We start from the raw sequence: 72,089 nt of genomic DNA on the forward strand, positions 1-72,089 counted from the left end.
GCCAAAATCGATCAACGCTCACAAACCGCAAGGACGGGTCAAATCGCAAGTGGTTGACCTACTGTAAAGAGTCCCACTCATTGTTCTGTTCTGTATGTTTGGCATTTTCTAAATCTTCATACACCAGTGCGTTTGTTAAGGATGGCATGAATACCTGGTCTCACATGTATCTGAGAATTGAAGAACATGAACGAAATACCACACACAGAGAAATTGCTAATGCATATTCCTTAGGAGCCAGTAAAGCAGATATTGAAAGATTACTGAGCTCTAAGCAAATGTCAGCAAACCAAGAGCAAGTCCAAAAAAGGCGTCAAGTGCTAGAGCGTCTGATCAACGTTATTAAAGTAATTGGTAAGTGGTGTCTTAGCTATCGGGCTCAGCGGCATTTGAGTTTGATAATGAGACCACTGGCACTGATAATGGTAACTTCTTTGAACTTATAATACTTCTTTGCAAGTATGATGTGTGTCTGCAAGAACACATGAGTGACTGCATTAAAAAAAGCCAGAGGCTACATGACTTTGGGGTAGAGGTAGAGGAGGAAGAGGGTCCCTTGTTACCTTGCTGTCAAAAACTACATTCTATGCAGTTATTGAAAACATCAGTAAAATGATCAAGGAGAGTATTGCAAAGGAAGTCAGGGAAGCTGGGATGTTTTCGGTACAGCTTGACACAACACAAACCTCATTTCCAAGGTGCAATGCTCAGTAATCCTCAGGTATGTCACTGATGTTGTGCATGAGAGGCTCATTGCTGTCATTGATTGTGATAAAACAACAGGGGAGACATTTGTGAAGTTACTGGCACAGGTTCTGGAAGATGACAACATAGACATGACTAAATGTATTGCCAATGCCACTGATGGAGCCACAAACATATTCTGTAGGGCAATTACCAGGGCTTCTACTCACTGTTATCATAGAAGTCAAATCAGGCGCACATCTGGTGTTATGCACACATCCTTAATCTGGTGTTGGCAGACTCTACACAGGTCATCATGCAAAGTGCAAACTTTTTTCTGTGTTGAATGATATTGCAGTGTTCATACAGGAATCATAAAAGCGGATGAGCAACTGGGAGAAATTTAGTAAAGACCCACACCATCGGCAACTATCTCCAATAGGGGAAACGCAATGGTGGGCCAAATACGATGCCCTCAGGGAGGTGTTCAGTCCATTTGGCAATCCACTGAGTTGGCTATTTGTTGACCTGATTGTCACATTATCAGGCATGGGAGAAGATGCCACTCTCAAGCCCACAGCTCGAGTCAAAGCTGAAGCCTTCAGAGAGTCGCTCCTAAAATATGAGACCATCCTAAATGTCCAGGTGTTTCTCAGGATATTTGAGTACATGTCACCCTTTTCCAAACATTCTCACAGTTCAACGGCTGGTTAAGGGGACCCAAGAAAGCCTAAGGAAGTGTACCAGGGACTTCAAAGGTGTTCAGAAGGCAGTAGACTAGTTTGTAGTGTGGGCAAATGAGAAGCTGCAGAGCTACACTGACTGTGAGGTTGAGGTCCAGGGTGGCCTGCCAGAAAAAAGGGTGAGAAAGAAGAAAGCTATGGCAGGTGAATTGGCATTGGATGAGAGCCCATCAGACTCTGTCTCTGAGTATGAGGTAAAAGTCCACAATGTAATTCTGGACAGAGTGGCAGAAGGCATCAGGTCTCGGTTTGAATCAAATGAAAGAGTCTGCACAGATTTTGCATACATGGATCCAAGGTACTTTGCTGACATAAGGGAGAAGGGCACCAGAAAACAGCCTTGGAAAGTCTCAGCAGGTCAAGTTTTTTCATGAAGTATTTCATCAAGTTTGATGACAGAGCCACACCTGAGAACTCTGGGAGAACACTGAAAATGCCACTTTTACAAGGCTATGATCTCAGAGATGAGGAACCTGATGAAGATGGGGAACCACATGATGAGGAACCAGGGATCAAAACATGTGCTTCCTGAAAAAACTGTGCAATCTCTTGTTTTTGTATTCTAAACAGATACAACTTGTTGACAGATGCATACAGTGTCCTTGGTCTGGCATATCAATTTCTCCTCACTGTGTCAGTCACTCAAGTGGCCTGTGAGATTAGCTTTTCAATAATGAAGTTCATCAAGAATAGACTATGAAGTACCATGCCTCAGGACCATCTGGATGCATTTATGCTGAAGACAATTGATGAAAATCTTGATGGGCCTGGACAGTTTAACACAAACGATACAAATTAACAGATTGTGTTTTTTTTTTTTTTTTTGTTTTAATTAATGATTTGTTTACAGAGAAACAGTTAAAAGTTTGTATATCAAAATTATGTTGCCAGTATAGTTAGGTCAGTCATCCTAGTGTGCACATTATATAATGTGCCAAACAAAACATAATTAGCAACATTAATAGAAATGATTAGCCTACCTGATTCCCATTGGTCCTACTTCCATTTTTGTTTAATAGTTTTGATGACTTTACTATTATTCAAAAATGTGGAAAATGTTAAAAATGTTCCTTTCCTGTTGGCTGTCATCGACCTGCGATATTATATCATACTTAAAATCAACGATTTCATTGTATTGAAAGTAATTGGTTGCAGGACAAGCATGCATGCTACAGTGTGTAGTGCACACTGCACACTGTGCGTGCGAAGAGAGCGCGAGCATGACTCGTCAGAATCTCAGAGCTTAAAAGGAGCCGCGCGCTCACTCTGCTTCAAACGAACCAACAGCTACGCACTTTCTTACAGACCTTAGTCTTCAGTCTACACTAGACGAGTAAGTAGCAAGATTGTCCATACCTCCCATGCACTTTTGCATTATTTAACCTTTACATAATTACGATAATGCATGTATCTGTTTTTGTTGTGCAATTCGATATTCTACAGACTATTGCATAATTGAAATCGTCGCATTACGTTTTATCGAGTACTTGATTCACCGTGTCAATGTAAAATGCTTAGCTGATCTTACGTAATGCACACCTGTATCAAAGGTTACATAAGGATACAGCTTCATTGAATGCACACATAAACGGAACTGTACCGACGATTGTTTAATGTTGCAACGCATGCTATTTGGCGTTTTGCAACTTGTTTGCATCGACTTGTTTAAAATACGTGATTCGTTCGAAGTTAAACTTCGTGAATGCAACAATGAAGTTGTTATGCAAGTGTTATGCACAACATGCTCGCGCAATCAGAAAGGGACATTGTACAAGTCGAGCACTTTGATATGCAATCTGGTTAAGTGTATGCAAAATCCTTTACCAACATTTACGAGTAGTCCCTGATTACTTTCTTGTATTTTTTGCTTTCATACTCCATGTGTTGTGTAATACCCACTGCTACTTTTTATTTTTTTGCAGTGGCTCCATATACTCTCACATACTTCGCCGTTAAAGGTTTGTACAAAAGTATTTTCTTTATTCTTGTCACATGATCAATGCATGACTTGAAAGCCTGAAAAATGTTATTCATCCTGTCACATGGTTTAGTGGAGAAGTTAAACATGCAAGGGGGCTGCAAACAAAATAAGCTCAAGTTGAATGTATCTTTGTCAAATTTAAATCTTCTAGTTGTAAAGTTGCATTCTAATTATTCTGGAAATAACATCTTGGAACATTGTGTTTGACATTCCAAAAATAACCTATTTATGAATTCTTTGCATTTATTTCTGTCAAATAACAATTCTGAGAATTTTTACTCAAATTAGTAAATGGTTCATTATATTTCCAAAATGATTTATTTGTTGTTTACCCATGATTTATGACTATTTATTGACCAATCATTTTATTATTTCCAAAATGATTTAACTTGAATTACTAGTTCTAGTTTACAAATGGGTTACTTGATTACTGTATGACCACAGTCCATTCAATACACCCTTTGTTCAGAGACTAAACTGCCAAATGTTTTTGCTGCTGATATCTGCCAGCTTTGCTTGCATGGTCTCAAACCAGTTAGCTCTTGATCGTCCAATCAAAGTGTGCCATTTGTCTAAGGCATTTGGCCCAGATTGTGGAGGGTTGGCCATAAACCTCAGCTGACACGCATTGTATCATAAAATTGGGAAGTTGCACCACTGCTCCACAATTCATTGAATAATTTCATAGTCGTTACACAATTTCCTTTGTCACCATCATCTTCGTCTGCAATGTTTTTTGCCAACTTGAGTATCGCTGTATGTGTTATATCTCACTGTGATCAATGCACTTATGAGGATTTTAGAATGCTGTAGTAACCATCACCCTGACACTATCATGTGTGTCTTTTAGGCAGATGTGGTGCTCTGAAGATTATGCTGGCTGACCTTGGGCAACAGTTGAAGGAGAACCTGGTGGCCTTTGACGATTGGCAGAAGGGTGACCTGAAGAACAGCTGTGTGAGTTGCCTTGAGTATTTCAAGGATAGCCTAGTCAAATATTATAATTTGTTTACCCATAAATGTATCCAAAATGCTGGCACATGTTTTTAAAGGCATCCTTAGATTCATTTTAAGTCATAATTTAGCTGAAACCTCAGTTTGTTTTTATATATATATATATATATATATTTTACACGCACGCACACGCACGCACGCACGCACGTGAGGCAGAGAATCCACTGCCCTCCTGAACTCCACAGCAGCTCTGTCTCAATGGAAATCTGTGGTCAAATATGGTTCTGCAACGAGCCCTCATTGATTGGGGGCTGAAATGAATCTGCCCATAAACATAGATCCAAAGCAAAGGCAACTTTAATGTTGGTGCGTGCCAGCAGTGACCAATTGCGAACATAGTGAGTGCTTTCGATGAACGTGTGTTTAACATGTCGTTTCTTGGGCAAATTGGCTATCAAACCACTTCAACCTGACAAGCCAGACAAAAATGGTTTGGAAATCAAAAGACCAGGGCAGGCTATAAAACATTTATTGTGTGAAAAATTGTATGTCAAAAAGTCTTTGCTCAGTGTGTACACCGAATTCAATTTTGTTTCCCATATTTACTTTGTTCTCAATTTGCAATGGGAAAGATGTTTTATACAGCAGTGTGCAAACTGGTTTACTAAACTTACTTTTTTTTTTTTTTTTTTAAATATTAATTTTCATTTCTTGGTACTGATGAACTGTGGAAGTCATAATTCATGTTGGTGTGTAATATAGCTGTCTTTTGAGTTTAACTAAGTGACTGATGTAGAACAAGTTTCATGATCTGCCCCACCTTTTGTCTGTGGTCCCGAGTCTCGGCACATTTGTTACTCTGAGCACGAGGTGGTGTTGTGGAGCACAGATCTGCACTGTAACCGCTTAAAACACTGTCATTAGCCTCATATGTGCTCTTGGAATGTGTAATGAATAACACTATACAGACAGAACCGAGCTACGCATAACTCTTTGAAGTGAGTACCACGTGCAGACTAAAAAATATATATATATTTAAATCGCAGCCTGTTGCGGTTTAATAATCGAGCAAAGTCATATCACAGTTTTAGTTATATACTTTTTTTTTTCCCCCCGATTAATTGTGCAGGCCTTTTTCAGAATTCCAAATTCAGATATGTCCGTCAGGTTACGAGGGTATCATCTATGTGCCATTTTAATGTGTGTTTAAAAAAAAAATCATGTTTGATGTTGCATCTATCAACTGTCTGCATATTAATAACTTATTTGTTTATTATTTAAGGTCTTTGGACAGTTGCCTAAATTTGAGGATGGTGACCTGGTCCTGTATCAGTCCAATACTATGTTAAGACATTTGGGTCGCAAACATGGTAAAAATCACCACTTTTCTGAATTTGAGTAAAATCAGGGATATGTTTACACTAACTGGAAATGATTATCACTAGTTTTCATGTTGGGGGGGGGGGGGGAATATATTGGCTTGTTGATTTTGAGTGTCTGAAACCCTGTTAACTCATGCAGCAACTTGATCGCTTGTGGGCTTTTCTACTTCTGTCGCTCTAATGTTATTGTTGGAGTGCACATCTGGCCATTTCTTTAGATCATGTGATGACAGATGAGGCATATTGCTGGTAAACCAAAGATATCATTCTATTTTGATACGAAATCAGTTCTTTTGTGCCTAAAAATGCACAAGATTTTATAAACCACAGCAGTGCTCGATGCATCATGAACAAGACGAACGATCTATCAGTGCATGAATCAAACTCCCTAGGACTGCTGACAGTTTCTTTTCCATGCATAATGTTATATCCATGCCTGTGGTTCCAGACTAATCCTATAGAATGGTAAAATCTGTCTCTCCTGCACTCGACTCCTATTATCTTGTAGGAGATGGTTGACGTGAGCACCACCGAACACCGTCTTCCCTCCTTTTGGTTGTCGATGACAAAGTAACTTTTCTCAGCCTTTGTGTCGTTCGCCATGCCCACATCTAGTCGCCGGAGGCCGCTATCGCTCTCCTCCCCTGAAGTCGCCAGCTCATTGAAAATGTATAAGATGTGGTTGCTTTGTCACTGGAAGTTGCTGCGTGTGTGTACGGGGTTTATCTGCATAGACTTGGACTACACTAACACATTGTCATTAATAAAAGCTGTCCATATTCTCAACATATTCAGGCGCATATGGGAAAAATGACTCTGAGGCTTCTCTTATTGACATGATGAATGATGGTGTTGAAGATCTTCGCCTGAAATATATCAAGCTGATCTACCAGGAATATGTGAGTAGTGTTGTGATTGTTTCACACGCATCATGTCTACAGCACATTTTAGAACCGAGACTAGTTTTGCTGTATTTCGTTTGCTGAAGATATCATGGTCCGTTGAGACCAGTCTAATTCACAAGAGGTTCCCTGCTGATCTCTGGTGCTGTTATTTAGTATTACAGAATAACACTTCAGTTCATATTGAACTGAATGAAAATGTGTTGCTGTTGTCGGGACATTTTTAACTTGTTTTTGTCATTTGTAGGAGACTGGTAAAGAAGCATACATCAAAGATCTGCCCAACCATCTTGGCAAGTTTGATGCCGTTTTGACCAAAAACAAGTCTGGATTCCTGGTTGGCGATAAGGTGAGAATTACTTTAGAAATAACATAAGCAAAACCACTGATTTTGCCCTTCAAACAAGGCATACAAAAAATTGTAACATTACAATACTCTTACTCACTGCAGTATACAGTATGTGATACTATAGTAGGATTTGCTGTTGTGAATGTAGTCGTGTGTGCAGTGTCAATGAATTCTGCCTTTTTTTATTAATGTGTTTTATCTCAAAGGTCTCGTTTGCTGACTACAACCTGTTTGACTTGATGCTGAATCATAAAGTCCTCTCCCCCACCTGTCTGGACTCATTCTCTTCTCTCAAGGGCTTTGTGGATGCGATGTCCGCTCGTCCCAAAATCAAGGCCCTCCTTGAGTCTGATGACTTCAAGAAACTTCCCATCAATGGCAATGGCAAACAGTGATTGTGTAGCCCATTAATTAACACTTAAATATACATTCTCAAACCATAGTAGAACTCTTAAGATTAACTGGTGCTCTGTGATTGGCAAAATATCCATTATCTTTGTATAACTATATTTTGTATGTTTTTGAAGTCTACAGTATGTGTCAATTATAAATAAAGCCCTAATGATGAAATCTGATTCAATGTGGATTAGTTTTATTCTGATTGGACAATGTTTGTTTGCTGTTTTGATAATGTAGAATTAAAAGGATTTTAAATATCTTATTTGTTTTAATTGCATGTTTTTAGCTTTTTTTATTATGTAAAATGCATAATTGATAGTCTATGCTACTTATTCTGTTCTCTACATTATTACAACAAACAAGCATTAATTTTATGCCACTGTCATGAGCCCTATTGAATGGAGTATAAATGCTGCTAAATAGATTTAAGAAATGGGTACCATTAATTACTCTAATGCATGGATTAATACTAGTAGTTTATTTTTCTAAATACTCATTGAGCTCTGTTATTTCTTTTACAATGTCCCTTTAACGGTTTTTAAAAATATATTTTTGATTTACCAAACTTTTAAATTGTAACCAAGGCCATCTTTGAATGCCCTGGGCAGCTGTAGTAAACTAGGGCAGCGTCTAGCTACTTGAATGGGGAAAATACCTAAATTTCCAAAACGGTTGGTCAAGATTACTCTCAAAGAACATGTTTAAAATCGTCAGTAGAATTTGACAATACCTGTATCATAAATTGTGCATGATCTCAGATCAAGCTAAAAAAACATTTTACCAGCTTTCGTTTCTAATGCGCATGCCCGTTCTGAAGTTAATTGACAGACGATAGCTGTGTCTGAAATCGCCCACTCATTCACTATTTCCTATATAGTGAATGGCTGTGAGTGCACTATATTTCAGCATTGAGTGAACTAAACGAGTGAGCGATTTCAGACGCTGACGTAAATTCTATGCGTCAGAGAACACTCGGGAGCTGTCGCAGACATTTGTCATGAACATTTCACCTGTGTGGCTTATTGAATTTGATAATCTCAAAAAAAAAAAAGAATTTGATAATCTCTGTAATCTTTATATAGTTTATATAATTTTATAATGGGCAATTAAATATTTTATTTTTGCATTAATAAAAATACAAAAAATTAAATGATCATAATACAGTTAATCTTTTCACTTGTTCATTAAAAAAAGATAACTATCTGTTAAAGATAAAAATAATGAAAACGCTATTGCACGCCCCATATATCTTATTAAAACAAATTGTAGAAAAGTAAACTACCAACAAAAACCAACCTAAGTGCACAAGCACACCTTTTCGCTGGGTTCTTCTTATCGGTGTCCTCCATCCGAGTCCAGAGGCAAACTTGATGCAACTCTTTGTTTCTGGTGAATTACATTTTCTAGTGAAGAAAATTTTATTTTACACAACTTTGAGGCATGCGTTGTTGGCTCGTCGACGCCACCCATTGGTAATAATTATTAAGACAAAATAAATTTAGCTGTAAACTAAATAAATGAAGAATAGATCCATTGAACTCTTAAAAACTTATTTTCTTAAATCACATATTTAAAAACTTAGTTTAAAGTTGACTGTATTTTGCCTACATAAGATAAGCTAATAAAATATAGTGTTCAGAGTTGAAGTTAATACACTGATGTCAGTAGATAATTTGTGTATCTTATGTTTATATAAATAAATAAAAAATTTATGTCCAGAAGAATGGATTACACATTTAACACACTATAGTGTGAGTGTGTGTGTATAATATATATATATATATATATATTTATTTTAATTCCGCAAAAATAGAAACATCCCCTTTTCAGGACACTGTATTTTTAAAGAATTTTGAAAAAATACAAATAACTTTACAGATCTTTATTGTAAAGGGTTTTCCATGCTTGTTCAATGAACCATAAACAAATAATGAAAATGCACCTGTGGAATGGTCATTAAGACACTAACAGCTTACAAATGGCAAGGTCACAGTTATAAAAACTTAGGACACTAAAGAGATCTTTCTACTGACTCTGAAAAACACCAAAAGAAAGATGCCCAGTGTCCCTGTTCATCTGCATGAACATGTCTTAGGCATGCTACATGAAGGCAAGAGGACTGCAGATGTGCAGAGATAAATTCCACTGTCCATCGTCGAAGGAATGAGTGTTACACCGAGGCCTGTACTCTGGATCGATTTGGAGGTGGAGGGTCCGTCATGGTCTGGGGCGGTGTGTCACAGCATCATCGGACTGAGCTTGCTATCATTGCAGTCAATCTCAATGCTGTGCATTACAGGGAAGACATCCTCATCCCTCATGTGGTACCCTTCCTGCAGGCTCATCCTGACATGACTCTCCAGCATGACAATGCCACCAGCCATACTGCTCGATCTGTGCATTATTTCCTGCAAGACAGGAATGTCAGTGTTCTGCCAAGGCCAGCGAAGAGCCTGGATCTCAATCCTATTGTGCACGTCTGGGTCCTGTTGGAACGGAGGGTGAGGGTTAGGGCCATTCCCCCCAGAAATGTCCGGGAACTTGCAAGTGCCTTGGAGCAAGAACTGGCAAATCTGGTGCAGTCCATGAGGTGGGTGGGTGGCTTCCTTAGCTCCTACAAATGATTTAGAAGAGAATGATAAATCTTACAGAGATTACTTATACATAACATTTTCATAAAGTCATTCAGTATGGTTTTAAAGGAATAGCTCATCCAATAATTATAATTTACTCTTCATTTACTCACCCTTAAGTGGTCTCAAACTTGTGCTCTGTGGAAGAAATTCATACAAATATTTTAGAGACATGATCGGTTTATCTCCATACAACGCAAGGCATAAAAGCACCAAAAAGGTTATGAGTAAGACTAATAGTTTTTTGATTAGAACAGTCAAAAAAAATCGTTGTACTCCTTTTTCAATATAAACCTTGACATAGTCTTCTAGCCCTAGATTTCATGCTCCAAGATTTCAAGTTTGATTACACTTCCTGACACCATCTAGCATTCTGGATAATTAATAGTCGAGTATGAGCTCTTCAATTGTCCTGAGTGGCGGAGTGAAGGAGGACATATGATATAAATAACCAAGGGCTTGTAAACGTTCTAAAAGGAGAATTTGTAAATTTAGATATTATCTGAATTTGTGAAATGTATGTACATATCTGTAATATCAAATAGATACATTAATGCATTACTAAAAAAAGCTACTTTTATGCATCATTAAAAAACATCTTGCAGATGAAGCAAATTATGTAAATTTACAAGCAGAACTGCATATATTATTAAGATGAATTTACCTTGTAGGTTAAATTTTTCCCACTTTGTGGCAGGGGTTACCACACCAAGCAACCCCATCTCTTTCAGAACAGTTCTGTAGTACATGTAACGTAATAACTTAAATATTACTATTTACTCATATAAAATGAAACTGAACTCTACTAATTTCTGAGGAAAAGAAATCTACAAACTCACTCCCATCCAAACAGGGCTGCGTTCCTGCGCCCAGAGAAGAGATGCCCATTGGCCATCCTGCTCATTATGAGACGCTTTACGTATTCATCCATGCCTAAAACAATAGAAATCTTCGGTACATTATTTTCTAAGGCATATGCGAATACAGTAGTTACATGTTATAAATAATATATGTGAAGAATCCAACAAATTATCATTTGCTATGTGAAATCTCGACAGTAAAAATTACACTTGCTAGTTTCGAGTCAAAAATTGCATTTAAGCGGAGTTAGTGGCCAATTATAAATTAATCCATCAATATGTATAATTTTACCTAGTTATATCTTGCTACAGATTTATTTGTATTAATAAAATAGTTACTTACATTTGTAAAAGTTGCCGCCTCCGGTGTTTACGTCCGCCATTTGCAATTTTATTTTGCACTCTGCCGCGTCTCCGCGTTGGATTATGGGAAATAGGGGTCGGGAGAGTGTACATCGTGCGTACCCTCGAAATCAGATTGCATTGTGGGTAAGAAAGAGTGAACAAATGTAGGGAATGAATTCGGACACCACTACAAAATGGCTGACACCCGAAATAGTGCATTATTTAGTGGATTGGGGGCGGTTTCGGACACAGCTGATGTCTATCTAAAAGGTGGTTGGCTCTTTTACCTTTCCGGTAGTTAAGTCTGACGTCACGCGTGACGTTTAGCCTCTTCCGGGTCCAAGCGCTCCGCTCGTCCAGATCTAATAACAATGGCGGAACCTGTTCATTTATTTACGGTCACGTCCTACTTTAGTGATGCACCCTTGGCGGTCAAAAAGGATTTAAAAAATGTGTCCCGCACCGACGTGGAATGTGTGTGTGGAAGAAGGCCAACACTCCGAAGGGGGACGAAATTGCAGCCAAGAGAGTGTCTGAGATGACACCATCCACAACACGAGGTTTGTAATAAGTTTGTTGATGTTGCGGGGTTTTAATTATTTTCTTAACTACGTAATGTGTTTTAAAGCTATTGCTAATACTATTAATCGTATTTATGAAACTCTTCTAACATACTGAGTTAGTGTTGTAGTGCAGCTATAAAATCATGATCATAAGCTTTATCACCATATTGAAATTGAGCAATTGCAAGACAGTGAGGCTGAGATGTACACTGTGATTTTTTTTAAAAGCTTAGATTGTGTGCTATAAATAAATTATGATCATAATAAAAGGCTATTATATTGAGATAAATATCATTACTCATTTGATTAATTTCATCATAACCAGTTTTATACCATTATTTCAGCTGACATCAAAAGACCTGTCACCCAGGAGGACAAAGAATTGGTTCAGGCATCCCTGTTGCAACTTGGGCGTTTTACAGGGATGGAGTGGATTTTGAGTCCAGATACGCCTCAGGTAAGATTTTTTACTTTTGTACTTTCATGTTCCCTTAAAATTAGCAGAAACATCACAACTACACTACATTAAATCGATGACAATTTGGCTAGGGTTTTGTCATCCAACACAATAATTTTGTACAATTTTATATGTTTAAAAATTTCTCGAAATTTGAACCACGGGTTTCAAACTGTGTAATATAGTTAAAAAGTAACATTACATAATTTAGGCTCATGAAAAATTTGGTAAACTACACATATGTATGTATGTAAACCATTGCTTTCATTTCAAATGTATTTTGTATACACTATGTGTATGTATGTGGCATGTGTATGTACAAGTATGTGGACACCTCACTGACTTCACAACTTTTGCCTAACTTTAAATCTAGACTCTCCCAATCAAGATGTTTGATGGGCTGGTGACCAGCCCAGGTTTGGTCCAAGCTGAGGACAAGGCTCTATATGTGCTGTCAATGCTTGCTGTTAATGATCAGGAGAAGCAGCAGATTGAGGAAGCAACAGTTGGCCAGGCTAAGAATGCATTATGGTAAGAAAGCTTATTAATAAATACACCCTACACCTCAGTACTAAGAGAATGTTAATTGCTTTCGATAAATGTACTTATTGTAAGCTGATATGGATAAAAGTGTCTGCTAAAGGCTGTAAATTTGCTCAGAATTTAGAAAGTGCTCTGCAGAATGTCAGATTGTTTTTACATGAAACTGTAATGCCAATTGTTGAGCAAAATTGATCTTTCTCATGGTTGGTTTCTTTTAACAGGTTTGCATATCGCATGAAAAGGAATTCTGCATGAGCCAAGGGCAAAGCAGGAATACACTGAGCGCACTGGTGTTGCTATACAAGAGAGGGGACTGTTCCTGTCTGATAGCGGCCTGCTTGGTGGATCTCTGGATGGGACGGTGTTTGGAAACTGCATGATTGAAGTCAAGTGTCCGTGGTCAGCCAGAACCAAGACTATCCTGCAGGCAGCGGAGAGTAGGTACTTTTTCATGGAGTTCGATGAAGTGGTTGGTTCCCTGACGCTAAAACAAACTCACAACTACTGGCATCAGATCCAGAGAAACCTGCACCTGACCGGAGCTAACAGCTGTCACCTGCTTGTGTGGACTCCTCTTGACCTTGTCCTTCTACCAGTGCTCAAAGACCCTACATGGGCTGTGAACATTGACACTCTGGAAATGTTTTATAAAGATTGTTTCCTACCATACATTCTCTCACAGTTGTAACTACTGTAAAACTTGCAAATAAATGAAAATGTGACATTCCACACAAGCCAGGTAATTTATTTATTATACATATTTATTATTATATCACATCTATATTATATCACAAATATTACATATGTATTATTATAGTTTGTAGGCCCTTCATGCTACACACAGAGAACTTATAAAGGTAACACTTTATTTTACAGTGTCTGTTACATTTGTTGCATGTACTTACCATAGTAATAACAGTAAATGATGCATAATTACATGCAACTAACCTAGTTTGGGATGAAGTTTTCATGTCTGTAAAAAAATAATTTTTTAAATATTACTTTTTATTCTTTTTAGAATCAAATTACATTCATTCACCAAAGGGATTTTTTATTATTCAAAGGTTGTACCATGTTGCTATTGACCAGAAAGTCTTATTTCAGGTGAAATTCTGACAATAACTCGCAGTTCGCTTGCTGTACATACAACAATCAAATTTGTTTATGAAACAATTACTGTAATTCACCTAACGTACTTTTTCATGTTCCAAAGTTTGTAGTACTTTCCTAGTGACCTGACTGACTTACTACAGGTGAAATTTTGATAATACCTAATAACTGTATTACATAATAATACTGTAATTCACTAAAAGGGGGTTTGTTTGTTTCAGGTTGTAGTACATTAATAGACATGAGTCTGATCTTATATCTCAGACAAATGAGAAACATTAGCAGATTATCATACTATAACTGGTCTAATGTTTTTTCTTGCTATGTACACACATCTTCATGCTTCGACTTGTCTGTTGCCAAGCTAACGTTAGCTAGTTAGCCTTCCTTAGCTTCATCTTAACTAGGCGGCAGAACAAGGCCTGACAAACGAAACATCATGCAAGATTTGGGTTTATAGCAACAAACAACATATACAAACCCATAGACTACATGGGATTAAGGGATAGCACCCACTGGCGCCAAAGTTTCTTCATTCGTTTAAGATTTGTAACTTACCTTATCAACTGCAGCCATTTTCTCTTTTCTTTCTCGTCACAGGGAAAGCGGTAAGTAGGCAGAGAGGAACAGGTGTTGTGCCTAATTCCGACTGCCCGGCTAAAGTCTACCCCCTCAGCGTGCACGCGCACAGTACCGCTGTGCTTCCACTAGATGGCAGTAAAATGTGAGAATTTCGTCTTCCCCAAGCCATCCGAAAGATCAGTTTGGATGATAAGTTATACATTTTCCAGTAGATGGCAGCACAGACTCTGAAATTTAATTCAAAGGATTTCAAACGTCATTGCCCTACGTCCTTTTGATCCTTATGGAAATAGTGTTTCTACACAACAAGTCGATTCTAGGTCTCTTTTGTCTGCTATTTGGACGTTAAATCACTAGCCTACTGGTAGAAAGTTCTGTAATTGGCTCTTGGTGGAAATAAATAATATAGACTATTTTTATTTCTACTGCACCTTTCAGATTTTAAGCACATTTTTTTAACAAATGAATAAGAGAAATCTACATAAATTAATAACATAAACAACATAAACATACAAGAATATCATATATAGATATAGATATACACACTGTGTACTGACACAAGCAACACTGTTTGTCTCATAACATATTCTATTTACTTAAAAAGTTTTTCTTCTTGGTTGTTTTTAAAATGTTTTAGCATACAGTAAGTGCACACACAAATCCCATGTCAGCCCAAATAATAATGCAATTTCTTTATATTATTTGAGCAGGCAAGACATAGAAACACAACAAAAGGAAAAAAGAGCATTTAACATGCACAATTAGAAAACAAACATGACAAAAAAATAAATATCTTTTTTAAAAATCATAAAGAAATTAAACTCACCTAGATCCTACCTCCCTCATTATTCTGCATGGATGACCAAATAGTCATACAAATAGGTACAGTGCATTGACACAAGAGAAACTCTATGTCTCAGATCACTTTTGATTCCATTGACCTAAACACCTATATAATTCAGGGGGGTATTATCTAGGCAGCACTATTGTTTACATCTCTGCCTAGATTCTACCTCCCTCATTATTCTGCATAGATGCTCAAAAAGTCATACAAATAGGTACAGTGCATTGACACAAGAGGCACTTTATGTCTCATAACACTATTGATTCCATTGACTTAAACTCCTATATTATTCAGGGGGGTATTATCTAGGCAGCAATACTGTTTACACCTCTGCTTAGATTCTACCTCCCTCATTATTCTGCATGGATGCTCAAAAAGTCATACAAATAGGTAAAATGCATTGACACAAGAGGCACTTTATGTCTCATAACACTTTTGATTCTATTGACTTAAACACCTATATAATTCAGGGGGGTATTATTTAGGCAGGGCAATTTTTACACCTCTGCCTAGATTCTACCTCCCTCATTATTCTGCATGGATGCTCAAAAAGTCATACAAATAGGTAAAATGCATTGACACAAGAGGCACTTTATGTCTCATAACACTTTTGATTCTATTGACTTAAACAACTATATAATTCAGGGGGTATTATTTAGGCAGGGCAATTTTACACCTCTGCCTAGATTCTACCTCCCTCATTATTCTGCATGGATGCTCAAAAAGTCATACAAATAGGTAAAATGCATTGACACAAGAGGCACTTTATGTCTCATAACACTTTTGATTCTATTGACTTAAACACCTATACTATTCAGGGGGGTATTATCTAGGCAGCACTATTGTTTACACCTCTGCCTGGATTCTACCTCCCTCATTATTCTGCATGGATGCTCAAAAAGTCATACAAATAGGTAAAATGCATTGACACAAGAGGCACTTTATGTCTCATAACACTATTGATTCCATTGACTTAAACACCTATATTATTCAGGGGGGTATTATCTAGGCAGCACTATTGTATACACCTCTGCCTAGATTCTACCTCCCTCATTATTCTGCATGGATGCTCAAAAAGTCATACAAATAGGTAAAATGCATTGACACAAGAGGCACTTTATGTCTCATAACACTTTTGATTCTATTGACTTAAACACCTATACTATTCAGGGGGGTATTATCTAGGCAGCACTATTGTTTACACCTCTGCCTGGATTCTACCTCCCTCATTATTCTGCATGGATGCTCAAAAAGTCATACAAATAGGTACAGTGCATTGACACAAGAAGCACTTTATGTCTCATAACACACTGGATTCTATTAACTTAAACACTTATTTTATGCCCAAATATTTAACATTATCCCACTTTCAGGAGAAACAGAATACTTATCAACACGTAGAATTATTTTATTAACAATAGCATTCAGTGTTTGAAGGAAATAACATAATAAATATTAACAATATACAAATAAATAATAAACAAATTTCACAGATAAATATATTGAAGAGAGAGAGAGAGAGAGAGAGAGAGAGAGAGAGAGAGAATAGGGTTGTAAAGGAAGTAGAGTGAGCATGGCACGAGAGTTAGAGGAAAAGTGACAGAGAGAGAGAGAGAAATACAAACAAACAAATTTAGCCAAAGGCCCTGTAGAGGGTATTTTCTACCCAAGCATTCCAATTAAATAAACATCAGAAGAAACAAAATATGTATAAATATCCTAATTTACAATTAGCAGCCAGTGTTTGAACAATGTACAATGTAACTTATTAAATAAATAGATATGTTTATTTTACATAAAAAACAAGGGAATTAAATTAACAAGAAACAACCAAAAAAAAAGTATTTTTTTTTATGTAATTTACACAAGCCTCTTTATATGTGTTCCTCATGTCATCAGAATTTTAACAGGCAGGACACAGAAAATTCACATTTGATTTCCCCTCGACGCATGATTGGTGGTACCAACGGTTGCATGAGTCACAGGCAATCTAAAATTAAGCAAGAACTTATTATCTTTCAGCAATAAAAAGGACAGAGTTGGTAAAATTGCTCTAGATGAAATGAGTGAACAATACTGAAATACAGCTGTGATGGTCCCAAGCACCATGGGTTCTTTTTAAGTTTTGAAACACTTACTATAATTTTTCACATTTTAGAATAATAGTAAGTCATCAAAACTATGGAATAACATAAATAGAACTATGGGAATTATGTTGTGACTAAACAAAATCCAAACAAAATAAAAGTGGTGTTATATTTTAGCATCTTCAAAGTGGCCACCCTTTGCCTAGAATTTGCAGAAATGTACTCTTGACATTTTCTCAAACAACTTATTGCGGTATCACCCTGGGATGCTTTATATATATATATATATATATATATATATATATATATATATATATATATTCTAAGCTATTAAGGTATTTTGCCTTGCCATCGCAACACTTTTCAATATATCAAATATCTGTTCACAATTTAGCATCTACAATGTATTGGCATAATGTTGCCGAAATGTGTTGCCAGTCACATGAATCCTGTTGAATGTTGTCCAGCTTGATGAGAACAATCTATGTACAAAGTAAGTGAAACTGACCCCCCTAATTTAGTTAAAAAGTGGCACTGAAAAGCCCCCCACCCCCAATGTGTTAACTAGATATGTGTTCCAACTTTCTTAATTCTTTAAGCATGCTAAGCAACCAAAACTATGAAAATAAAAATTAATTAATAAACCCTAATAATAACAATAATACTGTTAATAATAAAATATAATCCCATCAAAAATAAGGGACCACCAGACCTTCAGTGATTGAGACCTAAAGATAAACACTGAAGAGTTTGTAACTACTTACCCAGTTATAATCTCCACTTTCTTCTCCACAGGCATGGCACAGCTGGCTCAGGTCATCTAAAAAAAATGTTGAATTTAAATTTTGCATCCTTTTAAAATTACAATTTGCAAGTTATGTTTTCTAAAGAATCCTATGCAGACTTGAAAATCAAAGTGTTATAACAAATATTATGTAAATGCATTACTTTAAACATACCACTGTTTTGTAGAAGAGTGACAGCTATTGCTTTCCTCAATTCTTCCACTCCCTCTGCTGTATTAAGAAAAACAATTGGCTCCTCTCTGAGTACACATTCTGCAAACTGAAAAAGAGCAAAGCAATAAAATAAGCAATAAATATATTTTATAATATAGAGAAATCAAACATATGTTACACATCAACCATATTTTCCATAAATCGTCTTCATTGTGTTTTCCAAGATCATGCTTGAGGACATTGTCAGTTTAGTAGGATAGCATAAAAAATATATTTTACATCACTTTACTTTCAAAGCAAAGACACCACATGATGTGCCATCTTTTTGCTTTGGGTGAGGCAGCGTTCGGCAAGACCACCTTGACACATGGCATCCTTTGTGTTGCAAAAAAGCCCTTAACAAATAATAATCATCATTATTCTGTCATTGAAACACAACTTATTTATTTATTTTAAATCAATTGAGCACATTAAAAGCACATTTTGTAGTCTAACAACTTCTGATACCTTGTTACATCCTGACACCTTTTTAGATTGGAAGAAATTTCTCCCATGGGATCAAGGAACAAAGCCCTCCTTTGGGATGGCAGCATAATCTTTTAAATGTAGAAAAAAAAATGTAGGAGATAAGGATACTTTGTTACACTTATATTATGTTAAAGAAAAAAATTATATTCATTCAAAGTAAATTCAATGTACATCACATGGTTTTAGAAAAACTATAAAAGGTTATATAATCTTATTAATAATTCACTATCTGTATTATAATATGAAATCTTGCAAGTGTCTTATTTACATGTAAAGACAAATGTTTTGTTTTTACCACAACTGTCCAGTGGTGATGGTCATTCACAATGCCAATGAGATATTTGTACATTGTGGGATCAACCTGAAATTCAGAAAGAGTATTATAACATTTCTGTACTACATTTCAAAATTGCAACATACATTAACCTGAATAAACTAACCTTTAGTTTTGATCTTTTTCCATTCCAGATTTTTGTCATTTCAAATGTGTCAATTTGGAATGCTTGTACTTCTGAATGTGTATTGAATCTCTTTACAAGAAGAGACATGTATGCATTTATGACCTTAAGAAAGACAATGAGAGATTTACAGTTAAAGCCAACATTTGATACTATGATGATCCTTGTCTATGATTTAAATCACTGACATTTAAAAAACTTTTACCTCACTTTCAAGCTCATTATTTGGAGCAGTTTTATTAATGTCTGCAAAGAAGATTTTGTATGGTCCAATTCTGGACAGCAACACATAGACATTTTTTCCTGACCAATACCTGTAATGATGGATGTCAAAAATAAACATTTTAAAGCACTATCAGTCAGCATATGTGACCAAATAAGATTTCTAACTTACATTGGTTAACAACTGTTAATCCTGTTGCTGAGGTACTGCTGTTGAGGTTGTCCTGTACTGCTGTTGCTGTGGTGGTGGTGGTTGATACCACAACTGCTTTTAAGCTGAAGTGAGAAGGCACAGATTTTGCTAAGGTTATAGGTGATTGTGCTGTGGCAGAGATGGTGGGTGATGGCAAGGTTGCAACTGAATGTACAGGTGTTGCAGATGCTACAGAGTTGGTAGGGGATGACACAGATGCAGCAGTGGTGAAAGATATTGCAGCCATGTCAGAGGTGGTGGGTGATGGCACTGATAATGCTGTGGTGGAGGGTGATGGCACTGATGATGCTGTGGTGGTGGGTGATGGCACTGATAATGCTGTGGTGGTGGGTGATGGCACTGATAATGCTGTGGTGGTGGGTGATGGCACTGATGATGCTGTGGTGGTGGGTGATGGCACTGATAATGCTGTGGTGGTGGGTGATGGCACTGATAATGCTGTGGTGGTGGGTGATGGCACTGATAATGCTGTGGTGGTGGGTGATGGCACTGATAATGCTGTGGTGGTGGGTGATGGCACTGATGATGCTGTGGTGGTGGGTGATGGCACTGATGATGCTGTGGTGGTGGGTGATGGCACTGATGATGCTGAGGTGGTGGGTGATGGCACTGATGATGCTGTGGTGGTGGGTGATGGCACTGATAATGCTGTGGTGCTGGGTGATGGTACTGATGATGCTGCTGTGGTGGGTGATGGCACTGATGATGCTGTGGTGGTGGGTGATGGCACTGATAATGCTGTGGTGGTGGGTGATGGCACTGATAATGCTGTGGTGGAGGGTGATGGCACTGATGATGCTGTGATGGTGGGTGATGGCACTGATGATGCTGTGGTGGTGTGTGATGGCACTGATAATGCTGTGGTGGTGGGTGATGGCACTGATAATGCTGTGGTGGTGGGTGATGGCACTGATAATGCTGTGGTGGTGGGTGATGGCACTGATGATGCTGTGGTGGTGGGTGTTGGCACTGATGATGCTGTGATGGTGGGTGATGGCACTGATAATGCTGTGGTGGTGGGTGATGGCACTGATAATGCTGTGGTGGTGGGTGATGGCACTGATGATGCTGTGGTGGTGGGTAATGGCACTGATGATGCTGAGGTGGTGGGTGATGGCACTGATGATGCTGTGGTGGTGGGTGATGGCACTGATAATGCTGTGGTGCTGGGTGATGGCATTGATGATGCTGCTGTGGTGGGTGATGGCACTGATAATGCTGTGGTGGTGGGTGATGGCACTGATAATGCTGCTGTGGTGGGTGATGGCACTGATGATGCTGAGGTGGTGGGTGATAACACATTTGCAGGTGATGCAGCAGAGATGTTTTGTGATGCAGGTGTTGCTGTGGACATCCCAGAGACAATCTTGTGAGGAATGCGTGGAGTCTCCTCAATATACAGCCTCATGTGGTCAATATTTATTTTTTTAAAAATGACCCCTCTCTCATCTGCCAGATCAGCACTCTTCCCTTCTATAGTTTTAACGGTGTAAGGGCCTAGAAAATCTGGATCCAGTTTTCCTCCTTTTCTCTGCTGGCTTCGAACATTCAACCTCCACACCCTGTCACCCACAGAGAATTTAATTTTTTGTGATTTTTTGTCTTTTTTGTTCATTTGTTTCTGGACCTGAGCAGTGTGGGTCAGGGCAGTTTGAATAACTTCATCAAGTTTTAGGACACTCTCAGTCATTTCTTCAATCCCCATGACAGCTTCAACAGTGTTGTCGATCTGAAAATAGTACATTTATTTACTTGATTTCTAATTTTAAATATCTGCATTTCAAGTTCATGTAGATAATTTCACACTGAATGCAAGACAAAGAAACAAAACAACAAAAAACAACGCATGCCCACCTTATAATATTCAGGGACCTCAGATGGGTATCGTGCTTCACGACCAAACATCATATAAAAGGGGGAAAACTTTGTGGTCATCTGTTTTTTGGTCCTCAGTCCGAACATTACAGCATCAAGATGTTTATCCCATTGCTTTGGTTTTTTTTTAACTAATTTACAGAGAGCCCTATAACATTTTTAATACATTACAATTATTTTACATCCATAGTGTAAATATAACATTAGTTTCATTTTGGTTCAAATGACAAATACAGCAAAGTACCGATGTATAAAATCGGATGTATTATTACAGTACAGTACCTCTGTATTGTCCCATTCATTCTTTCAACAAGACCATTTGTCTGCAGATGATAAGGTGAACACAAACTCCTTTTGATTCCGAGAATTCTGGACACATTTTTGTTGATCTGTCATTACAAACAAAATAGTATGATTAATTCTGGTACAATTATTTAAAAATAAAAAACAATTTGTAGTTGCATGTACCACTTTTATATGCTGTTATTGTAGAGCAGTGTACAAGTTCAACTTACCTGATTAACAAACTCCCTCCCTTGATCTGTGAGTACACGTTTTGGTGCCTCAAACTGATAAAAAAACTTAATAATGCAGTTTGTGACCTCCTCTGCCGACTTAGATTGAAGTGGATATGCCTGTGGCCATTTGGTCAAGTAATCAATCATTACACATATGTACTGATGTCTGTGAGTGAGAGCTTCCCAATCAGATCCATACCCAAAAGTTCAAAGGGCTGTGTAACCTTGAAAGGAATATGAAATGTATATATCATTTATTAGAGCATTATGAATGGCAATTGCTGGTGGTGCAGACAGAAAGAAAGAAACAGAGAGAGACAGTTTACATGTATAGGTGTAAATTGTACTTCTTCTTTAATTGATGCTTTGGCAGTCTGACATGACACACATTCAGCCACCTGAATAAAAAGGAGAACAGTTTACATTTACAAGATAGAATAAAAATTGTATTAATTTTTATAAAACGAATTAATAGTGTATTTACCCATTTGTCAAGATCTATTGACATCCCTGGCCAGTAAAATCTTTTTGATATGGCATCTTTGGTTTTTTTCTGTCCACACTGTGCACCAATGTTGCTTGCATGGAACTCCAAAAAAAGATTGTTTGCATCCTCTGCACCACAAACAACCTTCACTTTGAGTTTACATGCAGTGCCTTTATATCTAGTATAGTAGAGCTCTCCATCTGCAAGATAAGTGTAATAAATTAAATATTATTATTAGTAGTAGTATGTGAAGAATAAGCCTTTATTATGGTCACTTATTTTACATACATTTTTGTTTTTTTAAATTCTTTTTTTCACATATTAAACTGATAATAACGGTTTAAACTTGCATGAGTTGGGCACTGTTCGCTGTGTTACCACTTTACTCCAATATAACACTACTCAGTATACTCTGTTTGGCAGGTCATATTTATGAACAAAGTGGGAGAGGGCAGTGCTGATTCCAGACATCTACATATAATATTTAGCTATGTTTAAGAAAAAGTGTCTAATTTTATGACCAAATGCAATTATAACTTAATTTCTAATGACAAAATATTGAATCTGTGCAATTCAATATTTACCTATAAACTAATTTTTTATGAATAAAAATAATCTTAAAGTGTAACTTTATGCTATATAATGTTAAAAGTTTATGTAATACTCTTTTCTTTTTATCCTGTTTTTGTAAGTAAAAAATAATGTTTTTTTCCCCCAAGAGTCATGAAACTAGATTCCCTAAATTGTTAAATATGTTTGATTGTACTGTACAATGTAGAATTAGTACCACAATCAATTTTATAAATAATCATGCTAAATTTTGCAGTAGTGCAAAGTTTACCATAGCACTTGAAATCAGTCAATTCCTCATTTCCATCATTTAAAAGGCATTCAAATCAATTCAATGGCTCTGTGGCTGGGTCAAAGTGTACTGAAGGAGACGTTTGCTTTCCTTGAGTGGGCGAATGGTCAGTAAGGGTCAAACAGCATCCAGGCCACTGAACATGGGATGTTCTCTGCCATGACCCATAGGAAACTGCTGAGTCCAGTCTAGCACAAATAGAAAAAAGAACCCAGCTATCCAACCCAAAACGGTGGTTCCCACGAATAGGACTGAGATCTATGCCATAGTTCTTTTCACAGAGTTCCTCAAAGAACTGGCCGCCATTGCACAAGAACACTCCATCATTTCTCATCTTACCATAGAGGAATAGTCTTTCCACTGTATGTCCTTGCTTTGATGTCGTCGTTCATTTTTCCAAGAACCTCTCAAGATGTTTTAAATGAATTGTAGTTTTTATTTAAAACATAGCAAAGTAGTGCTATGGTAAACTTAACATCTCCATCAGGTCCTTTGAATAAACCTGGTAAATTGATTGATTATATTAAAATAGTAGGCCTTCATGAAAGACTAATGTAGCCTTTAATAAAAATGTTATCCCAATATGTTGCTATATTGTTATTCTGTAAATAGTTTAGAAAATAATAATACAGTTTTAACAGAGTTGTTTGATTAAGTTTACTCACCTTCAATGCCATAAAGAGCAACTTTTTTCGAAAATTTGACTTTTGATCCTTGGACAATCCCTGAGGGTAACCACCACCTGTTTTGTAGGTCACAATACCACGGTATGATGCGGGATCCATATTCTATAGACAAAAAAATTAAAATTGACTGAGTAAGAGAGATTGAGGTTGGTTGGAACAGATTTAATTCTTTGTTATTTTCTATTTAATTTTACAGAAATGTAACATCTAAATAAATGCTCAATTTCTTGCTCTACAGTGATTCTGTCAGGGTATTTAAATGTTAAAATCTATTAAGGTGAATATAACAAACCAGAGAAAGATTATAACAATTTAAATTTTAGTTAAAAGTTATTGGTATAATTATTATTTAGATATAAGATTTACAAATAATAGTGGACTAATATCATGTGCAGAAAACGTATGATTAGGGTTGGTTGACAAAGTTTTTGATAAGACAGATTACTTAACATTTAATAACCTTCAAACACACCGTTTACAAAATGCCTACCTGTACATGCACAAATGTTTCATTAAATGTATTTTTACCAAATAACTTTAGCTTTATTCAATTATGTTTGAAGAAACCCTCATCAGTTTGATTAGGAACATATTTGAATATAAATAAGTGACAATTGAAAAATATTTACCTCAAACTTTTTTTTTACCTCAAAAAAGTGACAATTTCGAGGGGGTATTCGATTTCTTCTCGTTCTACACATGAACATTAACCTGCGATTAAAAGAGAGAGAAAAAAACACTTGTTTCTAAAACGAAATATGTTACATCTGAAGTACATTTCTGGAATTTCGTTCACAATTTGTCATTCTTAAAGATATTAGCCTAATTATTCAACTGTATGATTACCTTCATGGGATTCTTCACCGAATAGCACCTCCTCTTTTGCACACGTCATCGCACCTGATGCCGAGTACTGATTGGCCGATCTCCTGCATGATCGGGGCATGGACAATACTTGTGCTCTGCTACAAGATTATCTTTTTTTTTTTTTTTTTTTTGCCACTCAGCACCCCCTCTTCTGCACACGGCTATTCGCACCCTAAAACGAGTCCTGATTGGCCGATTTTCTACTTCATCGGCACATGGACAAAACATGAGGCTTCCAATTCTGCAGATTAAACAATTGTTTTGCTGTAGGCTAGTTGTTGAAAAATAAAATGACATAATTTGCCTTTCAAGTGTTATTGAAATAAAAGTGTAGTATGCAGAATCATCATCCAATACATAATTATGAGAATTACTTTAATGTTGCTATTATTGGACAAAATAAAAAGATTGAACACACGTTAATAGTATCAAATATTATATCACTACCAATGTATTTTCTTATTTATTGTTTATCTCTACATAATACATTTATGTAGTGATATAATTTCACAATGAAGAGTAATGATTTAATATCTTAATTAAAATACAAAATAAACATAAAATTTTAAAATCTCAGCTAAAAAGGCTAGTAATTTTAAACGTAACTAAACGGTGTATAATAAAAGCTCATACATGAGTTTAAATTATTAGAGGGATGATAAAAAATAAATATAGAGATTAAATTATAAAATTCAATTAACATGTAGGTTTTCATGAACAGTGTACGCACATAAAATGCATATAAACACACACACACACAAGCACACACACACACACACACACACACACACACACACACACACACAAACAAACAAACAAACAAACAAACGTTAGTCTACCTATCATTATGTGGAATTTCCATTGACTTAATGATTTTTATACTGTACAAACTCTAGATTCTATACCATAACCCTCACAAGATACTTTCTGCATTTTTGACATTTTCAATCAAACATAATTTAGTATGTTTAAGCAATTTAAATTATGGGGACAATAGAAATGTCATCATAAATCCCTTTATATCAAAATACCCTTCTAATTATTAAATGTTCCTGCCTAGATAATTCCCCCCTGAATAATGTAGGTGTTTAAGTCAATAGAATCACATTTGTTATGGGACATACAGTGCTTCTTGTGTCAATGCACTGTACCTATTTGTATGACTTTTTGAGCATCTATGCAGAATAATGAGGGAGGTAGAATCCAGGCAGAGGTGTAAACAATAGTGCTGCCTAGATAATACCCCCCTGAATAGTATAGGTGTTTAAGTCAATAGAATCAAAAGTGTTATGAGACATAAAGTGCCTCTTGTGTCAATGCATTTTACCTATTTGTATGACTTTTTGAGCATCCATGCAGAATAATGAGGGAGGTAGAATCTAGGCAGAGGTGTATACAATAGTGCTGCCTAGATAATACCCCCCTGAATAATATTGGTGTTTAAGTCAATGGAATCAATAGTGTTATGAGACATAGAGTGCCTCTTGTGTCAATGCATTTTACCTATGTGTTTGACTTTTTGAGCATCCATGCAGAATAATGAGGGAGGTAGAATCTAGGCAGAGGTGTATACAATAGTGCTGCCTAGATAATACCCCCCTGAATAATATAGGTGTTTAAGTCAATGGAATCAATAGTGTTATGAGACATAAAGTGCCTCTTGTGTCAATGCATTTTACCTATTTGTATGACTTTTTGAGCATCCATGCAGAATAATGAGGGAGGTAGAATCTAGGCAGAGGTGTAAACAGTATTGCTGCCTAGATAATACCCCCTGAATAATATAGGAGTTTAAGTCAATGGAATCAATAGTGTTATGAGACAAAGTGCCTCTTGTGTCAATGCACTGTACCTATTTGTATGACTTTTTGAGCATCTATGCAGAATAATGAGGGAGGTAGAATCTAGGCAGAGGTGTATACAATAGTGCTGCCTAGATAATACCCCCCTGAATAATATAGGTGTTTAAGTCAATGGAATCAATAGTGTTATGAGACATAGAGTGCCTCTTGTGTCAATGCATTTTACCTATTTGTATGACTTTTTGAGCATCCATGCAGAATAATGAGGGAGGTAGAATCCAGGCAGAGGTGTAAACAATAGTGCTGCCTAGATAATACCCCCCTGAATAATATAGGTGTTTAACAATGGAATCAATAGTGTTATGAGACATAAAGTGCCTCTTGTGTCAATGCATTTTACCTATTTGTATGACTTTTTGAGCATCCATGCAGAATAATGAGGGAGGTAGAATCTAGGCAGAGGTGTAAAAATTGCCCTGCCTAAAAAATACCCCCCTGAATTATATAGGTGTTTAAGTCAATAGAATCAAAAGTGTTATGAGACATAAAGTGCCTCTTGTGTCAATGCATTTTACCTATTTGTTTGACTTTTTGAGCATCCATGCAGAATAATGAGGGAGTTAGAATCCAGGCAGAGGTGTAAACAATAGTGCTGCCTAGATAATACCCCCCTGAATAGTATAGGTGTTTAAGTCAATAGAATCAAAAGTGTTATGAGACATAATGTGCCTCTTGTTTCAATGCATTTTACCTATTTGTATGACTTTTTGAGCATCCATGCAGAATAATGAGGGAGGTAGAATCTAGGCAGAGGTGTAAAAATTGCCCTGCCTAAATAATACCCCCCTGTATTATATAGGTGTTTAAGTAAATAGAATCAAAAGTGTTATGAGACATAAAGTGCCTCTTGTGTCAATGCATTTACCTATTTGTTTGACTTTTTGAGCATCCATGCAGAATAATGAAGGAGGTAGAATCTAGGCAGAGGTGTATACAATAGTGCTGCCTAGATAATACCCCCCTGAATAATATAGGTGTTTAAGTCAATGGAATCAATAGTGTTATGAGACATAGAGTGCCTCTTATTTGTATGACTTTTTGAGCATCCATGCAGAATAATGAGGGAGGTAGAATCTAGGCAGAGGTGTATACAATAGTGCTGCCTAGATAATACCCCCCTGAATAATATAGGTGTTTAACAATGGAATCAATAGTGTTATGAGACATAAAGTGCCTCTTGTGTCAATGCATTTTACCTATTTGTATGACTTTTTGAGCATCCATGTAGAATAATGAGGGAGGTAGAATCTAGGCAGAGGTGTAAAAATTGCCCTGCCTAAATAATACCCCCCCCCCCCGTATTATATAGGTGTTTAAGTCAATAGAATCAAAAGTGTTATGAGACATAAAGTGCCTCTTGTGTCAATGCATTTTACCTATTTGTTTGACTTTTTGAGCATCTATGCAGAATAATGAGGGAGGTAGAATCCAGGCAGAGGTGTAAACAATAGTGCTGCCTAGATAATACCCCCCTGAATAGTATAGGTGTTTAAGTCAATAGAATCAAAAGTGTTATGAGACATAAAGTGCCTCTTGTGTCAATGCATTTTACCTATTTGTATGACTTTTTGAGCATCCATGCAGAATAATGAGGGAGGTAGAATCTAGGCAGAGGTGTAAAATTTGCCCTGCCTAAATAATACCCCCCTGTATTATATAGGTGTTTAAGTCAATAGAATCAAAAGTGTTATGAGACATAAAGTGCCTCTTGTGTCAATGCATTTTACCTATTTGTATGACTTTTTGAGCATCCATGCAGAATAATGAGGGAGATAGAATCTAGGCAGAGGTGTAAAAATTGCCCTGCCTAAATAATACCCCCCTGAATTATATAGGTGTTTATGTCAATAGAATCAAGTGTTATGAGACATAAAGTGCTTCTTGTGTCAATGCATTTTACCTATTTGTATGACTTTTTGAGCATCCATGCAGAATAATGAGGGAGGTAGAATCTAGGCAGAGATGTAAACAATAGTGCTGCCTAGATAATACCTCCCTGAATAATATAGGTTTTTAAGTCAATAGAATCAAAAGTGTTATGAGACAAAAAGTGCCTCTTGTGTCAATGCATTTTATCTATTTGTATGACTTTTTGAGCATCCATGCAGAATAATGAGGGAGGTAGAATCTAGACAGAGGTGTATACAATAGTGCTGCCTAGATAATACCCCCCTGAATAATATAGGTGTTTAAGTCAATGGAATCAATAGTGTTATGAGACATAGAGTGCCTCTTGTGTCAATGCATTTTACCTATTTGTATGACTTTTTGAGCATCCATGCAGAATAATGAGGGAGGTAGAATCTAGGCAGAGGTGTAAAAATTGCCCTGCCTAAATAATACCCCCCTGAATTATATAGGTGTTTAAGTCAATAGAATCAAAAGTGTTATGAGACATAAAGTGCCTCTTGTGTCAATGCATTTTACCTATTTGTTTGACTTTTTGAGCATCCATGCAGAATAATGAGGGAGGTAGAATCTAGGCAGAGGTGTATACAATAGTGCTGCCTAGATAATACCCCCCTGAATAATATAGGTGTTTAAGTCAATGGAATCAATAGTGTTATGAGACATAGAGTGCCTCTTGTGTCAATGCATTTTACCTATTTGTATGACTTTTTGAGCATCCATGCAGAATAATGAGGGAGGTAGAATCTAGGCAGAGGTGTAAAAATTGCCCTGCCTAAATAATACCCCCCTGAATTATATAGGTGTTTAAGTCAATAGAATCAAAAGTGTTATGAGACATAAAGTGCCTGTTGTGTCAATGCATTTTACCTATTTGTTTGACTTTTTGAGCATCCATGCAGAATAATGAGGGAGGTAGAATCCAGGCAGAGGTGTAAACAATAGTGCTGCCTAGATAATACCCCCCTGAATAGTATAGGTGTTTAAGTCAATAGAATCAAAAGTGTTATGAGACATAAAGTGCCTCTTGTGTCAATGCATTTTACCTATTTGTATGACTTTTTGAGCATCCATGCAGAATAATGAGGGAGGTAGAATCCAGGCAGAGGTGTAAACAATAGTGCTGCCTAGATAATACCCCCCTGAATAGTATAGGTGTTTAAGTCAATAGAATCAAAAGTGTTATGAGACATAAAGTGCCTCTTGTGTCAATGCATTTACCTATTTGTTTGACTTTTTGAGCATCCATGCAGAATAATGAGGGAGGTAGAATCTAGGCAGAGGTGTAAAATTGCCCTGCCTAAATAATACCCCTGAATTATATAGGTGTTTAAGTCAATAGAATCAAAAGTGTTATGAGACATAAAGTGCCTCTTGTGTCAATGCATTTTACCTATTTGTATGACTTTTTGAGCATCCATGCAGAATAATGAGGGAGGTAGAATCTAGGCAGAGGTGTAAAAATTGCCCTGCCTAAATAATACCCCCTGTATTATATAGGTGTTTAAGTCAATAGAATCAAAAGTGTTATGAGACATAAAGTGCCTCTTGTGTCAATGCATTTACCTATTTGTTTGACTTTTTGAGCATCCATGCAGAATAATGAGGGAGGTAGAATCTAGGCAGAGGTGTAAAAATTGCCCTGCCTAAATAATACCCCCCTGAATTATATAGGTGTTTAAGTCAATAGAATCAAAAGTGTTATGAGACATAAAGTGCCTCTTGTGTCAATGCATTTTACCTATTTGTATGACTTTTTGAGCATCCATGCAGAATAATGAGGGAGGTAGAATCTAGGCAGAGGTGTAAACAGTATTGCTGCCTATATAATACCCCCCTGAATAATATAGGAGTTTAAGTCAATGGAATCAATAGTGTTATGAGACATAAAGTGCCTCTTGTGTCAATGCACTGTACCTATTTGTATGACTTTTTGAGCATCTATGCAGAATAATGAGGGAGGTAGAATCTAGGCAGAGGTGTATACAATAGTGCTGCCTAGATAATACCCCCCTGAATTATTTAGGTGTTTAAGTCAATAGAATCAAAAGTGTTATGAGACATAAAGTGCCTCTTGTGTTAATGCACTGTACCTATTTGTATGACTTTTTGAGCATCCATGCAGAATAATGAGGGAGGTAGAATCTAGGCAGAGATGTAAACAATAGTGCTGCCTAGATAACACCCCCCTGAATAATATAGGTGTTTAGGTCAATGGAATCAAAAGTGTTCTGAGACATAGAGTTTCTCTTGTGTCAATGCACTGTACCTATTTGTATGACTATTTGGTCATCCATGCAGAATAATGAGGGAGGTAGTATCTAGGTGGGTTTAATTTCTTTATGATTTTTAAAAAAGATATTTATTTTTTTGTCATGTTTGTTTTCTAATTGTGCATGTTAAATGCTCTTTTTTCCTTTTGTTGTGTTTCTATGTCTTGCCTGCTCAAATAATATAAAGAAATTGCATTATTATTTGGGCTGACATGGGATTTGTGTGTGCACTTACTGTATGCTAAAACATTTTAAAAACAACCAAGAAGAAAAACTTTTAAGTAAATAGAATATGTTATGAGACAAACAGTGTTGCTTGTGTCAGTACACAGTGTGTATATCTATATCTATATATGATATTCTTGTATGTTTATGTTGTTTATGTTATTAATTTATGTAGATTTCTCTTATTCATTTGTTAAAAAAAATGTGCTTAAAATCTGAAAGGTGCAGTAGAAATAAAAATAGTCTATATTATTTATTTCCACCAAGAGCCAATTACAGAAGTTTCTACCAGTAGGCTAGTGATTTAACGTCCAAATAGCAGACAAAAGAGACCTAGAATCGACTTGTTGTGTAGAAACACTATTTCCATAAGGATCAAAAGGACGTAGGGCAATGACGTTTGAAATCCTTTGAATTAAATTTCAGAGTCTGTGCTGCCATCTACTGGAAAATGTATAACTTATCATCCAAACTGATCTTTCGGATGGCTTGGGGGAAGACGAAATTCTCACATTTTACTGCCATCTAGTGGAAGCACAGCGGTACTGTGCGCGTGCACGCTGAGGGGGTAGACTTTAGCCGGGCAGTCGGAATTAGGCACAACACCGGCATTTGGACCCGGAATCAGTATTATCGGAGGTGGTTACGTCACGACTTAACAACCGCTTAGGGTGGGACTTTTTACGTTCGTTGACAGTTGGGCGTTCCAGTTTCTCCCACGCATTTTAATAGAAGTGACCCGTCTCTGCTTACGAGTAACTCGCATTGTGTAGTTGATTGTTCCGCTGACTTTTATTTTGAAATAAGTCGAACCTGATGTTTCTTGCTTCCCTCATCTGTCAGCATTAGCTTTTATAGCCATCTGCACATTTTGCCAGTTTAGTGCAGTCTGTGAAATGTCTTCTGTCGAAATAAATTCCGTGATGGAGAATCTGGAGGAGAGAATTGGAGAGGATATGGGGATGGAATATGAGGAGCCCATTACAGGACGATATGTTTTCTACAAGTGAGTTTAGCACGCTAACTTTGAATGAGAGTGATAGCGGCTAATCGCTTAAGATGTTTCAATGAATGTACTGCCTTCTCTCGTATGTGTAAGTTTAGGTGAAATATGGCTCATGGCGTTGAACCAATGCACTTTATTATGCAGATATGAGCGGAGTATCTGATGTTAGTACAGTTAGCCTACTGGTTTCTTGAGTGAATCAAATTAAGTCATTCTTCTAGAGCGTCTTAAAACAGTGTGATTTAAAAAAAAGTCTCATTGGTCTTCAGCTGAACTAAAATAAACAGTTTAATCCTCAGTTAACACTGTGACCACCACCTATGTTTTGATGGCAGCTCTCCCGTGATTCACATGAACCGAATCAAAATGTCAGAATTTTCCTTCTGAGTGTCATGAACTATGAGTTTTGAACATGCCTAAACAATCTGTTAAATCCTTAGCATATCTAAAAGGAGTTTGTTCCTCAGTAAATGCCCACAGATGATGTCTTATGTTTGCGCTGTCACATCTCAACACTTGATTGATTCACTCGAACCTAATCAAAATGTCTGAATGATTCATATGTACTGAATCAATAGAATTAACTAGGGCTAAACAAATCTGTTAATCATGTGCAAAACCAGTGGATCTTTTCTTTGAGCGACGCAGGGCTGAGTTTATTAATTCAGAAGAGGTCAGTTCTTAATTTGATGAATTCCTGGTGAGATGACTCTTAAATGTTCTCACTTAAAGGAAAATTCTGTCAGCTTTTAAAACCCCTTATGATTTACTATATAGATAGTTGAACAATTGAGAAAAGTATCGGTATAGGCTATAAGTTAACGTGCAGACATCGCATTTAATTTTAAGCGGAAAACAGACTAAGAGGAAGTGGAATCCGGCGAGGGGGGTTCGCAAGGTTCAACTAATCAAGTCTCTTCACAAGGTTTACCAGAGGCGGCTAACGTTAGGGATGCTACCGTGACCCCATCTGTCACTACAACGTCCACTGTAGCCGGTGGAGGGAGAACACATAGATTCAATGCGAATTGGCTCAAAATGTTCCCAGAGCTAGAGTTCGAAAACAACGTCATGTTCTGGGCAGAAACAGGTGGGCAACTCAGAGTCGGCTCCTGAAGGTGAACGTTGGGAGCCGGCTCACATATCAGAATCTATTTATACAAATATACCAAATAATTAAGTTATGAATATTCAAAAATTTTAAAAATAACGAAAAAAATAATGTAGGCCTAAATGCTAAAACGCACACATTCGTTGTGACTGTCTGCTCAGACTTACAGCCTCACCTGTTGTTACTGTCAATCACACAAGCAGTGTCAACCAATGAACCAAAGATGTGTGAGGGAGGGCGGAGCCAATTTATTATGTTGTTCAAATTGTATTCGTTTTGAACTGTTACATTTATATGCATTTTGTTTATATACGTTAAAAAGTTATAGTTTAAATGCACATGTGATATAGCATCCTTTTTTACATTTATTTCAATTTGTGTGATGCTGCCGTTTTGCAAGTTGTCATTTATTTTTCTTTGATATGGTGCAATATTCTATTATCAGTACCGCCGCTACATATACGCATACTACGCAGTTTACGTAGGGGGGCACCATCTTACACTAGGATGGCACCAGAAAGTCCACCGGCTGCCCTTACTCGCTCGCTATACGTTATTCAAAGACCCGAAAGCAGTTGCGGAACACAGACGATCGCTTCACTCTCATATCTGACCTCTAATTATGCCAGACGGTCAACATACAAAAGCAGCTGGACATCTGATATCCTTTGATTCTAGTAGGCATGGGTCAATGTGTGATTTGGGTTGTTTGTGCTGTTCCGCAGATGTGTGTCCCTTTATAGCCTACACGCACACACACTCATATGTATGTAATTAATGATGCACCGAAATGAAAATTCTGAGCCGAAACCGAAAATTCACTTGGCCGAAAACCGAAAAATAGCCTACTTTTTTTTTTTAATACCTATTTTTTATTTTTATTTATATATATATATATATATATATATATATATATATATATATATATATATATATATATATATATATATATATATATATATATATATTATATATAATTGTGTTAATATTACACCTTTTAATTAATTTAATGCATTTAATTAATCTGAATTGAAAAACTACAAATCAATAAAATTATCAAATTTTTATTGAAAGTAAAGCACCAAAGTTGGACAGAAAATATATTATAAAAATATTAAATATATTATTCTTTATTCAGTTCTTTAACAATCAAATTTAACAGATTTCTTTCTTTTTTTTTTTTTTTTTTACCAATTATCCAATAAATGTAACATTATAGAAAACAAATGATATGCAAAACAGCAGTCAAGTAATGAATTTAGCAGCTCTAGTATAGTATCTTGCAAATAAAAAAAGTTTAAATATGCTACACAGTCATTTTAATGAAAACAACAGGCAGAACACAGAACGGCAGGGGGCCTCTATTTTGTTTATGTAAACTTATTTATACTTTAATATAAAATTATTGTAAAAAACAACAGAAATAGAACTAAAACCAACCTCAAACTGTAAACGACAGATGTAGCCTCAAGTGAAGAACACATTTTTGCAGGGCTAAACACATTTTAATCTAAGCTATACACACAGCGAATTGGACTGCTTTCTATTTAAGTAAAAGTGTCAGGTTTCTCTTCAAGAGCAAAAGTTGCTCAGCTTTCTGAAACTCAAGAACATGAGATGCTGCACTGAATAGTCTCTCTCTCTCTGTGCTAGTGCTTGGGGCAGATAAATACCTGCATGCAATCCACACAATCAATGGAAAGCGATCTTTGTTCATGCGGCAGTAGTCAAGACAAGAGGATTGTCGCGTTCGCGTAATATGAGTGTGAAATGATCGTCTGTGTTCCGCAACTGCTTTCGGGTTCTTGAATAACGTATAACATGCGAGGAAGGGCACCTGGTGGACTTGGATCTGGTGCCCTCCTAGGTAAAGATGGTGCCCTCCTAGGGAGTTGGTGCCCTACGCAGAGGTTGTGGCGGTATTGCTTATCAGTATTATATAATATTTCCACACCGCTGACATCGGTCTTTGCTTGGCAGCGCCATGATTATGATTAGATCTATCGAGAGTGAAACCTGAGCAATGAGGGGCAGGGAGGCATATATATCGGCTCATATAATTTCGGTGCATCCCTAATAAATTGTTTGTTAATAAACTCTGTATTACATTTTTCACTGTGCTCCTAAATTTCTTTGTGTGCTCCTAAATTCATTTATTTAATTAATTTAGGAGTGCATGCACTCCTTGGGGAAAAAAAATCGTGTAGAGCCTTGGTTTAGCATAATTTTTTGGTGCTCGAGAGTCCAAGTATCCTTTCACTTTCATGGCATGGAAATGGTCAGTGTGGACATTCTGCAAAATGCTCCCTTTTTATTACACAGATTAAAGAAAATGGATGTGAAATAATGTCAGAAATTACCTTCTTTTATTTTTACTTGTTTTTTTAGAAAGGGGCTTTATTGGTCAACAGGAATTGATTTTCAGGGGCAGTTTTTTACCTTTTTGAGATCATTTTTTTTCTAAACATATGTTCTAAATTATATATTAATTAATTAAATCATATGTTCTGTTTACAGTGTTCTAAAACACTGTAAATATACTGAAATATTAATGTAAAATACTTTTAATCAATTATTTTAAATAAAAATTTTCAATCTGAGTATATAGCTTGTTAAATACTCAAAATCATTATCAACTCATATTTTGTATGATTATATATTTTCCATGATACAAATAACATTTTATGCATTTTGAATTTTGGGATCATTTTGGTCAGTATTTGTGGCATTTTAACCTCGAGCCTCCATTCATCTTTGAGATTCTGACCAGAGTTTGTAATGACATGAGGGTGAGTGATGATGTGATGTGATGTAATGCAGTTTTCATTTTTGGGTGAACTATGCATTTAAACAAATGTGCAAGCTCATAAACGTTCAGTTAATCTGCTTGTTTTGCTGTATTAGGGACCGGAACGAGTGGGCTGACCTTGAACCTGTTCCTCAAGATGATGGACCCAACCCTGTGGTGAAGATTGCTTATTCAGAGAAATGTAAGTGTATTTTATTCACAAAACGATTCAACAGCAATTATTTATATTAGGTGATCAGTGAGGCTGGGTTTGTTAATGTTCTACATAAAGGTTTGATAAAATAAAAAACTAAGTGTTTGTTCTGCAGTCACAGACGTGTACAACATGTTTCGAGCACTCTTGAAGAACGATGAGAAGAGTGAGAGAGCATTTGCACTGACTTCCGAAGCCATCGATCTCAATGCTGCCAATTATACAGTATGGTGAGATCTTCGATATTGTAAATAAACAATAAATATGTGAGGATCCAATGCACTACAAATGGCAAACATGACTTATAACATGTACACAGTCTGCAATGGGCTGCTAATATAATCTTCATTTTAATACTGAAGTTTTGCCTTGATACACTTGCGGCAGTTTGTTGATCATGTTAGGAGCTGTGTAAGCTGAGCATGTTTTGTGTTGTGTGTTTGTGTAGGCACTACAGGAGAGTTTTACTGCAGGCTCTAGATAAAGACCTGAGAGAAGAGATGAAGTATATAACAGCCATCATCGAAGATCAGCCCAAGAACTATCAAGTCTGGTAAGGCCCACCTTAACCAGTTTCACATTAAAGCAATAGTTTTTCATGTACATGAACATGTTCTCTGCTGCAGCTCTTAAAACTCATTCTCCATTACTTCTATTCAAACTGGCCCATTGTCTTAGTCTACCACTTGCAATGACTATTGACATCTTTCTTCTAAAAAACACAAGTGAAGATTTTTAGAAGAATATTTCAGCTCTGTTGGTCCATACAATGCAAGTGAATGGTGACCAAAACTTTGTATCCCCAAAAGGCAGCATAAAAGACTCCAGTAGTAAAATCTATATCTTCTGAAGTGATATGATAGGTGATGATGAGAAACAGAAGAATATTTTAGTCCTTTTTTCGTTTGAAAACGCATCTTTTTCTCTGTTTTGTCTTTCCATCCACATTTTTGTCAGCGAAAACTGAGCTTTTGGAAAATGCTTGCCTAAGTGGATACCTTTGAAAATGCTGTCTTAGATGTGTGGACATGGAAAATGGATATTTCTGAAAATGATGACATATTTGTTTTCATGTGATATAGTCATGTGATCCATTCAACCCAAACTATCAAGTGGACCATACCCCGGTCCTTTTCATCTCAAGTGCAACACTATCAATTGAGCTACTGTGCAATTTGTTCACACTCGTAAAATACGTTGCTTTAATCATCTAATAAATGAAATGCATTTATTTTCAGAAAAACACACTGACAGACCACTAGACCACTAGTCACGTGACACCTGTTACTTTTAGCAGCGCTGTTCAGAATGGGCCAATCACAATCAATTATTACTAGAGGATTTAAAAATATATACAGTGAGGAAAATAAGTATTTGAACACCCTGCTATTTTGCAAGTTCTCCCACTTCGAAATCATGGAGGGGTCTGAAATTGTCATCGTAGGTGCATGTCCACTGTGAGAGACATAATCTAAAAAAAAAAATCCAGAAATCACAATGTATGATTTTTTAACTATTTATTTGTATGATACAGCTGCAAATAAGTATTTGAACACCTGAGAAAATCAATGTTAATATTTGGTACAGTAGCCTTTGTTTGCAATTACAGAGGTCAAACGTTTCCTGTAGTTTTTCACCAGGTTTGCACACACTGCAGGAGGGATTTTGGCCCACTCCTCCACACAGATCTTCTCTAGATCAATAAGGTTTCTGGGCTGTCGCTGAGAAACACGGAGTTTGAGCTCCCTCCAAAGATTCTCTATTGGGTTTAGGTCTGGAGACTGGCTCACTGCGCCAGAACCTTGATATGCTTCTTACAGAGCCACTCCTTGGTTGTCCTGGCTGTGTGCTTGGTCATTGTCATGTTGGAAGACCCAGCCTCGACCCATCTTCAATGCTCTAACTGAGGGAAGGAGGTTGTTCCCCAAAATCTCGCAATACATGGCCCCGGTCATCCTCTCCTTAATACAGTGCAGTCGCCCTGTCCCATGTGCAGAAAAACACCCACAAAGCATGATGCTACCACCCCCATGCTTCACAGTAGGGATGGTGTTCTTGGGATGGTACTCATCATTCTTCTTCCTCCAAACACGGTTAGTGGAATTATGACCAAAAAGTTCTATTTTGGTCTCATCTGACCACATGACTTTCTCCCAGGACTCCTCTGGATCATCCAAATGGTCATTGGCAAACTTAAGACGGGCCTTGACATGTGCTGGTTTAACCAGGGGAACCTTCCGTGCCATGCATGATTTCAAACCATGGCGTCTTAGTGTATTACCAACAGTAACCTTGGAAGCGGTGGTCCCAGCTCTTTTCAGGTCATTGACCAGCTCCTCCCGTGTAGTTCTGGGCTGATTTCTCACCTTTCTTAGGATCATTGAGACCCCACGAGGTGAGATCTTGCATGGAGCCCCAGTCCAAGGGAGATTGACAGTCATGTTTAGCTTCTTCCATTTTCTAATGATTGCTCCAACAGTGGACCTTTTTTCACCAAGCTGCTTGGCAATTTCCCGTAGCCCTTTCCAGCCTTGTGGAGGTGTACAATTTTGTCTCTAGTGTCTTTGGACAGCTCTTTGGTCTTGGCCATGTTAGTAGTTGGATTCTTACTGATTGTATGGGGTGGACAGGTGTCTTTATGCAGCTAACGACCTCAAACAGGTGCATCTAATTTAGGATAATAAATGGAGTGGAGGTGGACATTTTAAAGGCAGACTAACAGGTCTTTGAGGGTCAGAATTCTAGCTGATAGACAGGTGTTCAAATACTTATTTGCAGCTGTATCATACAAATAAATAGTTAAAAAAATCATACATTGTGATTTCTGGATTTTTTTTTTTAGATTATGTCTCTCACAGTGGACATGCACCTACGATGACAATTTCAGACCCCTCCATGATTTCCAAGTGGGAGAACTTGCAAAATAGCAGGGTGTTCAAATACTTATTTTCCTCACTGTATATATGATAAGTGCTGCTGTGGTGGATTAACAAGTATGAATCCTTGCAACTATCAGTTTTATTTAAAAATGACTCTCCAGAGTGAAAAAATTAGATGAGATGTAAACTTTTCTGACATTTGCATTAGGGTTGGGCGATATGGCTTCAGAATTTATATCTCGATATTTTTCAGCAAATTGATGATAATCGATATATATCTTGATAATTATGTTTTTGCTCTGAAATAGAATATATATATATATATATTTATATTTTTTTTTGTTTGTTTGTTTGTTTTTAATTAGACAATTAAATCTAAACAGCCATTGCTGCCATGTAGAATTAATATTTCAAAGGCAATAAATCAAATCTATTTAAAAATGATTTTCCACATGTTTCCCACAGTTTTCTTTAGTAAATGAACACAAGGGAGAATAAAATGTGAATGACTTATCTTTTGGAAACCAGATGAATATTGCATAGTACTATATTATTACTGTGGAACCCAGTGATGTTTATTAATATAATATAATACTGAATTATTATTATTTGCAGGATAATAAGATTTGTTATAGATAAATTAATGTATTTCTGTCCTATTTTCTTCACCCTAAACTGGGGTTTTTATTTTGAAGCTGTTTGCAGTTGTGTTTATTTCACCTTCATCAGGAGCTTTTATTATGAAACAGAAAGTGCAAAGTTTGTTTGACAGTTTTGAGTTTCGCATCTTGTGAACCGTTGTCAAACTCTCCTTTACTGTTCCATGTTTGTAGATTTGTATAACAGTGTAAAAGCAGTTACTAATGTTTGGAATTGCTTGAATGCTTTAAACTGCTGTATTTCACAATGTACGCGAACTGATATAAACACGAGCGCCCGCGCGTGCACAGATCAGCGCATGGAACACAGCACATGAGTCATATGAAGTACTGTTGACGGACACCGTTATTTACGTTTGTTGGAAAGTGAAGTGGCTTTTAAGGGAGCACACTACAATAGCGCATCAATTTCATCATGAATTAACCAAGAATTGTTACTGTGTGAATATGTAGCTAAAGATGCTCAATTGAGATATGTTGTACTTCTAATAAGAGGTGTTTTATAAAAATACATTTACCGAATGAATAAAATACATTTATTTACAATTAACAAAAAATTCGTTTTAATGACATCTCGAGCATAGTCCTTGAAAACAAATATAAATATGCATGAAAAGTCCTTGAATTTAACTTTGAAGCATCTTTACGAACCCTGAAGATAGAATTGTGTGAGGAACAGTGTGAAAAGTAAATGTTTATGAACTGATAATCTGCCGTTTTACAGGTTATTTGTGTGAAAGTGAATAAAAATGATTGTTGTAGCACCTCTAGTGATCATTTCACCAGAAATCTGCCGAGATGCATACAAAGAGCAACGTAAAAATCATTTTACAGGTTCTATGAGACCAGTTTGGAACAGTAGCATAATGATACTTGCTTTAGCAAACACCACTAATATTTAGACGTATGACTTTTTAATTTTATCAACTGAAAGATTTTGATAATTGTACTAGCACAAGTCCTGTAATCTCCCCAATCTCTTTCTCATACCCACGGCTGCAGGCATCACAGGCGGATGGTGGTGGAGTGGCTGAAAGACCCCTCAGAGGAGCTGGAGTTTGTAGTAGAGATACTCAGTCAAGATGCGAAGAACTACCATGCGTGGCAGCACAGACAGTGGGTCATACAGGTACAGAGCAAAACACAACAGAACCTCAGCATGAAGCGTTCTCAGTTTGTGGCGCATAAACTGTTTGCCACGTCACACAGAAACATGTTTGTTTGAAAAATCCTTAAAGGGATAGTTCACCCAAAAATGAAAATTCTCTCATCATGAGAGGTGTGGGTGAGAAGCATATCACTATTTTAAGTCCCTTTTCACTATAAAGAATTTTCAGACGTTCAGTATGGACGAGCAACCTTTGGAAAACACTTGAAAACAGTGTGGATGCAAACAAAACAACACTTTCAGATTTATCCAGATTCATGTGGACTTAGCCTGAGAACATAAGTTCTATCTCTCTGTGTGTCTCACAGGAGTATAAACTGTGGGATGGAGAACTGGAGTATGTGGAGGAACTGTTAGAGGATGACGTGAGAAATAACTCGGCCTGGAATCAGAGACATTTTGTCATCAGTCACACCAGTGGATACACCGATCCTGCCATTCTAGACAGAGAAGTGCAGTGAGTCTTTAAAATAAATTTATAAAACATTCAGAGTTGAAAAACATCAATGTATTGTGCAGAAATATCATTAATAACTTGGTGCTATAAATGCTGCCGCATCCCACTATCTGTTTATATTATTTCTGCATTTAAAAATCTCTTTCTCTCCCTGTCTTTGTCTCAAGGTACACACTAAAACAGATCAAGAAAGCACCCCACAATGAGAGCGCTTGGAACTATTTAAAAGGGTGAGTGTATTTCTGTAAATAAACACCTTGAAGGTTTAAATAGCCTATGAAGTCATCTGTATATGAGAATAGTACAGCAGTGCCCCATACAACCAGCAGATGGCATTGCTCACCATCATTTGGATGCTACTGTAAAAGTGCTTAAAAGTTTGCTCCATATACATATTATATGTATATATTGACATCACAGTGACAGATTATTGTATTGACCAGGACATTTAATCAGCCAATATTTGTCCATTTCAAGTTTATGAGTAGTCCTATTTGTCTGATTAATAGTTGTTAACCTATGTGTCAGTTCCATAATCTATCACAACTAGCTTGTTAATAATAGATAGCTAATAAACACTTTCTTTTTTCAATTTTGTTGAATTCTTACTAAATATTGTATAAAATAGGTGTTATTTTAAATGTCTAATTTAACAAATATACATTTAATTTCAGCAGTTTTTTGCACTCTTATTTGTTGTCATTGAATTGCATTATATATATATATATATACTATATTTGCATTACATCAGCCACCCTGCTTTCTAGATATTGGCATCGGCCAGGTGAAAAACACCAATCACTAATTTACGACACACAAATAAAAACTTTACAATGTTATGTTAGTCGATGCTTTGGAGAAAATGTTGTGAACGTCACAGCTGATGAACTGATATAAACTGGATCTATGATCTATGACTGTTATTTTTCCTTTTCTAAAAATATCTTCCTATATCGACATAACCTGAAAGGCTGCTCAACAAGTCAGAAGCCACTGCTCCGAAACTGCCACAAAAAACATACTACAGTTTGCAAGTGCACATGGGGACAAAGATCTTACTTTCTGGAGAAATGTCCTCTGCTAATAAAACAAAAATGTAACCGTTTGGCCACAATGACCATCGGTATGTTTGGAGGAAAAAGGGTGAGGCTTGCAAGCTGAAGAACACAATCCCGACCATGAATCATGGTGGTGGCAGCATCATGTTGTGTGGGTGCTTTGCTGCAGGAGGGACTGGTGCACTTCACAAAATAGATGAAATCATGAGGAAGGAAAATGATGTGGATATATTGAAGCAACATCTCAAGACATCAGCCAGGAAGTTAAAGCTCAGTCGCAAATGGGTCTTCCAAATGGACAATGACTCCAAGCTTACCTCCAAAGATGTGGTAAAAGGGATCAAGGTATTGGAGTGACCATCACTAAGTCCTGACCTCCATCTGATAGAAAATGTGTGGACAGAACTGAAAAAGCATGTGTGAGCAAGGAGACCTACAAATCTGACTCAGTTACACCAGTTCTGTCTGGAGGAATGGACCAAAATTCCAGCACCTCATTGTGAGAAGCTTGTGGAAGGCAACACAAAACGTTTGACCCAAGTTAAACATTTTAAAGGCAATGATACCAAATACTAACAACGTGTATGTAAACTTCTGACCCACTGGGAATGTGATGAAAGAAATGAAAGCTGAAGTAAATCATTCTCTCTACTATTATTCTGACATTTATCATTCTTAAAATAAAGTAATGATCCTAACTGACCTAAGACAGGGAATGTTTTCTATGATTAAATGTCAAGAATTGTGAAAAACTGAGTTTAAATGTATTTGGTGAAGGTAAACTTCTGACTTCAACCTTATATATTGTGTGTGTGTATTTATATATTTATATAATGTTTTGGTGTATATATGCAACACGTTGTTTATACTTTATATTTACATATACAGTAAAGAATTTCTCAAGCATCAAGATGTATAATGTTGTGTACTGTTTGACTCAGGATTCTGCAGGATGGGGGACTTTCCTCATACCCTGGACTGTTGGAACAATTGATGGAGCTGCAGGACTCATGCAGTTCTCCTTATCTCACCGCCTTCCTGGTCGACCTCTATGAAGATGGTCTGGAGACCAAAAACCTGAGCTTTAACCAGCAAGACACACTCAACAAGGCTGTGGAGGTAAGCGCTGACTTCACACACACACACACACACACACACACACACACAGGAAATCATGGAAATAGCAAGGAATTGGTCACTGATTAATTTTAGTTTTGTGTGACTAACCGCATAAACAGCTACCTTACATTAAATAACACCGCATTTAAAGTGATTCAAAAAATCATCATAGTATATTAATGAGGGAAAACTGCAGTTTTAAAACTTATGGACCGAAGAGCTCAATTAGTAATTAGTTTTTTATTTATATATAGCACTATTAAACATGGAGTTTTTTTTTATCTTAAGTGCTTTATGAAGCTACAGAGTATGACACATAAAATGTTCTCATAAGGAACGTAGTTTTATCAAGTCAAGTCAAGTCAAGTGGTTTTTATTGTCGTTTCAACCATATACAGTTAGTACAGTACACAGCGAAACGAGACAACGTTCCTCCAGGACCATGGTGCTACATAAAAACAACAAAGGACCAACATAGGACCACATGAGACAACACAACGAAATAAAATACCTATATAAACTACCTATATAAAGTGCACGTGCAAACATGTGCAAAAAGTACGGGACAGTACAACAAATTACTGACAATGAACAGGACAATAGACAGTGCAGCGCCGACCAGTACTCAGTAGTGCAAAAAGATGACAGTTTCTAAAAATGTAAACATAACATACTATGAGATAATGTTCTATGCACATAGCAGTTATTGAGGTAGCAGACAGTTATAAAGTGACAGTTATTAAAGTGCAACTCAGGACACGTGTGTGTGTGTGTCAAACCAGTCTCTGAGTATTGAGAAGTCTGATGGCTTTGGGGAAGAAGCTGTTACACAGTCTGGCCGTGAGGGCCCGAATGCTTCGGTACCTCTTGCCAGACGGGAGGAGGGTAAAGAGTTTGTGTGAGGGGTGTGTGGGGTCGATCCACAATGCTGGTTGCTTTGTGGATACAGTGTTTTTTGTAAATGTCTTTGATGGAGGGAAGAGAGACCCCAATGATCTTCTCAGCTGTCCTCACTATCCTCTGCAGGGCTTTGCGGTCCGAAGCGGTGCAAGTCCCAAACCAGGCAGTGATGCAGCTGCTCAGGATGCTCTCAATAGTCCCTCTATAGAATGTAGTGAGGATGGGGGTTGGGAGATGTGCTTTCCTCAGCCTTCGAAGAAAGTAGAGACGCTGCTGGGCTTTCTTGGTGATAGAGCTGGTGTTGAGGGACCAGGTGAGGTTCTCCGCCAGGTGAACACCAAGAAATTTGGTGCTCTTGACGATCTCCACAGAGGAGCCGTCGATGTTCAGCGGAGTGTGTTCACCTTGTGCTCTCCTAAAGTCAACAACCATCTCTTTTGTTTTGTCGACATTCAGGGACAGGTTGTTGGCTCTACACCAGTTCGTCAGCCGCTGCACCTCCTCTCTGTATGCTGACTCGTTGTTCTTGCTGATGAGACCCACCACGGTCGTGTCATCGGCGAACTTGATGATGTGATTCGAGCTGTGCATTGCTGCACAGTCGTGAGTCAGCAGAGTGAACAGCAGTGGACTGAGCACACAGCCCTGGGGGCCCCAGTGCTCAGTGTGGTGGTGGTGGAGATGCTGTTCCCGATCCGGACTGACTGAGGTCTCCCAGTCAGGAAGTCCAGGATCCAGTTGCAGAGGGAGGTGTCCAGGCCCAGCAGGTTCAGCTTTCCAATCAGGTGCTGGGGAATGATTGTGTTGAATGCTGAGCTGAAATCTATGAACAGCATTCGAACGTATGAGTCCTTATTGTCTAGGTGGGTGAGGGCCAGATGGAGGGTTGTGGTGATGGCATCGTCCGTTGAGCGGTTTGAACGATCACGCAAACTGCAGTGGGTCTAGTGAGGGGGGCAGCTGGGTCTTAATCTGCTTCATGACGAGCCTCTCGAAGCACTTCATGATGATGGGTGTAAGTGCGACGGGACGGTAGTCGTTGAGGCAGGACACTGAAGACTTCTTTGGCATCAGAAAATGTCTTGTCTTGTTTAGCTGTGTGTGTTTGATCTCATTTGAATATTTTACAGCTTGACGATTCATGCATAAATAGTCAGCCCATATCCAGTGTGATTAAGAGGTTATTAGGGACTTTGTGTATTCTGTGTGGTAAAACATTGTTTAGATAAAAGTCTTGAAATATTGACAAAACACTTTAATAGATGATATTTAATAATTGATCTGTGGTTCAATATCAAGAAACAAAATGGATATGAAACAGTACTTGGATACCTCCATACGCTTCAGCAAGAAAATTGGGACAGAGAAAGCATTATGCATCTCTTGAGTATTTGTCTGTGACAGGCCTTGTGTTTCCATCTGCATCTGAGCAAACATGCGGATGTTGTGTCTGTGTTGAGGTTAATGAGATTTCTTTGGTGTAGCTTTCTCTTCCTGTGCTGTGAAGATGATTGGTTTGAAAATGACTTTCTGTTTTGAAATTGAGGCCATGTGCATGTTCAAAACTGCTGCTACCTTTCAGCTGTAAGTCAACGGGCATCCAAATGGAGATGAAGAATTTGAAAGCATTCAAAGGAAAAATGAAATCCACCTATGGTTCTTCTCTGAAGAGGAAAATTAAACTTCACAATAACAAGCTGCCAAATGCATTCAATGATGTGGAAAAAGATGTTCCCACATGGAAGTGATTGAGTTCTGTAAGGAGAATCACAGAATCCTCATACAACATTAAAACAGAAACATGATTTTAGAACAAAATGCATTTTCTCATGCAGAATCCTCAGTTTTAAAATTACTCTAAAGGAATCTGCCATGGAGTACTAAGAATTAAAAGAATTGCTCTAGGATTTTGAAGGATTCCATTTTGGAACACTCATTGTAACCGTGGAACCTAAACATGCTTCTAGAATGGATCTAAATGATTCTAAGGTCTATCCTTGCACCTTTGTAAATTATTCCACCATTGCATGGATTTAGAATGGTTCTGAAGGATTCTATGGAGCAGCCCTTTTATGCATGACTCCTAGAATAGTTCTAAACATATTCTTCAGTAGAATTCACACATAGTTCTAGAATGGATTCTTCACTTAATTATAGAACCAAATGTATTCTCATTACATTACTACCCTGCAGCTATATCACCCTGTAGCTCAAGAGTGGTTGCCCACTGAAGCTAAGCAGGGTTGAGTCTGGCCAGTATCTGAATGGGAAACCTCCTGGGGAAAAACTAAGGTTGCTGTTGGAAGAGGCTTTAGGGGGGCCAGCAGGGGGTCTGCAGTCTTTGTGTCCCCTAATGCCCCAGCATAGTGACAGGGACACTATACTGTAAAAAGTCACCGTCCTTCGGATGAGACATTAGGTCCTGACTGTCTGTGGTTATAAAAATCTCAGGGCACTTCTCTTAAAGAGTAGGGGTGTAACCCCGTTGTCCTGGCCAAATTACGACCATTGGCCCTTCTCAATTATGGCCTCTTAATAATCCCCATCCATTAATTGGCTCTATAGCTCTACTCTTTCCTCTCCTCCAATAGCTGGTGTGTGGTGAGCTTACTGCACACTATGGCTGCCGTTGCATCATCCAGGTGGAATGGAATTATTACAAACCATTCCTGTCCCCTATTTTTCAGCATAGTAAGCTAAACATTCTCATCCGTGCTGTTGAAACACCTTTAAAGCGTGACTAGTCATGATTGGTCACTTGCTCAGTCCATTTTAATCCTGATTTTGCTGTACAACAGAACTGCATGCTTCCTCAACGAGAACAGTTCAGCCTAATGGTGGAAAAAGTTTCTATGATGGAACCATTATAGTGGAATGGATCTTCACATCTAGAATGGTTCTGAGGAACTCGACAGTGGAAATTTTACACAGTTGTAGAACAATTCTGGATGGATTCTACAGTAAAATCCGTGCAAGATTCTAGAATGGTCCTGAAGTATTCTTCTCTGGAATTTCCAGACAGTTCTAGAATGTCTCTGAAGCATACACGGCTCTTGAATACTTTCTTCAAATGATTCTAGAATGATTCGGAAGAGTTCTACTGTGAAATCCACATCTAGTAATCAAATGGGTCTTAATAATTGTACATGCTAGAATTCTGAGGAATCCTCACCATTCTGAAATTGTTCTCGAATTGATTCTTCACACAATTCTAGATTAGTTCATAGGGGCATTTACAGTGGTACTTTCACAATTCAAAATAGGTTCTGTAAAGACTTCACATCTTTGTAAATTGGCGCTCAGGAATTCTGCAGCTGGTTTTGCTGCCGAATTCAGACCGCTGACCTTTCATTAAGACTGTGAAGTGCAGAATATTGATGAGTGTTACCAGCAGAGTTCATTCAGGTCTGAACTGGCTTGTACTGCTGCTCTTAGGGAGCTGGCGCTCTCACTGCTGTACCATACTCTTGTACTCTTTCCGTTGGACAATGTCAGAGCTACATTTAGAGTTTCTGTCCCCTTGTTTGTGTTGTTTTGCATTAGGTATGTTCTCCACTCCTGTGATTTCTATGGATTTAAAATCAGAGTTGGTTTTGAATCTTTTTTTATTGGAAGCCTTGTTGTTTGCACTAGGAATGTGGACAGATATTTGACATTCGGTAAACCGTTCAATCCGGCAATATTAGAATATAAAAAATAAAAAATCACTACACGTGCAATACAGGTCTGCAACCCGATGAGCTCGACGAGTTCTGACAAACTGCCAGGTTTTCCAGCTGGATTTGGATCAGTTTTTCAAGGATAGGTCAAGTTAGGGGCTGTTGAAACATGCTTTTGTGTGCATCTCCGCTGTTACTATTAAAGATCAGTGATACTGACACATGCTCGACAAATTTCTTTAACTGTTGCGCTGGCTGAATCTCACTTTTTTTTTTAGCAAAGTTTAAAATACTTTCATTTTTATAAACACATCTCGAAACAGCTGTGTTGTGTTTCATTTGTTGTGCTGCATTCTGAAGAAGAATATCCTATTTTAAGTGACTGTTACACCATTAAACATGATTCCAGTTTGTTTCTCACCGAGCAACATTTCAGCGCTTCAAGTAAGACATTGTTTTTTCTATTTTGCTCTGGTGTGCATATTTAGTACAATAATTAGCCAAGTTCAATGTAATTTGATTTTAAACTATTAAAAAATAAAAGTACCCTGAAGAGGCTATTTATCGTCCCAGTTACGTATGTAACCTCAGTTCCCTCGGTGATATGAAGGGAGCGAGACATTGCTTTTATTAATGCATATGGGGAGTGCCTTCCACATGACCTAACCTCTCAACAATAACGGCAGTATTCTAATATTGGCTATGGTGTTTGAGCCCCGCATGCAGGTGCACAAACACCATTTCCTCCGAATTTCTGACCGAGAACAATGAGCGCAGTGCTCGTACTTTAAGAACTCTGAGTCTTGTAGTGTGGCTAGCGTTCACAATGTCTTGTTCCCTTCATCTCAGGGAACCAAGGTTACGTACATAACCAAGACATTCCCTTATGACTCGGTACACTTGACATTGCATTTATTAATGCATATGGGGAACAGAATCCCATCACACCGCACTACACGACATAACCTCCCAAAATGGAAGCAGGACGCTGCAGTCTTGTGGGACGACGACCGACATGAGTATGCTGCAGTGAGTGACCCTCATGTTGGGCGAGGAGGAGAGCACTTGGGATGAATATATGAACTATAGTCATATAGTATAATTTAACTCCTTCATGAACCCAGTCAGTAAGGGAGTTTATTTATAATGTAAGTGCTTGTGACTTATGGAAAATTACAATGGCCTAATGCAGGCGGCTGTGTAAAAGATGGGGAGCTTGTCCTAAAAGGGAGGCGCATAAATATATATATTTGGCCAAAGGATAGCAAGCGCTCTAAACAGAGAGGACACGTGAAGAGAGAGATGTTACATCTAGGCTGTTAAACCTTGTGAATGTGTTTTGTGTGGACCATCCTGCTGCAAAACATAAATCTTGTAAAGACACACCAATAGTCCATGAGGAGGTCATGCCTCGAGTTGAGTGTGCTGTACCACCAATTGGGCAAATCTTACCCTGTGACTTATAAGCTAGGGAAATTGCATCAACATTCCAGTAAGAAAGTCTTTGTTTTGAGATGGACTTTACTTTTGTGCATCCTCCATAGCATACAAAGAGCTGATCAGACAGTTTGAACAGGCATGTATGCTCAGCGTATGCATGTAGTGCCCGCGCAGGGCATAACAAATGCAATGATTGTTCCTCGTCCAAATTAAATGGAGGAGGGAAGAAGGCCTGAAAGTTAACCACCTGTGCTCTGAAGGATGTGGTTAGGACCTTAGGCACATAGCCTTTTCTGCGTTTGACAGTGGCTCTTGAAAGATTGGGGCCAAACTCCAGACATGAATTGTCGAATGATAGTGCATGCAAGTCACCGACCCTTTTTTCTGAGGCCAGAGCCAGCAATAGTGCTGTCTTAACGGAGAGCATATGCAAATCAACAGAGTCCAAAGGCTCGCAGGGGGGCCCTGCGAGAGCTTTTAGGACTAAAGTTAAGTCCTAAGTCGGGACTGTAGCTGGCCAAGGTCTTTGGTTTAATCGTCTTGCTTTATGATTAAATCATGTTTGCCTTTAGAGGCACCGGCTTCTATAGTAGATATAGCAGATATAGTTGCCACATACACTTTGAGTGTTGATGGGGTGAGTCCTGCGTCTAATCGCTCTTGAGGAAATATGAGAATTTCATGTATAGGGCAGTTTACTAGGTCTTTGCCATGTGAGAGACACCAATCAGTGAACACCTACCATTTTAGCACGTAGAGGCATCTCATGGACAGCACTCTGGCCTTCAAAATGGTGTTCATGAAATGGCACATTTAGCATTTTCCATTCAGGGGCCACTCATTATCATTTCCGGAAACCATGGCTAGTTGGGCCATTTCGGCAATATTGACACCAGAGCCAATATTAGAATATTGGTGTATTGTAGAGGTTTCAACTATGTATTGTGTGGAAGGCATTCCCCATATGTGGTAATAAATGCAATGTCAGAGTCGTAAGAACATACCGCAACAGTGTGACTCCATGCACATGATATTATTTGCGTTTGCTGCGGATGTGTGAACCTGCCCGTGCAGAGCTCATATACTGGTAGTGACAGTTTTATTTATTTTTTATTTTTTTACTTTAATGAAATAATTTGAAGCTGTATGTTTTGTTCTATTTAGAGACATAGCTCACAGTGCTTTTTATTTGATGTTGTTTTGAGTAGTGTTTTAGGAAATTCCATTACAATAAACATACCTTTTTCCCACGTCACGACTCCAGATGAAAAACCGATTAACTGTTCATGAAAACTCGCGGTTAACCGAATGTTAAAAATGGTAACCTTACACATTCCTAGTTTGCACACATCCTATAATTGAGCACCATCTCTTGTTCCTTAACTCATTCACTCTTAATTTTTTCTTTCTTTCTTTTTAGCTTTGTAGGTTGCTAGCCGATGAGAATGACACCATAAGAAAGGAATACTGGAATTACGTGTCACGTTCTCTCCAGAAAACGTATGGCTCTGGTGACTCTGCCCCCTCTTCTTCTTACCCGCCCCAATCCTCCTTCGTGCAGCTCGATGATGATGATCCCAGTGACCACTGAGGAGAACCACAACCTGAATACATACTTCGAGTGAGCAAGAAGATATACTGAGAGCTGAGAGGGCTCTTTATCTGTATGACTGTATTAGTAAAAGCTTTGTTGTAGTACTTGTATGTCAAAGAACGGCGCAAAATAGCCATATGCTTAAGCATTCAGTTCTCTATGAGTGTTTAAGTTATGAAGAATTAAATAGAATTGTACTGTGGGAGTTTGATGGTAAATCATAACAGACATCTTATGTTCAGACTTATCATTAATGTTTATTGGGGTCTCACAAAAACACGTCCAGGTCACATTTCACTTTAATAAAAAGATAAATATGATTATTATTAATAATAATAATAATAAATGTAACTTCCATTAATGGTATTAAATAGGTGCTTCATTTTATTTATGCTAAATATAATTAAGTACCTATTTAAACCCATTCAAATTTGCATTGTGATATTATTTTCATGAGAAACTCAGGGGGGTTGGTCATTTGAATTCTCATTGATTGTCCTTATTAGATTTTCATTAGTTTAATACACATTTTGTTTTTGTTTTTCACATTACAGTGTGAATATAATTTCTTATTTCATCATTTTAGTTTTTGAGTGAAATATGACCTGTGCGTAGTCTTGTTAAGTTTCGTGAGAGTCAACCTTTTGGCTTCTTTTAAGTTGGATGACAAATTTTGGTTAACTATCAAAGCAATTTTATTCTTGCCAAAGCAAATGCTGGTCTGTATTACCAACATTTCTCATATTGTAACTGTAAAGGTTTTTTATTTGAGTTTTTTGTATGTTCAGAATTAATAATGACTAATGATAAAGCTGAACGATTTTCCAGATTTGTTTTGTCTAACGTTTATTGTTTGGCAGAGATTACTAAAATGAGGATCTAGAAATATATTTTTAAAACGGTGTGTAAGTCTTTTGATTTGTGGACAGATTTGTTTGCCATACCAACAGCATCTTTTAGGTTTAAGGAGGCAGAAATGGTTGTAGATTAGATTAAATGTCCAATAATTATGCCTTATGATAACAATCATGATGTTTAAGCTTTTGAAAAAGATATGTTATGTGTCAAAAAATGTCCTTAATCACAGTCTTGACAACTCTCAGAAAGGTTTAGCATATGAATGTGGGTATGACATATTGATAGGATATTGGTCTTGGTAGACTAGATCTGTTACGCTGCTGCAGAGCAAGTATGGAGTCTTGGTACTGTTAGAAAAGACATACTGAGTTAAGCATGAGGACATGCTGCTGCTGCTGCAGCTCACTTAGACAAAGCGCAAGACAAGCTGCATCGAGCATGTATTACAGGACTACTCCACTTGGGAAAAGTCAGGGGCTGCAAAGCTGGTAGCCCCTGTATCCTCGAGGGCTGCACTCTTCATTTGTACGATTATATATACACTAAAGTTCAAAAGTTTGGGGTTATTTGACTGAAATGTTTCTCACAATCTTAAAAACCTTTTGATCTGAAGGCATATTCTTAAATGTTTGAAATTAGTTTTGTAGATTAAAATATAATTGGCCCAACGTATTGATTTAGTTAATTACAAAACTATAATTTTATTTAAACAAAATTGTTTTTGAAAGGATGACTTGGACCAAATAATTCAGAAAAGCAGCCACTAAGTGGCCATCATGTAGATGGGAACTCCTTCAGTATTGTTTAAAAAGCATCTCAGGGTGAAACCTCAAGAAGTTGCTTGAGAAAATGTCAAGAGTACATGTCTGCAAAATTTCTTTAGTCCATTTCTGTTTTTCCATAGTTGTGTTGACTTTACCATTATTCTAAAATGTGGAGAGAAAAAAGAAAGAATAAGTGACCCTAAACTTTTGAACGGTAGTATTTATGTGTGTGTGTGTGTGTGTATACACTCACCTAAAGGATTATTAGGAACACATACTAATACTGTGTTTGACCCCCTTTCGCCTTCAGAACTGCCTTAATTCTACATGGCATTGATTCAACAAGGTGCTGAAAGCATTCTTTAGAAATGTTGGCCCATATTGATAGGATAGCATCTTGCAGTTGATGGAGATTTGTGGGATGCACATCCAGGGCACGAAGCTCCCGTTCCACCACATCTCAAAGATGCTCTATTGGGTTGAGATCTGGTGACTGTGGGGGCCATTTTAGTACAGTGAACTCATTGTCATGTTCAAGAAACCAATTTGAAATGATTCGAGCTTTGTGACATGGTGGACTTGTGACATTATCCTGCTGGAAGTAGCCATCAGAGGATGGGTACATGGTGGCCATAAAGGGATGGACATGGTCAGAAACAATGCTCAGGTAGGCTGTGGCATTTAAACGATGCCCAATTGGCACTAAGGGGCCTAAAGTGTGCCAAGAAAACATCCCCCACACATTACACCACCACCACCAGCCTGCACAGTGGTAACAAGGCATGATGGATCCATGTTCTCATTCTGTTTACGCCAAATTCTGACTCTACCATCTGAATGTCTCAACAGAAATCGAGACTTATCAGACCAGGCAACATTTTTCCAGTCTTCAACTGTCCAATTTTGGTGATCTCTTGCAAATTGTAGCCTCTTTTTCCTATTTGTAGTGGAGATGAGTGGTACCCGGTGGGGTCTTCTGCTGTTGTAGCCCATCCGCCTCAAGGTTGTGCGTGTTGTGGCTTCACAAATGCTTTGCTGCATACCTCGGTTGTAACGAGTGGTTATTTCAGGCAAAGTTGCTCTTCTATCAGCTTGAATCAGTCGGCCCATTCTCCTCTGACCTCTAGCATCAACAAGGCATTTTCAGCCTACAGGACTGCCGCATACTGGATGTTTTCCCTTTTCACACCATTCTTTGTAAACCCTAGAAATGGTTGTGCGTGAAAATCCCAGTAACTGAGCAGATTGTGAAATACTCAGACCGGCCCGTCTGGCACCAACAACCATGCCACGCTCAAAATTGCTTAAATCACCTTTCTTTCCCTTTCTGACATTCAGTTTGGAGTTCAGGAGATTGTCTTGACCAGGACCACACCCCTAAATGTATTGAAGCAACTGCCATGTGATTGGTTGATTAGATAATTGCATTAATGAGAAATTGAACAGGTGTTCCTAATAATCCTTTAGGTGAGTGTATGTGTATATATATATATATATATATACATATACATACAATAATGTGCAAAAGTTTTAGGTACGTAAGATGTTTCACAAAAGCATTTGTCTTAAGATGGTTATTTCTATCTTCAGCTTTAGTGTGTCAATAGGAAATATAAATGTTAGACTCCCAAACATTCCTTTTGCAAATAGAAATTATTAGAATAGAAGAACAGGAAGACCTGCAACAGATGTCATGACCCGCACACAGTCCCCCACTGAGATTATATAAAGAGACAGAAGTAATTGAGACAGATTAAATAGACAGAAGAACTGTGGAGAATTCTCCAAGAAGCTTGAAACATCCAATCTGCCAACAACCAAGAAAAACTGACTCCATGTGTATCTAGAAGAATTGGGGCTGTTTTAAAGACAAAGGTGCTCACACCGAATATTGATTTAGCTTTTTTTAGGTTTACTTGTCTTTGTATGACATTAAGTGAAATATGAAAACTATGGCATTATTTTTGAAGACATCCTCACTATGCAACATTTTATGCACAGTACTATGCTGTACTGTGTATATATACACACACACACACACACACACACACACACACAGGTGGCCAAAAGTTTGGAATAATGTACAGATTTTTCTCTTATGGGAAGAAATTTTATTTTTATTCTCCAAAGTGTCATTCAACTGATCACAATGTATAGTCAGAACATTAATAACGTGAAAATGTACTATTACAATTTGAAAAATAATTCTTAAACTTCTTCAAAGAGTTCTCATCAAAAAATCCTCCACGTGCATCAATGACATCTTTGCAGATTCTTGATATTCTAGCTGTCAGTTTGTCCAGATACTCAGGTGACATTTCACCCCACACTTCCTGTAGCACTTGACATAGATGTGGCTGTCTTGCACTTCACACACACCTTACAGTCTAACTGATCCCACAAAAGCTCAATGGGATTAAGATCCATAACACTCTTTTCCAATTATCTGCAATGTCTGTTTCTTTGTCCACTCTAAACTTTTCTTTTTGTTTTTCTGTTTCAAAAGTGTCTTTTTCTTTGTAATTCTTCTTCCCATAATGCCTGCCCTCCTGAGTCTTCTCTTTACTGTTGTACATGAAACTGCTGTTGAGCGGGTAGAATTCAATGAAGCTGTCAGCTGAGGACATGTGAGACGTCTATTTCTCAAACTAGAGACTCTGATGTACTTCTCGGGGTTGGGGAGTAATGGAATACATGTAATGGGATTACGTATTTAAAATACAAAATATAAGTAACTGTATTCCACTACAGTTTCAGTTTACATCATTGGTATGTAGAATAGTTACATTCAGAAAGTATTTTGATTTCTGAAGAGATTACTTTGCATTTTATTGTCATTTGTTTAATATTTATTTAATATTTAGTCCTTTCAGATGAAAACATTTCTACACATAAATGATGTGATCCAAAGTGCATTTGAACAGCAGTGAAACACTTTCTTATGTTGTTACATTCATATGACCAGACAGAGAAGTACGTTTGAAATAAGTTTGGAGCAGAAGAAATAGAAATAAACCTTGTGTAAATTGTCAGATTCTATTTCTAGCCATTTTACATGAACATGTTACCAGACTCGATCATATTTATTTATCAAGAAAATTCACATGGGTCATAATTCCTTTGCTTCTAGTAAGACCTGTGATATTAGGGCAAAAATCATATTCTTGAAAATAATTTTTGTATTCCAGTAAAAATATCTAAATAATCTATTTGATCAGTCTTAGAAACAACACTGCATAAGATATTTATGTTTTTTAGAGAATGTATTTTTAAGAGTTTTTATAGTCAAAACAAGTGAAAAAGTATTTAGAATACGTTACTGACCTTGAATAATCTAACGGAATACGTTACAAAATACACTTACAGCATGTATTCTGTAATCTGTAGAGGAATACATTTCAAAAGTAACCCTCCCAACCCTGCTTATCCTCTTCTTTAGTTGTACATCTGGTCTTCTACATCTCTTTCTGTCCTTGTTAGAGCCAATTGTACTCTTTGAAGACTGTAGTGGACACCTTTGTATGAAATCAGTTTTTGGGCAATTTCAAGCATTGTATAGCCTTCATTCCTCAAAACAATGATTGACTGATGAGTTTCTAGAGAAAGCTTCATTTTTGACATATCAAATCATAAATGAAATCACTTTATTGTCTCTCAACCATATACACAAGTGAAACAGTGGGTGAAAGTCTTGTGTGCTGTTCCAAGCAACATAGCAGTCATAACAGCGATGAGACATATATCAATTCACAATAAACATCAGATTTACACAACACAATATACAAATAATAATATACAATGAACAGTATACGAACAATATAGAATACACAGTATACAATAAAGAAAATATATATAAATAAGCAGTAAGTTTGTATTGTGCTGTATTGACATTCAGTGTGTTGTTAAAAGAAATATAATTTATGACTGTCCAATGTGAGATTAATAAAGTGCAGTGCTGATATATAATGACCGTGAGCGATCAAGAGTTCAAAAGTCTGATTGCTTGGGGGAAGAAGCTGTCATGATGCTGGCTGGTGCGGGTCCTGATGCTGCGATACCGCCTGTCTGATGGTAGCAGTGAGAACAGACCATGACTCGGTGGCTGGAGTCTCTAATGATCCTCTGAGCTTTTTTCACACACCGCCTGTTATATATGTCCTGGAGGGAGGGAAACTCACCTCCGATGATGTGTCTGGCAGTTTGCACCATCCTTTGCAGGGCTTTGCGGGCGGTGCTGTTGCCGTACCAGGCAGTGATTCAGCCAGTCATGTTCTCTACAGTGCTGGTGTAGAACTGTGTGAGGATGTGGTGGTTCATTCCAAACTTCTTCAGCCTCATTGTGGACAGACCATGTGAGTTCCTCAGTGATGTAGACACTGATGAACTTGATGCTGCTGTCTCTCTCCACAAGTGATCCATTGATGGTGATGGGGCTGTGTTCTCTGTCTTTCCTCCTGAAGTCCACCACAAGCTCCTTGGTTTTACTGACATTGAGGGAGAGGTTGTGCTCCTGACACCAGTGTGTCAGAGTGTGCACCTCCTCTCTGTAGGTTGTTTCATCAATGTCAGTGATCAGACCTACAACTGTCATATCATCAGCAAACTTAATAATGGCATTGGAGCTATGTGTTGCCACACAGTCATATGTACAGTAATACAGGAGTGGGCTGAGAACACAGCCCTGCGGGGCTCCAGTGTTGAGGGTCAGTGATGAGGAGATGTTACTGCCCATTCTAACCACCTGATGTCTGCCTGACAGGATGTCCAGGATCCAGCTGCACAGTGAGAGACACTATGTTGTTGAATCCTGAGCTGTAGTCCACAAACAGCATACTCACATATGTGTTCCTTTTTTCCAAGTGGGATAGAGCAGTGTGTATTGTAGATGCAATGGCATCGTCAGTGGAGTGGTTGCTTCTGTAAGCAAACTGTAGTGGGTCCAGTGAGGCAGGCAGCACAGAGCAGATGTGATATCTGATAAGCTCTTCAAATCACTTGCTGAGGATGGGAGTTAGCACAACAGGATGCCAGTCATTTAGGCAAGTTATCTTTTACTGTTGTGGTATGGACACAATGGTGGATGTCTTAAAGCATGTAGCAACCTCAGACAGGGACAGGACCTTAATACATGGCAGTCTGTTGCATACTATGGCAACTCTAAAACAAACACAAAGACAATGTTAAGCTTCATTTAATGAGCCAAATAGCTTTTTTTTACTGTGTTTTATATAATGGCAAGTGAATTTATAGTATTACATTTGCAATTTAGCATGACAACTCAAAAAAAGAAAACTGTTCTATTTTCAGCAAACTTAACATGTGTAAATATTTTTATGAACATAAAAAGATTCAACAACTAAGACATAAACTGAACAAGTTTCACAGACATGTGACTAACAGAAATGGAATAATGTGTCCCTGAATAAAGGGGGTCAAAAGTAACAGTCAGTATCTGGTGTGGCCATCAGCTGCATTAAGTACTGCAGTGCATCTCCTCCTCATGGACTGCACCAGATTTGCCAGTTCTTGCTGTGAGATGTTATCTCACTCTTCCACCAAGACACTTGCAAGTTCACAGACATTTCTGGGGGGAATGGCTCTAGCCCTCACCCTCCGATCCAACAGGTTCCAGACGTGCTCAATGAGATTGAGATCCGGGCTCTTCGCTGGCCTTGGCAGAAAACTGACATTCCTGTATTGCATGAAATCATGCACAGAATGAGCAGTATGGCTAGTGGCATTGTCATTCTGGAGGGTCATGTCAGGATGAGCCTGCAGTAAGGGTACCACATGAGGGATGAGGATGTCTTCCCTGTAACGCACAGTGTTGAGATTGCCTGCAATGACAACAAGCTCAGTCCGATGAAGCTGTGACACACCGCCCCAGACCATGACAGACCCTCCACCTCCAAATCGATCCCGCTCCAGAGTACAGGCCTCGGTGTAACGCTCATTACTTTGATGATTAACGTGAGTCCGACCATCACCCCTGGTAAGACAAAACCACGACTCGTCAATGAATAGCACTTATTGCCAGTCCTGTCTGGTCCAGCAAAGATGGGTTTGTGCCCATAGGTGACCTGTTCAAACCCCTTTTTGGGATTTTAATCTCCTCATGTGTGCTGTCCAGTGCCAGTTTGTCTTGTTTGTTGGTCGTATTCCAGTGTCTCGGTTCGTGTTCATGTCAGTCTGGTTTCCCTGTTCAGTCCGCTTGGTCCTGGTCCGCTATTACGTCTGCCCCAGCCTGGATTCTAATTTTCCCCAATGGGGTAGTTTATATTCTCTGTTTCCCCCTCGTGGAAGATTTGGTTTGTTCACTTGCCTCTTCGTTTGGGTCCTACCTCTGATTCCCTGACACATGTAGCAGATCTCTTGCAATGTGCTACAAGAGAACTAACTTATCTGCAAAACTGAGCAATTGAAATGTTAGACATGTCAAAGGACCACTCAGCTAACACAATCTAAGCCGATTGGAAGAACATGTTACATGTGAGCAAGTCAATTGGCTAACAGACATCAAGACAAAGAACCTATCAGCTTGCGCTACATATAGTTGCATGGCTGAACTTTGGTGACATACAGAAAAAAATGCATTAATATTGACAAAAGCAGCAATTACCCCCCCTGTGTGGTTAAATTTGTGATAAAATTTAGAATAAAATTAAGAGTAAATATAAGTGTGAACTTTTTGATGAATTATATTTTACACACAGCTAGTGAATGACACCCACTGTCATCTACAGTTTTTTGCTTTGTTAGTAGAGTAGTGTTGATACGAGGAAGTCTTTTACTTCATATGAAGGATATTTGCACTTCATTAACTTAACTGCTATTGAGAGCAATGTTTTTATTTTTTTATTTATTTTATTTTACCTAGGCTGTATTTACTCTGACTTCAGACAGCCGTGGGCAGAAATTGGGGTCAGATCAGGACAGCCTCCCTGAAGTACAAGGGGGCTCCTTGTTCTAGGGCACTCATTTGATGAAGAGCACTGTGGTGGGATTTGAAGTGTTTATGGCGCAGATCAACAAGCCCCTCTTGCTGTCACACTGGAACATTACACTACTGAATCAGAACATCTCTGCTGAAGGGCTACAATCTGGCCCTCTGGTTGTTTACTCATCCGGAGAGCAGGACTGACCGATGACTCGAAGTCTGTAATGGCATTGCTCTGATTGGCTGGAACTAGGACTAGCATTAACATGCTCAAGGATTAGATAAAACATTTTATTTATTAAATATGACACAAAAGTTCAGCAACCTAAAGTCTTTGCAAATGATTAACATTAAAAGAAATGACACTTTATTACAATATATTGATATCTATTAATTGAAAGTGCCTACTTTTTTGTATGTTTGAACCTTATTGATAATTTTTATATTGTGTATTAATCAATAATGTATAGTTTATTTATGTGTTTTTATTTATATTTTATTTATGTTCCTGTTTACCAGTGATCATTTGTATTTCACTTCAGCTCAACATGGTTTGAACAAAAGTGAAACTGTGTAATAACAATACAAGTAATTGTTCAAACCCATATATATATATATATATATATATATATATATATATATATATATATATATATATATATATTAATCTGACCAATCAGGAAAAAAATCGTACTATATCTCAGTGCATTGAAGTCATTCACTCAACAGAAACACAAATTATTGTAACACAGCATTGCCAAAGAGTTGATTTGACAAAAAAACAAAACAAAAAATGTGATAACAAATCATAGAAAATAAGTTTTACTTTTACCATGATGCCATCTCAGTGGTTGTACCACATTACTGTTTTATACATACTGTAAGTGACATAGAGGGTTTATACTCTATATAAATTGATAAAGTTTGATTTATTCCCCTAAATTGACTGGGCAGTCTGGGTAAATTAGCATGGTTAGGAAGGATTGTGAGCTCTCGTATGTTTGGCAGAACTTGCTTTGAAATGGTTTAAGTATTACACCCTATATATACAACAATCAGCCACAATATTAATTGTACGGAGCGGTTATCTGAGTTACATTTACATTTATGCATTTGGCAGATGCTTTTATCCAAAGCGACTTACAGTGCACTTATTACAGGGACAATCAGGGAGTTAAGTGCCTTGCTCAAGGACACAATGGTGATGGCTGTGGGGATTGAACCGACTATGCCACCACCACTCCCAAAACTGTAGACGTTGTCAGTTCGAACCAGTCTGACCATTCTCCATTGACCCTTTCATCAACAAGGCGTTTCCGTCCACAGAACTGCCAGTTACTGGTGGTTTTTTGTTTTTGGCAAAATTCTAGAGACTGTTATGCATGAAAAGATCAGCAGCTACAGAAATACTCAAACCAGCCTGTCTGGCACCAACAATCATTCCATGCTCCAAATCACTGAGATCACATTTTTCCCCATTCTGATGGTCGATGTGAACATTAACTGAAGCTCCTGGCCGTATCTGCATGATTTTATGTACTGCACTGCTGCCACACGATTGGCTGATTAAATAATCACATGGATGATAGTTGGTGTCAGAAGGGCTGGTTTGAGTATTTCTGGAATTTTCACAAACAACATTCTCTAGAATTTACTCTGAATGGTGCCAAAACCAAAAAACGTCTAGTGAGCGCCAGTTCTGTGGATGGCCTTGTTGATGAGGGAGGTCAACAGAGAATTGCCAGACTGGTTTGAAGTCTACAGTAACTCAGATAACCACTCTGTACAATTGTGTTGAGAAGAATATCATCTCTGAATGCTATACTGAGATGCAGGTTGGCGCTGTTTTGATGGCATATGGTGGACCTACACAATATTAGGCAGGAGGTTTTAATGTTGTGGCTGATCGGTGTACACAAAAACACACACACACACAAACACACGAAACCTACATTCTGGATCCGTTCTCTGCAGATGGTTAAATGTCTTAGTCAATAAAGTTTAAGTTTAGAAGTTTAAAAAAGCTTTCTTTATTCAATTTAGTTTTTATTGGAATCTAATTTAGTTTAGCTCGACTCTGCTAACTCGTGGCCTGATTTAGACATTATGATTTGGAGCACAAATGAGATTTGTGTTGATGTTTAATTTGCTGCAGCTATGGATCAATGTCATAAAAAGAGCTGAAATTGCTGCTGACACTGGAAAATGCATATTCACAGCAAACTCTATACTCTATGAAAGAAAAAACAAAGAACAATGAAACGGGGTCGGCTCTGCCAAGAGTGCGTTTAGCCCGGAGCTTTTGGAGCTCAGTTGAGATGCTCTATAGTGTGAGATGAGGATTGTATCTCATTTCCAGCAACTGACAGGCTCTGGACATTGACTGGCCGCTGGAGGAAAACAATGCCTTCAAATCACGAATAGAGACGAATGGGAAGGGGATTTTCCTTTGAACGTCACTGAATCTTCACACAGGCAAACTTGAAAGGAATGGGCTTCGGATGTGGCCAGATGTCTTTCTGTGTTCAACTGAGCCAAGTGATGGCATTGGTTAAGGGTTCAAATTTGGCATGTAACTATGCAGGTTACAGACATGAATCAGAGTCAGAATTATAATGAGCTTTATTGCCAAGTGTTCTCACGTACACAAGGAATTTTGTTTGGTGATAGGAGAAACAAGTGCACACAGAACATTACAGCGAGTCACTGAATATAAAATAAGGTAGGAGTATAAATAGACACAAATAATAGGACATATAACAGAATGGTGAATGCACATGTGCAAGTGGTAATGTACAGTTGAAGTCAGAATTTTGCACAGGGGCATGTTTACAATTTCTGAGGCCACAGGCAACCGACCAGCCCGGGCCACAATTTAGAAAATTTTTGCTTAAATTACATCAAATTGATTTTAAATAATAATTTTAAATTAATCCTATCAGACGTTGTAGCCAAGTACATTCAAAATGTTTAATGAAATAAAAATCTAGTTAAAGATAATTAATGCATGTTTTCCAGTTTATCCACAGTACAAAAAAATATATAAAATAGCAATACATATATTTTTACAAAACAATGAACAGGGTGTGCAAAACCATCTACTTCACTCATTTTGGAATTCTACTAACATTTTGGAATTCAGTTGTCATTTATTATTACAACCCAGCAATTATTTATAGTTGTCCAGTTAGTAATTATAATATGATACAGTTTTATTTGTTTAATACAATAGTAGCAGTATTTTATGTATGCGTCGTAGGCAACACTCATATTAATAAGGTAACAGTAAATATACAAGGCACTGCAGCCTCTCAACACACTAGAGCAGGAGAAAATACAAAAACTGTTTATCAAGTGCTGAAATTTGCTTGTTCAGAACAATCTGGAATAATATTAAACATATTAACAGTCACCTCTTTGCAACCTGAACTTGTTCATAATGTTAAATCTTTGTGACACCTGTGCTAAAAACAATCTAGATGCAGCACTTGACACAGAGTCTAAAAATGTGCCATTCCTTTAGTCAATGAGCCAATTAGCTTCTGATAGGAGCTGTACTGAATTGGAAGTGTACCTGTGAATGTATTTAAAGGCCTACCTTCAAACTCAGTGTCTCTTTGCTTGACATCATGGGAAAATCAAAAGAAATCAGCCAGGACCTCCACAAGTCTGGTTCATCCTTGGAATTAATGTCCAAATGCCTGAAGGTGCCACGTTCATCTATAAACAAACAATAGTACGCAAGTATAAACACCATGGGACCACACAGCCATTTTACCCTTCAGGAAGGAGATGCATTCTGTCTCCTAGAGATGAATGTAGTTTGTGCATGAAGCGCAAATGAATCCCAGAACAACAGCAAAGGACCTTGTGAAAATGCTGGAGGAAACAGGCTGACAAGTATCTATATCCACAGTGAAATGAGTCCTATAAAAAAGCCAGACTACAGGTTGCAAGTGCACATGGGGATAAAGATCTTACTTTTTGGAGAAATGTCATCTGGTTCAATTAAACAAAAATGTAACTGTTTGGCCATAATTTCCATTGATATGTTTGGAACACAATCCCAACCTTGAATCATGGGGGTGGTGGGCATCATGTTGTGGGAGTGCTTTGCTGCAGGAGGGACTGGTGCACTTCACAAAATAGATGGCATCATGAGGAAGGAAAATGATGTGGATATATTGAAGCAACATCTCAAGACATCAGCCAGGAAGTTAAAGCTCTGTCACAAATGCATCTCTAAATGAACAATGACTCCAAGCTTACCTCCAAAGATGTGGTAAAAGGGATCAAGGTTTTGGAGTGGCCATCACAAAGTCCTGACCTCAATCTGAATATTTGTGGGCAGAACTGAAAAGCATGTGTGAGCAAGGAGGCCTACAAATCTGACTCAGTTACACCAGTTCTGTCTGGAGGAATGGGACAAAATTCCAGCAAATTATTGTGAGAAGCTTGTGGAAGGCTACACAAAACGTTTGACCCAAGTTAAATCATTTTAAAGACAATGATACCAAATACTAACAAAGTGTATGTAAACTTCTGACCTGCTGTGGATGTGATGAAAGAAATAAAAGCTGAAATAAATAATTCTCTCTACTATTATTCTGACATTTCACATTCTTAAAATAAAGTAGTGACCATATCTGACCACCGGGAATGTTTTTTTTTTTTCTTTTTTGATTAAATGTCAGGAAGTTTGAAAAACTGAGTTTAAATGTATTTGTCTAAAGTGCATGTAAACTTCTGACTTCAACTGTATGTGCAAGGTAGGCAATGTTAATTAAATATGTGAATTTACATATGTACATGAGATATGTATTTACATTATTGCACTATGGGGGAGTCCTGAGGGCAGTTTAATTGTTCATGAGGAAAATGGCCTGAGGGTAAAAACTGTTCTTGTGCCTGGATGTCCAGGTGCCCAGGGATCTGTAGTGCTGGCCTGAGGGCAACAGTTCAAAGAGGGAGTGGGCAGGGTGTTTGGGGTCCAGAGTGATTCTACATACATGTTTCCTCACTCTGGAGACATACAGGTCTTGGAGGGTGGGCAGGGGGGCACGACAATCCTCTCAGCATTCCTGACTGTCCATTGTAGTTTTCTTCTGTCTGATTTGGTGGTCCACTATCATCTCCACTGTTTTGAGCATGTTCAGCTCAAGTTTGTTGTGACTGCACCAGACATCCAGCTGATCAACCTACCGTCTTTATGCAGCTGGGTCAGTTTGGTTGAAAGAAGATAAGGCATGATGGTATTGAAGGCTGAACTGAAGTCCACAAATAGGATCCTTGCATAAGTCCCAGGTCTGTCGAGGTGTTGCGGGATATAATGCAGTCTCATATTGACAGCATCATCCACAGACCTGTTAGCTCAGTAAGCAAGTAAAGATCAGAGCAGGGGAGGGGTGTGAGACTGGACTTTTCAAACCTGCAGTAAAACACATTCAGTTCATCAGCCATTAGTTGAGGGGGAAGTGTCTTGTACTTGGTGATGCTTTTCAGGCCTTTCCACACAGATGCAGGATTGTTGGCTGAAAACTGGTTAGCTTCTTTTAGCCACTGTGATTTCCTTAGTCAGTGTATTCCTGGCTTGGTTGTACAATATTTTATCCCCACTTCTGTAAGTATCCACTTCGAGTTTTCCTGTAAACCATGGTTTATCATTATTGAATGATAAATATGTCCTAGTAGGATTCACATATCCTCATAGAAACTGATATATAATGTCACAGTATCTGTGAGCTCATCCAGGTCTGTGGCTGCAGCCTCAAAAACACTCCAATCAGTGAAGTCAAAGCAGGCTTGCAGTTTCAGCTCTGCTTCTTTAGTCCATCTCTTTTCAGTCATCTCATTTTAAGGATTTTTAGATACTTTTACAGGAAAACAATAAAAAAATATATTTTCAAGAATATGATTTTTGCCCTAATATCAAAGATCTTAGCTTTTCTTGATAAAAAAAATATGATGATAAAGAAATATGATTTTACATGTGCGTGTAAAATGGCTAGAAATAGCATTTTAGCTTAGCATAAATCTGACAATTTACACAAGGTTGATTTCTATTTCTTCTGCTCCAAACTTACTTCAAACGTACTTCTCTGTCTGGTCATATGAATGTAACACATCATAAGAAAGTATTTCACCGCTGTTCAAATGAACTTTGGATCACATCATTTATATGTATAAATGTTTTCATCTGAAAGGACTAAATATGAAATGAAACAAATGACAATAAAATGCAAAGTAATCTCTTCAGTAATCAAAATACTTTTTGAATGTAACTGTATTCTAATTACCAATTATTTAAACTGTAACTGTAGTGGAATACAGTTACTTATATTTTGTATTTTAAATACGTAATCCCATTACATGTATTCCATTACTACCCAACACTGGCTATAACGGATATGTCATATGGTATTGAACACAGTGTGCTTTGGTTGTACTATATAATAAACATTTTGTGAAATGTAGGTCATCCAGGTATTCTATGCATACAGAAAACTTGCATACTGTGCACAGTGTGCTAACTGCTGCCTTCTCAGAAATTGTGTGTATGCTATTCCAAAACGGGGGGTGGCCACAGGCGGCCCGAGCCACTACCTCTTTGCTTACAAGGGCTTTGGTGGCACTCTGAATGAAATAAATAAATGTACATTAAACACTTTAAGCAATCTGAAATGTTTTTATGTGTGATTGTTTTGTGGTATTTTAGTATATGTACAAATGTAATGCATAATATTTTCTCTCAAAAATAGTAGGTAGTATGTCATTCTGAACATACCCCTTGTCTCTTTAAATTATATGTATAATTAAAAATGAGTCAAAGATTACAACTTCCCAACCTCTCCAGAAGACATTACTGCATTTGTCTTATACTGATAAATTTGAATCTGTTACAGCAGACAAGATCAAATGTATCAGACTGCCGAGTCCCTCTAGGCCTTTATCACAGAAACCTGAGCTTGAACTGTAGGGGTACAGAACTTTAATGAAGAACAAATCCAGATTAATCATTTCTCTTTAGACCCCATCCCTTGTAATACCAAATTCATACTATTAATCTGACAGGATTTTGTAGTCCTGTGTTAGGTGTCACATTTGCAACTGAAATTCATGGTCTGTTTCATAACCAACATTCCATCTAGCAATATACCGCAGTAGAGAAAAAGCTGTTTGAATGGAAAAAGAGACCGTTAGACTGAATTAACTGATATCTGAAATTTTTGGAGCTTGACGGTAACCTAGTTTCCATCCACTTTTCACACCGTTTTGTTATGACAAAATGAAAATGCGTAAACATTTTGTTTTGTAAAATTTGCTGTCTTCTGCTTGTTTCCATTCATATGGCCTTTTATCAATAAAAATGGTGTGCGTGATGACGTCATGCTTTAAAAAACTCTTTGTCACATAAGATTTGGTTTATTGCAAAAGTAATCCATTTACATACAGAAATGTGTGTACAGTATACATCTAACTGTGTACCTTTCACCTCCTAGATGTCCCAAATACCCCCGAAGTCTTTGTAAAATGGGGAGTGTACTGAGACAATTCATTGAAATTAGCCAAATTACAGTCATTTTAATTTCACAAATAAATGCAATCAAAAGTGAGCAGTTGCCCTTCTGATAGGACTGTAATATTGGTACTGATGTTGCACCTATCGCAAGTTACATCATGGCCCTGTTCAAGCTGGCAACCTGCACCAAGGTATGAGGCCGGGTTGGTTGACGCTGGAGGCGATTTGGGGACTCCAATGGGTGTGGCTCCGCCGGGTAATCCCCATGGACCGTCCATTCCCCAGCACGCTCGTTTGCACCGGTCGAGTTCTGGGATGAGACAGGCAGCTCGCCTCAGTGTCAGCTTGGAGCTTGCCAGCAGGATGAGGTTTCAATGGCAGCTTCGGAGAGCGCGTTGGTGATGTCGAATGCTGAGGACTAGACTGGGCTGGCACCTTCGGGTGTACCCGCCCAGTCTGAGACCAACACGGAGCTGACCACCATGCTTGCCCCGGCTTTCACGAGTGCCGGGCTGGAATGGAACCCTCCACCCGCACCTGAAGATTAATGATTGGTTCCTGAGTTCGTGGAGCCTCACACGGCCATACCCCCCCACCCCCCCATTCCCTTTCTACCCGGAAGTGCACGACGAACTGACGAGGTCATTGGGGACACCTTTCTCTGTCCAAACCCGACTCCCCAGTTTGTCCGCTCTCACTAGTCTCGATGGCGAGGCAGCCGAGGGATATACAGAGATTCCTCAGGTGGATAAGGCGGTTGCAGTGCACCTGTGCCTGCAAAATGCCGCCACCTGGCGGAATCGCCCGGCATTCCCCTTCAGGGCCTGTAGGATTACATTGTATCTTGCAAACAAAGCCTGCAGTGCTGCTGGACAGGCCGTTTCCGCCCTGTATGCCATGGTCCACCTGCAAGTACACCTGGCCATGGCACTGTAAGAGCTGCACGAGGGTAGTCCTGATCCCAATGTGACCAGGAGCTGCGCTCGGTGACCACCCTCGCCCTCTGGGTGACGAAGGTCATGGCGCGGGCACTCGGGCAGGCGCACACCAGCTGCGCCGCTTAAGTTGATGCACAAAACGCGTGGCCATCACGCCGATATGCTGCCACTTATTCAGCCCTTGGACAGACATTGCATTTTTACGAGCAGGGGTTCCCTTACAGCAAGTGTCCAGATGCACCTGGACAGACACCTCCAAGCATGGCTGGGGGCCGTGTGCAATGGGCATGCAGCCGCTGAATACTTGAAAGGATCGCAACTGTGTTGTAAGAGCACACTGCGGAGTTTGGCATCCTCTTGGGCACTTGCCAATGACATCTTTCTAGCAGACATCTGCAGTGCAGCGGGCTGGGCAACACCCATACTTTCATGAGATTTTATGATCTCCGGGATGAGCCAGTTTCGTACCGTGCATTGTCAGGATGAACAGGTAAATTTACAGGACAGCTGGCCAGCTGCGTACAGGGCCTTCCCCTCCGTAAGGCGAAGACGTGCGCTTTCTTTTCCCATGCGAGTTCATAAAGTCTGTGGACTCTGGATGTCCTTCCTCAGTAGCCCTGAGGCTGGCGCATTTGATGTATTTGTCTCTGCATTGTCTTTTCCTCTTGATAAAATAGGAAAGGAAAAGAACACCTTCCCCGATGTGAATAAAAAGCATTAAAAGGGCCCAGCCGAAAATCCCATACGGATACGTAGTGCAGAGAAAACATAGAGAGAAAAGGCCATTGCTGGTGTGGTCTGCTCCCATTCTGAATGGTGTCGCCCTCTTGTCACAATGCTGTACTACCCACTGAAATGTCTGGGACGCTGTCTCGGATCCTCAGCACAAAACCTGAATGAGTGGTTGCGAGCCAGCTCCTTTTATACCTGTATGTCCAGGGGAGTGGTATGCAAATTCCATTCGCCAATTCCCATTGGCCTTTTCTCAAAGATCAAAGGAGTTTGGGGCTCTCAAGAGCGACTCCTAGTGTCACTGCATCAACACAATGTCTTGTTCCCTCCGTCAGGGAATGGAGTTTATGACAGTAACAAAACGTTTTAGGAATGATCAAATCATAAAATGAATAGAACGGCTAAAGCATGAAACCAGATTTGTCTAGTTTTATTGTAATCTACAATCTAGTCTGCTTGGTGTCTTTGGTCATTACAGTGATTCAGATTATTAAACACAAGAACCAAGGTCTTCATCATATATAAATACATGTTCTGACAGTCAATTTTAGAACCAGCTTGTCATAATTTATGTCCTTACCAGCAGTGACAAGCAACAGGACATTCTGTCAATCGATTGGTACTATTTCTGTGGCGTCACACCTAGCCCCATCCGTTGTGAACTCACAGTGGCCTAAAATCCTTCTCACAACTGTACCTTAAAGCCAACGTGTGTTGGTGGTGTGTATGTTGTTGTAATTACCCAGAAACATACCAAGGGTTCCACCCTATTCCAACCAATGTTCAGAGAAGCTGAATAAAAATGTCAGAATTGACAAATGTCAAATTGGTAAATGTGTTAATCACATGTAAAAAAAAATTACCCGTTAAACAATCTAAATGAATTTCATGAGTTTATGTAAATTTCGACAGCTCTAGAAGGTTTTTATCTGGGGATTGAAGGCATATATCCATACAAAGCTTCAGTGAGAAAAAGACTTACAGTACATGCAATAAACAGACTGTTCCACCTTGACTGCTCTGACTTTTAATTTTGTTAGTCATTTAATGGTCAGACAAATTGCTTGTCGCTGGAATCTTATCCTACCACGTCTGGTGGAAATATTTCGCCATGGATTCTCTCAGGTATTTCATGAACCATTTTGGGGTTGTCTGATTCAGTTGTCTGGTTCGTACAGCTATACGAACCATACGTGAACAGCTATATTGAGGCACACTCTTAAAAACAAATTCAATGGCTCTTTTCAGCACCTTAGGTTCAGCTAAACAAACCCTTTCTCAAGAACTTACCAAGAATGGCGATCGTGGTTGGCCTGATCCCCAACAGCGATGAGAAATGAGGTGCACACCCTGACACACTGAAGCCAAACAATGACAACAAGATCAATGAGCTTGTAGTGGACTTCATGTGACAGGTCAGAAAGCACAACCCATCACCATCGACAGAATGCCCTTAGAGAGGGTCGACTCAACAGCTTGTTAAGGTTCTATGGTCCATATCACTGAGGACCTCACATGGTCAGCACACACAGAGAAATGTTGAAGAAGGCACCATTGCCTCTTCTTCCTCAGATGACTGAAGAAGTTTGAGATGAGTCCCAGGATCCTGAGATCCTTCTACACCTGCACCATGGGAGCTGCCTGACAGGCTGCATCGGCACCTGGTACAGGAAGAGCATCGCCCTCAAATAAAAATCTCTGCTGGGGTGCTAGTGAACACAAACAGTCTAGCACATAATTGGAGGTGAGATTCCCTCCCTCCCATCAACACCAGTCAGTGTGAGGAAGCTAAGAGAAAGCAAGACATTGACTCCTCTTGCTGCTACCATCAGGCACCAGCCAGCTACAGGACAGCTTTTTCCTTCAAGCCACAATACTATGTATTAAAAAAAAAAAACTTCCACACAATATAATTTGACTAGACAATAATAAATAATATTCCGCTAACTAGATGTATTGTCAACAGGCTAAAAATATTGAGATATCATTTTCAGAGCCATATTGCCCTGCCCTAGTCAGATGGCAAAATAAAAAGCATTACAACTCTCTTTCATAAGAGAGTTGTAAGCCATAAACCATTCCAACCAGCTTCGAGATAATATTACAACATTACAAACTTTGATTTGAAGCAAAAAAGTGATTGAAAATCAGACAAAGGTACAAACCTGTGCACTACAATCCCATGAAGCATTGTGAATGACATAATCGAATTAAAAACTACAAAAAAAAAATGTATTCAAGTACTGTATATACAAATATTGAAGTAGTTTGAGAGTATAGAGAGAGAGAGCATGACTCGATTGCATCATTCACAGTGTGTAATAGGAGTGGGCGGTAACTGCAGAGCTCTTTTGGTGTGGTTTGTTTGTAGCGATTCTCTGATTGGTAGATTTTTCTCTTCAGGATTGATGGTTTCAACAGAAGTATATACCATCCATTAATAACCTCGGAGTTCATATTTGGTCTGTCTTTAAAGATGTATAAGCAATTTTTTTTTAAATCACTTTGCTTATGGAGAAAATTATGGAGCCTAATGAAATGGGAGCCAGCTGATAGATAGCTGTGCAATGTATATAAACCTCACTCTCCTGACCTCAAGAGGTGCACTAGTGACTGACGCTGGAGGCTGTAGCCTTTAGCCTCCTTGATAGCGCACCCGCCACCCATGCCAGAGACACCAGTTCGAGTCCTGTACGGAGGGGGTAGAACAGGAACATCACAATGGTGCCGTGACCCATATGGAGAGAGGTTTAGTGGGTGAGTGTAATGGGAGCCAGCTGATAGATAGCTGTGCATTGTGTATAAACCTCACTCTCCTGACCTCAAGAGGTGCACTAGCAACTGATGCTGGGGGCTGTAGCCTTTAGCCTCCTTGTTAGCACACCCGCCCTCCATGCAGGAGATGCCAGTTCGAGTCCCATACGGAG

The 72,089-nt window shown here is 38.2% G+C and overlaps 3 protein-coding genes and 1 long non-coding RNA gene across 4 annotated transcripts; 3 read left to right on the forward strand and 1 right to left on the reverse strand.

Moving 5' to 3' along the window:
- The first annotated feature begins 2,628 nt into the window (after positions 1-2,628).
- On the forward strand, positions 2,629-7,570 carry LOC127663092 (glutathione S-transferase P-like). The gene is made up of 7 exons (XM_052154521.1): positions 2,629-2,760; positions 3,350-3,385; positions 4,259-4,365; positions 5,645-5,732; positions 6,540-6,643; positions 6,894-6,995; positions 7,202-7,570. Coding segments are annotated over exons 1-7 (627 nt in total). The 5' UTR covers positions 2,629-2,759; the 3' UTR covers positions 7,391-7,570.
- Positions 7,571-18,146: 10,576 nt separating this feature from the next.
- Positions 18,147-23,933, reverse strand: LOC127663486 (sentrin-specific protease 2-like). The gene is made up of 8 exons (XM_052155084.1): positions 23,881-23,933; positions 19,569-19,677; positions 19,346-19,468; positions 19,201-19,266; positions 18,885-18,973; positions 18,667-18,772; positions 18,378-18,483; positions 18,147-18,238 (listed from the first exon to the last, which is right to left on the reverse strand). The coding sequence occupies exons 1-8, from the start codon at positions 23,931-23,933 to the stop codon at positions 18,147-18,149; spliced, it is 744 nt and encodes a 247-aa protein (XP_052011044.1).
- A 3,733-nt stretch (positions 23,934-27,666) lies between these two features.
- LOC127663096 (uncharacterized) lies at positions 27,667-29,189 on the forward strand. Its single transcript, XR_007972962.1, has 3 exons — positions 27,667-27,755; positions 28,442-28,570; positions 29,095-29,189. It is a non-coding gene; the product is annotated as an uncharacterized LOC127663096 (long non-coding RNA).
- Positions 29,190-32,112: 2,923 nt separating this feature from the next.
- On the forward strand, positions 32,113-52,310 carry fnta (farnesyltransferase, CAAX box, alpha). The gene is made up of 9 exons (XM_052154517.1): positions 32,113-32,368; positions 36,384-36,469; positions 36,597-36,711; positions 36,930-37,034; positions 41,022-41,148; positions 41,496-41,644; positions 41,812-41,874; positions 43,644-43,821; positions 51,241-52,310. Exons 1-9 carry the CDS (start codon positions 32,259-32,261, stop codon positions 51,409-51,411), a joined length of 1,104 nt encoding a protein of 367 aa, XP_052010477.1. The 5' UTR covers positions 32,113-32,258; the 3' UTR covers positions 51,412-52,310.
- Positions 52,311-72,089: the final 19,779 nt, after the last annotated feature.

Source organism: Xyrauchen texanus, chromosome 23 (assembly GCF_025860055.1).
Source record: "Xyrauchen texanus isolate HMW12.3.18 chromosome 23, RBS_HiC_50CHRs, whole genome shotgun sequence".
Taxonomy (NCBI): domain Eukaryota; kingdom Metazoa; phylum Chordata; class Actinopteri; order Cypriniformes; family Catostomidae; genus Xyrauchen; species Xyrauchen texanus.

Bases quoted from the DNA above. Each gene is read 5' to 3' on its own strand.
- fnta (XM_052154517.1), top strand. From the start codon at position 32,259: ATGTCTTCTGTCGAAATAAATTCCGTGATGGAGAATCTGGAGGAGAGA. The intron at 36,712-36,929 runs GTGAGATCTTCG...GTGTTTGTGTAG, and splicing joins GCTGCCAATTATACAGTATG to GCACTACAGGAGAGTTTTAC. The intron at 41,645-41,811 runs GTGAGTCTTTAA...CTTTGTCTCAAG, and splicing joins ATTCTAGACAGAGAAGTGCA to GTACACACTAAAACAGATCA.
- LOC127663486 (XM_052155084.1), bottom strand. From the start codon at position 23,933: ATGAACGACGACATCAAAGCAAGGACATACAGTGGAAAGACTATTCCT. The intron at 19,678-23,880 runs GTAAGATGAGAA...CCATCATTACAG, and splicing joins GGAAAGACTATTCCTCTATG to GTATTGGTCAGGAAAAAATG. The intron at 18,773-18,884 runs GTATCAGAAGTT...TTATTTGTTAAG, and splicing joins AGGTGTCAGGATGTAACAAG to GGCTTTTTTGCAACACAAAG.
- LOC127663092 (XM_052154521.1), top strand. The intron at 3,386-4,258 runs GTTTGTACAAAA...TGTGTCTTTTAG, and splicing joins CACATACTTCGCCGTTAAAG to GCAGATGTGGTGCTCTGAAG. The intron at 6,644-6,893 runs GTGAGTAGTGTT...TGTCATTTGTAG, and splicing joins AGCTGATCTACCAGGAATAT to GAGACTGGTAAAGAAGCATA.